General features: G+C 37.0%; 1 protein-coding gene across 2 annotated transcripts; it reads left to right on the forward strand.

Moving 5' to 3' along the window:
- Positions 1-5,331: 5,331 nt before the first annotated feature.
- Positions 5,332-60,286, forward strand: OLFM3 (olfactomedin 3). Of its 2 annotated transcripts, none has more exons than XM_051625420.1 (6): positions 5,332-5,615; positions 43,719-43,865; positions 46,297-46,452; positions 50,265-50,484; positions 57,137-57,243; positions 58,942-60,286. In XM_051625420.1, exons 1-6 carry the CDS (start codon positions 5,547-5,549, stop codon positions 59,617-59,619), a joined length of 1,377 nt encoding a protein of 458 aa, XP_051481380.1. In that variant the 5' UTR covers positions 5,332-5,546; the 3' UTR covers positions 59,620-60,286. The 2 variants fall into 2 exon arrangements, with proteins under 2 accessions (XP_051481380.1, XP_051481381.1); XM_051625421.1 differs by lacking the exon at positions 5,332-5,615 and adding an exon at positions 39,442-39,622.
- The last annotated feature ends 11,803 nt before the right edge of the window (positions 60,287-72,089 follow it).

Here is a 72,089-nt window from a genome sequence, read left to right on the forward strand (position 1 = left end):
AAGGTCTTAATCCTTCAGTTTTATACTATTTAAAATTATACAAGTCACACATAACCAATAATACACTTAAAGACCTCTCTGATGGGATATGTTACATTTTAATTGTCCACATTGGATGGGAACAATATCAAAAAGCTTGTGAGCAGAGTTTCAAACCGTGACATCTAGAAAAAGCATTTCTGGTAGATAAGGACTCTTCATACATGCTGTCACTCTCATGAAGAATGCCATTCCTACATTTTAAATTCACTAAATATTAATTACATGTTTTCTTTTATATTTATAGAGTAACATATATTTAAATATAATTTATTTGTAAATCTGAAAAGACTATAGCCATATAGTGCTCTGAAGTAGAGATGATATTAAATCCTAAAACAGCAAATGCAGAAAGAGGATTTATTTTACTAAGTTGTTTTTGACACATTAAAAAACTCCTGAATAAAAAATAAATAAAACAACAACAAAAAAACCAAACATAAAGTAAAACAAAGCCAACTGAATCACTTCATAGAAATATTTACAAATATTTATATTCCTATTAGTCTTAAAGCAACTTACATTTCCACAGAGTTAAGTCTTTGTTGTATTTCATATGAACTCTAAATACCTGGGAATACTTCAGTAGGCCAGTTTCTTCACCAATTAAAATTAAGATCACTTAAAATTCAAAAAAAGTAAATTCTAAATACGGTTGGTTTTAGAGAAAGAGACAGAGGTCTGAAAGAAGTGCCTAACTTCACAGTATCACTCACACTCACTCTGGTTGGAAAGTACCTTTTAAGACCATCAAATACAACCACTACCTTAACTCCGCTGCATCCACCACTAAACCTTGTCCCTGGCCACCATATCTGTCTTTTTGATGTCTCCAGGGATGGTGGCTCAACCACCTCCTCAGACAGCCTCACTGATTCTCTATTAAAACTGTCCATGTCATCCAGTACCCAAATATTTCGTGTACATTTGTTGTGCAATTTTGTGTACTTCATAGGAGCCAGTAACAATTATGCTGATTCACAGCTATTTACATCTACAGGACATGTCACACTAGATAGGACAATACGCTCACCTGGAAATAACATTGGTATTGTAGTTCTGCAGAAACTTGAATTTTACCTATTTTCAGTGCACTGTTACAGAGATATACACAAAGGAAAGTCATTTGAACAGAAAAGTTCATTAAAAAAACTCAGAGTAACAAAAAATATTTTAAAAGATTCACTTTTAGAGAGCAGGGAGTATGAAAAACAACTGCTAGACTTCTTTCCAATAATTATTTAGTCTCCTTCCAATTTTTATAATGTACAAAAATATTTTTTGGGGGGTATTACTAGGATTTTTAAAAATAGGTAGTGTTGACTTAATTGTACAATTATCTTTAATAATCATCACTGGGCAGTTACACTGATAAAAATTTGCCTCTAAAACCTCATTTCAATATTGTAACTAATTCATGCAGCAACACAGATTAGAAAATGAGGTTATATTATTGACAGATTCCAAAAAGATACGACACTCCTTTACATGACTGATTACTATAAAGTATATTTCAATTGGATGGCAAAATCTATCCAACTATAAGCAAATTTAATATTTTATAGCAGTGCTAAATTTTGTCCCATATCTGCGATATCTCTGTTTTTTATTTAACATCTACATACTCTCCATTGGATAAATTAAAAGAATTGGTATTTGACCATCTTTCTGTTCACACAACTTAGTAAAAATTAATGTAATATGTTCCTTTCACATTCCTTACAAACTTAATCAAATATAACATCTATCTTAAAAGTTTAGATTCTGTATCATTGATAGCTTAATTTTGCTTTTATCTGCAGCCTCATTGAAATATCAAAATCTTTTCTGTAAAGAAAGACACACTTATGCTCTCCAAGGACATTTCAGCTGCATTAAAGTCAATAAGGGTCAGTATTCAACCCCTCTTCCAAATTCCCTAAACTTATTTCCTATAGTAATATGAAGAATGACTAAAAATCCAAATCTGGACCACCTTCCTAACTTGGTGGAAAATTCAATACCCATAACATATTCAGAGTAAGTGTAAGACTCATTTCATGAGAAATTTCTTGTCTAGAAAAAATGTTTGATAGCACTGCAATTAAAAATACCTGCTTTAAAGAGTACCTTTCTACAAATGCTTATCTATGTTGTCTTTTATCATCACTCCTGTCAGTGCTTTTGAGCTGCCAAACGCACATTGCAGACCTTGGAACTTATTTATATATAATTCAGTACCTACATGCAATTTATCAACTTCAGTTTCCAAAGTACCCAAGTGAATGAGCACCTGTCTTACTCCAACTGCTAGCAATATATTTTGCAATAAGGTGCAAAAAAGTTGTTTCAACTTGAGCCACACACTGAGAATATCCTTCACTACCTAGACAAGCTGTATCCCGCGTGCCTCCATTTTGCGAATACTCTGTCACTGACGCCTGCAGGAAAACTTTGATATCTCTTTTCTTCTTTCTCATAACTGAGCACTTTACCCTGGCTGCAGCCACCTCCATACAAAGAATTCAAGAAGAAATGTAATTCACATAGAATTTCATAAGCTTTAAGAATGAATAAAAGCTTTGATAGAGATCTTCAGAAACAGGTATTCCCCTGCCATTTTGGGACATACAGCAGAAATAAAACTTGCATTTAAAAAAAAAAAATTTCAGATACACTTTAACAAACCAAATTATTTCAAATACTAATTGCTAGTGATTCTCATCACTCTTCAGAGAGTCTTTTCTGTCCAAAAAATCACTTGCCAGGCTGCTAGAGGGTGGAGGAGTAAGCCTATTGCATATTTTGTCTTCTAAATGGATTGTAAAAAACAAGTGGAGTAGAATTGGGTGTCGGTTTGTGCCATCCTTTTGAAACGTGTTTTGGTACCTTTTCATATATCAAACAAATTATTAGTTTGTAACACATAAAAGTGTCTAAGGAGTTCAGGGAATCTGAAGTCTCACTTTTTTTCAAGGGCCTGGGGAGCCAGCTGTTGTGTTTTTTTAATTTGTATTCTCAATATTTTACTGATTTCAAAGACAGATATTCCAAGCAGCATCAGGAAGTGGACAAACACACTGCGCCACTAAAGTTCATAAAAAAGTGTGCATATTATGATACATATAGCAGTTCACAGGTATTGCCAATTTTATCTACAATGGACTGAAAAGAGGAAGAGAAAATTGGGAAAATAAAGGTAGGGAAAATAAGATAACTAGCAACAAGGTACTCTAGAAAGGATATAAATACCTGCACATGTGCCTTTGTGGCTTTAGAATCTATGTTTTTTCATAAGAAATTGTTTCTTTTGAAACATCGTTCACTGTGTCTTTTGGAGAACCTCAGATTTTCACTGCTTTGGTAACATTACTTGTTATTTAATCTATATGAATATATGCAGCTTTTTGGTTTTTAATTGTTATATCATACAGAATAGACCTTTTACGTCTTTTCTGCAGAAAACAAAAATCAACTAAAGTCTCCTTTCTGTACCTTTTCATATTTTCCTTTTAGAAGGAAATTCAGTAGAGTTTGTATCTGAGGGGATTCTCTTTCCACTGCAGACCCTGGAATCTCGATAGGAGCTCATTCTTAGATTCTGTAATTTCCTTTTCTTGTCATAAAAAACCACATTTTGTAGGTCTACCTTCCACAGATATGCAAGATTGTATCTTTGCAAAAAACACTGCAGACCAAAAGTAGTTTTAACATTAAACATTAAATTTGATTAATTCACAAAAGAAAATCTGGTTGGTTTAATCCTAAAAGAAATTCAGAACTCAAAAATAAAATAAACCATTGCAGGAAAAAATGGCATTTTTTTTTATCTGGGAACATTATGCCAAGAATATGCATATGGACAGAATAGTTACTACTCAGTTGGTCTTTCAGTGTTGGTCTTAACTCTTGAAGACAAAAGACACAGATCTTGTAAACTTGGAAAGTTAGAAAACCATGCCCTCTCCCTGCTTACCCTAACAGACACTCAAGGAAAACACCCTTCCAAGCTTGGATTTTTTGAGGGGCAGATTGGTGGGGTTTTTTTACACTAAAGTTTTACTTCTTTAAGGATATTTTTATCCTATTTTCCTCTTAGTTAAGATTACACAGCACCTAAAATTCCACAACTGTGTTGCCCTTTCCGTGCTATCTGCTGAAAAAGTACACAAGTAGACCCCAGACAATCTAATTAAGACCAAAACATTGCCAGTAACAAAACTAATACATTTTTACCGTGCAAAGGTGAAAAACTAATTTATCATCATCTTAGTTATAATCTTATAAATAAGGCTACCCTGACCAGAAATCATGACCTTGAATCTGCTAAGGGAAAATAACTGACACTTTTAACTTTGCTCGTGCTAACAGGATGCAGCTGTTAAGTGTGATTTACATCTGAACCATACTCAGCTGTGCTGAAATGTGTGATTCTGAGGAAGCCAAACGACATCCCTGCCTGTACTTCCTCACCTGTAGCTGTGGAGGAGCAACCATGAGCTGCACCGTTAAGGAGACAAGAGCCCACCCAGAGCCTTGGCTGGCAAACCAGTGTTGTGTGACTAGAAATACACCGGTTGAGGCAGAGCAAAGGGAACTCCTGAGTGCACGCTGCAACATGTCCTTGGGAGGGCTCCCAAACCACTCCTCAACCAGGGACCTCCACCAGCCGTCACGTACATGGACCTTCCTGCCACAACTTCAACCAAAACAAGGAGACACGACGGTCCCTTGATGGCCCGTGGTGCAGCTGGAAAGCAGAGGGGCGGCTTTTCCCTCATGAGGGCTCAGCCAAGCCCTGAATTACCTGAATCTAAGTGAGGGAGCGAACAGGTGAGGTCCCGCACACAAATCCTCTCACTGCCCTCTCCCCTCGACGGCACCCACAGCTCGCCCGCGCGCCCTTCCCGGTGCCAGGTGCTGATGTCAGGAGAGCCGCACCTACCCGCCTGCCGCACGGGGAGAGCGGAGCCCGGCTGCCTTCCCGGAGGAAAGAGCCTCAGGGCGGGAACAGCGCCGGGCAGGGCTGCCTGGGCGGCCGCGGGGAACGGCCCCGCGCGCGTTAGCAGCGCGAGCCGCTCCTCAGCCTGAGGCTGCTGCTGCTGCCGCCCCGCGGCGGGGCGGGGCAGAGGAGCGGTGCGGGGCGCAGCGGTGCGGAGTTACCGGCCGCTCCCCGCGAGCCCCCTCACGGGGCGCTGATGTCACATCCGCCGCCCGCACCCCAGGCCCGCGCCGCCGCGCTCGCGCCGCCGCCTCGCGGCCCGCAGCTGCCGGGTGGGCTGTGCGGGGGGGGGAGGGGCGGGGCTGGGACGGGGCCGCGGGGCCGCTCCGGCTGCACCGGCAGCGCCGTCCTCGCCCGCCCTCCCCGCGCCGAGGCTGCCCGCGGAATGAGCGTCCCTCGGGCGGCTGCCGCTTCCACTCGGGCTCCGGCGGGCGGGCGGAGAGCGCGGCTGCCAGCGCGGTCGCAGCAGCGGGAGCGGCGTGAATGACCGAGAGGATCGGCGCGGAGAGGCAGCCCCGGGATCAGGATGCGGACGCCAGCCAACATCCTCAACCTCCTGCTGCTGTCCTTGCTGGCCGGCCTCGATCGGTCCAAGGTAGGAGCCGGCCCGGCCCCGCAGCGAGGCAGCCGGTGCCGGCCCGCACCCGGCGTGCGCCGTAGCGGGCGGTGCGGCTCTGCGGGGCGGCTGGAGGGCTGCGGGGAGAGGCGGGTGCGTGTCCTTGGTTGTCCGACCGGCCAGGTGGGAGAGTTGGTGGCGGAAACGGCGGTCTCTCTCCGGCCCCGGGATTACCGCCTGCACGGTGCGAAGCGGGGAAGCGCGGGTGCCAGGCGGTCAGAGGGGCTATGGGCGCGGGGCCCACGGCAGGGCGGGCACCCCCGCACCCCCGCTCTGCCGCCGGCACCAGCCCGCGCACACGGTCCATCGGGTGCGCTGCGGGGCCGGGGGAGCTGTCCAGCGCCCGCCCGAACCTCCGGCGTGGGATTTGCCGGCTGCAGCGGCGGGGCCGGTGGTGCTGGGTGACTGCAGCGGCTCTGGGGAAGCAGCGGGGCACGGGAGGCAGGGATCGACAGTCACCGGCTGGACACAAATTTCTTTCGAGTGGACCCGGAGGCGTCACGTGAAGACGCTGATGTTAGTGCTACAGGCACGCTCCAGCTGCTGCAGAGTTTTGTTATTCCCCAACGTGTCCTGGTCGCCGAAAGGTCACACTGATAGTGAACTCACGGTGAAAGGAAACAGCGAGTTTTAGCCATGCAGCCTGGCTTGTGAAGGTGATTTAGATTAATTCCTGAAAAAAAAATGATAATTGCACTATACGACTTAAGAGCAATGATGACTGAAAACCCCTAGGCCTGCAGAGGTCTGTAGTGCTGCATAGACAAAAAACTTGTCTCATTTGCCCTTTTGAGACATGCAATCTTGTAACTGTAAGCATTATAAAAAAGTAATGAGAAAAGATTCTTTTAGTATTGCAGTCCATTACCAACAGTAGTCACAATTTATATTGTATGTTGGTTAATGTCATTTTAATAATACCATTTAGGTACCAGACAACTCTATGAGGCAATGTTCAACTCTTCTGGCATGCTTTTTCACTTCAAATAAAGGAATTAATCACACACAAATATGTACTGAGTTTCCAACAATGTGGAAAGGATGCTCCTCTTAAAAAAACGTAGAGAACTTAAAGAGCAATTAAGTGGAAATCAGATTTACAGATACAGTATTCTGCCTGGTTTTTAATACAGTGAAAACTTAAAAAAGCAGGTGATGTAGGATTAATAACATTAGCTAAATAATTAATTCTATAAATCCTATTAAATAGGAGCTATTTGAAAGCACCAGCTATTGCTATGTCTGTAAAGTCTGTACATGGACTCATCAGGCAATGTACAGGAGTTCCACATCTGTATGAACAGCAGTACATGATCACATTATAATTACAGGTTTTCACACACTCATTTTTCTATCTTCTGTTACACTTAGGAAGATCTATTAAAGTTAAGAGACTTAAAGAGACTGTGTGAAAGCAGGAAGAGCAAAATTTTTATCACTTTCTACCCACAGAAGACTAAAACCACTAATGAAGCAAACAAACTTCAAATGGCAGAATTACTATTTTGTTTCAGGAGTCAGAGATATGCCCCAAAATAACAGTGGGAAGAAATGCTCTATTTTATGTGTCTGTCACCATCCAGCACTGAAAAGCAGGATGAGCCACTGGAATGAAATGGCATAAATTAACTTTTAAAACTTTGCTTCTAGCTGTCTTTGCTGTGGCATACTGTGCAGAGGGCATAAAAAAAGGCTTTTTATTCATCATTTTGTGTGACATTTTCAGGGATATTAAAATGTTCATTGCAGGCTCTTTTAACTTTGTGAAAGGGTCATGAGGAGGAAAGCTCAGAAGTCCTTAAGATTATGTAAAAATGAGAGCCCCTAATCAAAGTCCGGTGTTTATCAGACCGAAACTAGTTTTTCATAAATAAAAATATGAGATCAAATGGCTACTCAGATCCTTGGTCAAGATGCTACACATTCAGCATTAAAAAGATGGCACACGGCAGATAGTAATTTAGCTTTGTTGACTATTGAACAACACTGTCACTATTTCTATGACTAATAATATATGTAAAAATGTTTTCAGGGTTTTTTTAACATGTAAGTGTAAGTTGTGATTGAAATACCACTTTAGAAACTGAAGTAGTGCTGTTATTTACCTTGCTTTATGCTAAACTGAAATGGAATAATACTTTTCTGCCCTGCACATTGGGAAGCAAATATGTGAAAATAATTGTAGGAAACAAGAGGATGTTAAATTCTTTCTTTGCAAAAAAAAATGTGTACAATATGCTCATGAATTGACAGACAACTTTTTACATGCCATTAGCACAAACTATTCAGCTTATGGAAATAAATCACAACAGACATTTCAAAGTATGCACAATAAAATCCTATTAATGTCCTACATCATTATTATTATTATTCATGTAATAATTTATTTTACTGATCAGCTATTTTAAAATAATGCCTAGGAAAATACCAGGCCATCACTGACTCAAGACTGCTGTCTGTAGGCACTCTTATTATGAAGGGCTTTTATGCTTGCTACACTTGGTAGGTAATTTACTGATCGTAAAGTGTTTAAGCACCGCCATCTTATGGCAAAATATGTAACAACAAAAAAAAAAGTAGCTTATTCTTAAATCTCTGGGATGTTAAGGTTTCATTTCAACCATAGCAATTTATTGCACATGCTTTTTTATATTTTTTTTCTGCTAAATATGATATGGAATATTGACTGGCTCTGGAAATTCTTCTTTAACAAATGGAAGACAGCTCACTACAGATTAATTTTAAGCATTCTTAATCCTAATTACAGAATATCAAAAGGCCTATTAAATGTTGTATCTGTTAATTTTATTCTAATTTTTCTCTGTATTTACATAGAAAAATAAAATATAATTATTCATTATAATATATTTCAGTGAAGTTTTATTTCCAGCAGCACGTCTAGAAGCCAGCTAAAGGAAAAGGACTTGTAATATAAAACTCTCCTACACTTGAAAAAGGAACTACTAAATATTAGGAACCTTCTAAGAGTTACTGCTAGATGGCATCTCTGTGATGCTTTTCTACATACCTGGAGTTTTTCCTAATGACCTTCAGACTATGTGAAGGGGGCTTCTTTTATAAGGGCTGCTTTTGCTTGCCATCATTTGATAATCACAGCAGTATAAACAAGTAAGCATTTTAGAGTGATGTAGTGCTGCTCTGCATAGAAATCAAGACCAGCAGGTTTCAAAGTCTAGATGGCATTTTTTTAAGTTCAATTTTGAAAATTTAAATGGAAAAATATGTTTATTTTTCAGTGCACTTAATGAACTTTATGCCTTTGACCTCTGTATTGGCTCCATGTCCTACATCTGTTGAGTTTCATTATACATGAATACAGCTGAGCTGTATTCATTGCTTGGGATAGTAGGATGTTTGGGAATATTAACATCAAAGAAAAAAAAATTGAAACTGGTCATCTATTTTTAAATGCTTAATTAAACTTTGCAATATTTCTTTTTCCCAGATTTCAAGAACTTGTTAGTAGGAAGAGTAAGCTGCTTTAATGCTGCTTTGCAATACAAATTAGTTAATCCCTCTTGTGAGATTTTATAACAAGAATACTATGTACAAACAAGGGTTACCAAAATACACTATTTTTGTTGGAAATACAACTCATAGTACTACAATAAACTGCAAAATTAAATTGAAATCTCATTAGCTACTCAGAAATTCATTTACATTATTTTCTACAGTATTAGTGGTTATTCAATATGAAAATTGTATATAATTATTTAACCTGCGTGATTTAATAATGCTTTGAATCATTAGTTGCTGGATATGGTCAACTCTTGTTATCTGCTCTCCCATTTCTGAGCAATGTGATTCAACAGCCATTGAAGAACATCCTATCACTATGACAATATCCTGGGCCCTCTCCCACCTGTTACTCTGGTTATGTTACTCTCACACTAGTAACATCAGTCAATGGGTAAACAAAGTGTGTTGTTAACACTACTGGTTCTTCCTGCAGTGGCCAATACAATGTCTTCTAACCTTTCAGTCCTGGAAAGACAATGCTTCACCTATTTCCTATTCATCCACACTCAATTACACACATCCCCCACGCGTTATGTAAAATCACAGAAAGGTTTGCATTACATCATTTTAAGTAACATATGAAGATGTTAGAGGAAACTATGCAAAAACACAGGTGTGTGACTGCTAACTTCTGGTGCTAGTAGGCATCACATGGTCTTTGAGGGCTTTTAAAATTGTGGATACTATGTGAAGAAACCTTTATATTATTCTGTTTAAAACCAGATTCTTCAGCTGTCACTAGTAATACAACTGCTCCTTCTTTGAATGCACTTATACACTAATTACATGCATTATATCTAATCTTCAAAAACAATATACACAGACAAGTGCATACATATACCAAGTCATTATTTTCTCACAGGAAACAAGTATTTTCCCATTAGGCACATATTGCCTTCAGGTAACTAGGCTTCTACCTTTCTTCCGTATTTAGTCATAACCCAATAAAAGAAGAGAAATTCACAGTATCAACAAAGAAAAAGCTGAAGCAGAGAAGGTGACTATCAGGAACAGGAAATGCAGTAAAACAGATATTAAAACAGCATCTAGCTATAGCTCTAAAAATGGTGTTTCTAGCTGGATACAGATTTAACACAGTTATAAATTTCAAGTTGAAATCTATGAAGTTGATAAAGAGCCTAGTAAGAAACGAACAAGGAGTTCTCAGAGAGGCTCCAGTCTACCTTGGGCAGTAAAGTCCTCTTTTTTCCAAACTGTAGAATGACAAAAATGCTTCAGGGCATCATTTAGGCATTCTTATTGGATCATCACTGAAAACTAGGTAAAATTCAAAAGCCTTGTATAAATCTTTGCAATAGTAGTCTGCGAGGAGTCCTCTCAAAGACCACTTTTCACAAGAACTGCTATCTATCCTACTGCAAGAACAACCTCTCTTATAGAAATGAAGTGAAAAATTCATAAATCCTTCCATTTAAGCCTAAGTGGCATAAAAACAGAAAGAAAGAACATACCTCAAGAATTCCAGACCAGATCTGTTATTTATATGTTTTTAAACCAAGATGTGTGACAACAGCATACTGTAATCATCCCACCTAAGAACCTAGCCAGCAGAATTCTTAGTCTTCTGAGCCAGCAAAAAAATAGAAATACAGTAGCAGCATGTATTATTCTTAAAAGTACTTTGAATGCTCTACAGAAAAACATTCAGGAGTTAAACTCTATGTATTTCAAGAAATCTGGAAGAAGATCAAAGATCTAAAATTGGACTCATTTAATATAATTATTCAGCATGCACTACTTTCCACATGGTCAGCTAATAAGTGTGTACTTGGTGCACCTGCTGAACAGAAAAATTTACTGTTCAGCTGATCTGACTTCATTTTTCAAAAAGGAGTTCTTTCACACACACACAAAAAGCTCCAAATCTGCCTCCCTTTGGTATTCTCACTTTTTTTTTTCTAAGAGGAAATTATCTTCATGCATTCATAGGGAAAGCTCTGAAGAACTCTCAAAGTACACAGCATCAATCTTCGTGTATTTGTCTTGGCATTGATGTTTTTGTTGAGTTTGCTAAAAAGAAAAAACAGGTGATAAATATCTTAACCATTACTTTCTTCAGTCAGCTGGGAAAATTTACTAACACTAGAAAGAAATCCCTCTTACTTCAGTACTAAGTTATCTTTACCACCTCTTCAGAAAGTTGATAATTTATCTTATTTGCACTGGAAAGGACAGTGCATGTTACCTGAAAAGTAAGACTATCAGTGAAACCGAATCGTAAAGGTGGCTCTTTTGTAGTGACAGCTGCATAGAGCCATAATTTATAAATTGGTAAAGAGTTGCAACTTTAACAATTCTGATTATGGCACATTGTTATCTAGGTATCTGAAGGACACCCACCCACCACTGATGGCCGCTTGATACCTTTCACTGAAATAAAGGAGATACCTTCATTTCTAGATGCAGGAATCAAACATGAATAATTCAATTAAGGGAGCATTTGTCTCTGTTCACAAATTTAAGATTCATATTACAATATTTGGGTGATGATGAAGCCCAAGCAAAGACAATTCTGAGATTATTTCTTAATTTTGTGCACAGCACAGTGCAAAGGAATGTATTTCGGAAAAGAAAAAAAAAAAGAGAGACCGAATTTGGAGATAACCTCTTACATCACAGCATTACTTCTAATAATCATTGACACTTCACTGGAAACATTTTTGATTAGTGACTCAGATCTTAAAGGCAACTGAACATCTACCCACAGCATCATATATCAGAACACTTGAAACTATTTCAAAAACACTACTATTTTTATTATCATTGTTTTATTCCTGTCATTAAACGTTTTCAAAGTCTACACTTGGCTTTGTTTAGAATTGCAGAATTTATGTTTCTGTCTCAAAGAGACACTAAAACACCCAAATGTAAAAATAACAAGTCTCTCTATGGATTATCTTGTACCAAATGCAGCTGAGGGGCACATGAGCAACTGGAAGCTATATTCCATGCTACATCACATAAAATTAAAGTTTCCAGTCTTACAGAAGTCTCTTCTGGCCTAGAAAACTATGCTGAAACCAGAAGCAAAGAATAAGATAAGTTCCTCTAAGGTAGGAAGGTGTATAAATAGTGAGATTGGCTATATTTTTATTCCTCTCCTGAATTTGCACATAAAACTTGTGGGTTTATGTATGCACCACGTATTTCTACATTCTGTAATATTACAGGTTTACTTATTGCATTAATCTATTTGTAGCTGTTACAAGGTTAAATAGCTGATTTGAATTGTAATCCTTTTTAATTAGATGTTTATAAAAATAATTTTTAACAACCTTCTGCTATACTAGTCCTGCATACACTGCTAAAATACATACTTCTGTTTTAGCAGATGGTATAGTAATACATGTCTACCTTGTTTTCCTTCCTTACTTTCTGCTGTGATCAGCAATCTGTGCAACACAATTCAAGGAGTTCAAATTTCTGTGCTGTAGTCATCATCTTTTATGATCTTTCTTTGCCCTCTGGACTTGTTTTCTCATAAAAACATATACATATTCTGTTAAATGTGTCACTGAAGTGACAGAGTTAAATCAGTGTATCCAAAGCTCCAGTTACTGGCCTTACATCTACATATTGTACCTTACTGGAATAAAAGGATTGCCGTTGTCCTTCCCCAGAGTGAATGTTGCTGTTGCAGTTCTCTGAGATCTTTGGAGTTTCTTTCAATTTAAACAGCTTTAAAATATTTCTCAGCACCACAGCTGGAACATTCATTCAGGTGTCTCTTAAAATTGATTTTATATGTAAGTCATTTTGGCTAGTGCTGGTCCAATGCATTTGAATCAGAAATTATAAAAATTATGAAGTGTGAATACACTACTATGTAATTTTCATCATAAGCTCTTCAGAGTTTCAGCAAATCTACAAAGAAATTAAGTGTTGGCTTAGTTTGTGCTTCCTCTGTCCCAAATGAGAAGTGAAGAGACACTCTTCTTCATTTGGAAATTTCAAAACACTTTCCAAAGACAGAATGACATGACTTGCCTGATGTCTCTGATAAAGCAACTGTACAAGAAGCACCAGGCAATACTGAGAGCTTGGAATTTTAATTTTTTTGAGAAAATGAAAGAAAAGGGATTTTGATGCAATACTGGCAGTAGCTGTGGTATTTGAATTTGCCCAATTCTAGATTTGTCAAGTGAGAGAGCTACACTAATGGCTACGGTTCACCCCTACTGTTTATACAGAAGAAAAATACACCTGGATGCTACTGGCATTCATTCTAAATTCACTGGTGTCTGTTAGGAATAGAATAAATACCACTTGCATGACCTGTTCATGTTCTTCTCCTGTGGTTCTGCAAATCCCTTTCTAAACGGATGGTAATAATGATAGTAGTTATTGAAAAAAATCCCAATAATCTCTGACCCCTAAGTTCTGTTAAATATAAACAGGGTCGTCATTTTTCTCTCTTAGAATTTTCCTGAACCACATGCAACTAGATATTGTCTAACACTGGCTTTCCTCTTCTCATTAGTACTCTTGGGCATATGCTATTTGTATTTTGTGATTTTCTGGTTTTAATAGCCTATAACACTTCAAAATGACTGATGTAGTAATTTTATTTTCTGGACCCCTATCCCCAGAAACTAATCTCTTAGGCAATTTTTTTTTCACGTTACAATATTGCTCTTTTCTTATCCATTGTCAAAAAATTCAATTACAGTTCTAGAGACTCATGTCATCATTAGTTTCCCAAACATTTGCAGTTTTTAAGAAAGTAAACTAGCAAATGTGGTATCTTTTCTAATATTTTTGCTTGCTTGGCAGAAAATGTGCTATTATTAGCTAAGTTTATGCCAAAGCCCTCTCCATTCTTCTCCCTCCAAAACGGTAATTGTTACTCTGCACCCTCACACTCCTTGTTTGCAATCTTGGAACGCTTTCTGGCTAGTCACGCTCCTTACAGGTGCCCTTAGCTGCTAAGCATTTGCTTTTGCCATACTTAGTTGTCTTTAGATGATGGCTTCTTGTTTCCAGGAACCTTTTTTTCAGTTTTGACAGATTCTTCAGAGTTTTGCTAAGTTTTGACAGATCCATCCAGTCCCCTCCATGGGACTTCATATTGATATTTCTGTTATTAATTTTAATAATAATTGTAACCAAATCCTCTATGCTACAAATAAGTGCATTTCAAGACAAACGCACTGTTAACCTAAGAAAAACATCCCAGGAGTACAAGAATTCACATTATTATGGTTCATGCATCGTCTATGTTAAATTTTACTTAAAAGTCCATAAGAGACAGACCTAGTAAGTTCATTGGACTGGAAACACTTTCAGCTGTCCTTTCAAGGGCATATATCCAAATTCTAGAACAGTTACTCCAATTAGTTTCAGTTTAACTAAAATGCTTCATGACAGGCATGGAGGGTAGGGGGGAGAAAAAAACAAAACAAAACAAAATGCCACTGCCTAAAGGTACCCTATTTTTATATATTGGTTGTTTTTGGGAGGCCATATTTTATCATAAATCTGCTTGAACAAAGCATTGACTGTAGGAGAAACTAATGATCAGCACACCTACAACCATCAATTTAAACACAAGCTTAAGTACCTTAAATTATCTACTTGGTTATTTTAATTTAAAAAAAAAATCCAATCAGACAGTTCATGTTCAGATCAGGCCTGTTACTTCAGAGTTTTTGCTTTTCCTGCTGAAGTCTTTTTTGAATTCAGAGCATTTTAAAATCAGCAACATCCTGTTAGAGACGTCTTTACCCTAAAGAGAGCATATTCTCCCCATTTCCAAGCAATAAGGCTTTGAACTTCTGTTCCCATTAGGACTAGTGTGCTCAGACCTACAGTCATTGATGCTGGGGGAATTCTTGCCTGACAAAATGACAATGATGATTCCATGGTATGAGTGCCATGGTTCACTACAAGACTGCCTGAAGATTAACTTCCTTGAAGAGTAACTGGCTGAAAGACCAAAGATAACACTGGAAGTAATGGGAACTTCAGAATAAAGCCTTATAAGCCTGTGGATACAGGCTATGCCACTGCTGACTTTTAAAGTCACCTCTAACTCCAATTCAAAGTTACATTCTAGACCATCTGCACTGTTTAACTTGAGGCTTGAGAGGAAAATCTTCCCTGCAAAACTTTGTACAATCATGTACCCAGTTACAGTATGGACATTCCCATAACCAGGCAGCTCAGCTGTAGCACAGAGGGATCTATACAGGCTTAAGATCAATTGCACATATATATATATATACACACACACAAATACATTACTGGTCTGTACTCCTTTTTTGTTGTTGGGAGGCAACCACATAGTCATTTTCACTGGGCCTTTCTTCTCAATTTTTGCTCCACTGATTCTGAAGTGAGAACCAGAAAAGAGGTATAGTTTCTGGTACATTTCCCTTACAAAATCTTTTTGCTAGAAGAGAAACATCTCTTGGTGACAAAGACTGACTCTAGGCTGAGCAGTAAACACATGCTAGAGTACATCTGGAGCCTTGACTTGTTTGTTGTCCAGTCAGGGTCCATGGGCATTGGGACTTCTTTGCACCCCTTCTTCTTGGGTTTGCCTTCCACTGAAACCAGGGTACAGGGGAACCTGGTTAGACACCCATAACTAGCCTTACGTGGGCTTACAGCCAAAGCCTGTAACCAGAGCTTCCAATCACTCTCAAAAGCCCACTTAGAAAATCAGAATTGAGTAGATAAATGCATCCAAATACTTTTTTTGTTACTTCAGTGGTCACATGGCAAAAAATTGTTTCTTCTGAATTGTGTTGTTTGGAAGAATATTACCATGCCTGTGACTCGGTCAGCAGGCCTATGGCCATCAAAGATCCTCTCTTACTGGTAAGAAATTCACGGCAAGTTGCCTATGAAGAAAATGAGGATGAAAAAGATTAAACTATTCAATATTTGTCTTTCCTAATGCACTGTCCTCATTGGATAGGAAAGAAACTAGAAATAAAAAGTTCCACAAATAGTAATTCCAATTTTAAAAATATAGGTTATATATTGTTTGTACTCCTTTTCTAACAAGCAAAACTGATGACAGAGGAGAATGTTAGGTGAATTTCATAATGTATTTTTGGATAAGAGTTTATAATTTGTACTTGCATTTGAACAGGATAACAAATTTTGCCTACTCATTCAAGAAATATCAATACATTTTATGGCTTATCAAAGTAGCTCAAATTTTAGCATTCAAGTTTGTGAATTATTCATAAAATAGCTGCACACCAGGAACTATTTATAGAAATGTTGTTGAAAATAGTACTCTGCCTGCAGACTGATTCTAGTAAAAGAGGAAACTAATTTTGTCAAACTGTTTGGAACAAATTATCTGCTCAGACTTACTATTGAGTGTACAGCGTGGTCTATTTTTAGTGATATGGTGGGGCTCTCAGCACTTCCCAGAAGAGCATGAATACTGCCTAGTACATTCCACTGCTGCAATTTTTTCCCCAGTTCTTCATAGATTCAGTCCCTACTGTTGATTATAAGAGCACCCAGTAACTCTGGGTAATGCTTACAAAGGAAATATGTTTTTGTGATTACTGGGGAGGAGAAATATATGCTCCTCTTGTATTTTCTAAAAAGTAATTTCATACAATTGTGAAAAATTCAATAAACTGGGCAAGGAATCTCTGACTTAATGTATAGACCCACGAACAGAAAGGGAAAGAATGGGATCAGTCGCTGAAGCCATACAGAAGCTATTATGTAACATTCAATGGTAAGGAAGAGTAGAAGAGATTATTGATTTTCCTTCAATGCATGTCTGACAAATGTGTCAGAAAGGAAAGCAAGGAATAAGCTACTATATATTTGAAACAGAATCATACACAATGTGATTCTCAGCTGTTCCAAGGTTTAATCACTCTTCAGCTAACCGTCAGTCTCAAGTATTTTCCAACAAAGAAAAACCTTCTTTCCTACTAGTTTTATAGTTTCTTACAACATAATTTACTAGATTTTCAAGTCATTTCTTCGTATCTTTATAATAATGAGCACAATTGCAGAAATGCATTTTAAAGGTTAAGGGGGAAAACTGCATTACTGGGTTTTAAAATATTTTTTCCATTTTAATTGCTTGGTTTTTCCTACTATAAATATACAGCTGTTTGCAAGATGGGTCTATATAGACAGATGGATGTGGATTAATAGAAGTAATCTCATTGGTTATCATAATAAATGAAAATATCAATATTGTTATAAGGTGAGATCGCATTTTCTATGCTGCTACCAAGACAGGAAATAACATGTATAACTCTTAGTATTCTCTCACATTGTTGTACACAAGTATTATTGGAATATTTCACTAATTTTTTTTTTTTTTTAATGGAAAAAAACACAAACACTATCATCCATATTTCTGCTTTCACTTAGTTTGTTTTCAAGATCATTTTTGCTATTAGGTTTTCAATAGTGTATACATACCATTTTAATGTTATGAGCTTAAGTATTTTCAAAAAATAATGTTCTTAAATTCAGACAAGTATTTACACTAGAAATTTGTCCTGCCAGGATTCAAAAATAGGCACATATGACTAATCTGACTGGAAAAAAATAACCATATAAACTGGAATGCCAGATGCTTTCAGTGACAGATATTTAACAAAACTCCAAGGCAAGGTTTCAGGTGGGTCAATACCACAGCTTTTGCCAAAGACACTTGAGGATGTCAGTCTGGTATCAGTTACTTTGTGGTTAGACAACCAGGCCACATGATATTTTCTGCAAACCGCCTACCCAGCTCCAACAGTTGTCTTTCTGACAGGTAACAGATGCAGTATACACTGAGTCCAGAAGGTGGTTTCCAGAACATCATGAGACCTAATAGCCTCTTAGTAATATAAAAAATGTTACTAAAACTTCTCAAGATAATGTCCATGTTTTCTTGTTCATCCCAGAAATAAATGTTGTGCTGTAGACCTACTAAAAATATATAATTATTAATTGATCCAGTGTATGGAATTGCTTTGAACTCTACTATTCACGTAAATTTTTCATTGTGTTTCTGGGAACTGCTAAACCAACTTCTTTTGTTTCTGTCCAGATTATTTTTTTTTAGGAAATAATACATTAGGAGGATGAAACAACAGAGAACTTCCACCATATGAGCAAGAGTAAACATAGTAAACAAGATGATTGTTACTATGGCATTCACAAGGAATTTATATAGTACAATCTCAAGGCAATAAATTTCCTTATTCTGTAGCTAAAAAAAGAATGTTATTGGAGTTAAGTTAGTCTGAGGTGAAATTAAAAAGCATTTGGAATTAAAAACTTTGGGAATTAGAAAGTATTGGGAGAACAAGAACAATGTTTCTGCTCAAAGATCAATGTAGTTGCAAACAATATCTGCACTGCAGCAGGGAAACAGAGGCAAAGACTAAGGATTGATTTACAACCAAAAAACATCAGAGAGACATCTGATCCTAAAAGTTCTGTTTTACAGATTTTGTTTATTCAAGCTGCAGAGTTATAAAGATGTTTTATTAGAGAAATACAATTACACTGCACTCCAAGTGCACCTTAGGAAAAGGAATTATTTTGGTTTCCTATTCAGTACTCTTTCTTATACTGTCTTGCTTGAAAAAACAAAAACCCTTTGTGAAAGTTTCTTGCGCTGGATTTCTTAGATATTTTAGCTGTGCCATTTCAAAGAAGGGAAAAAAGAAACTTCTGAAGCTGAGAACCTAAAAAGAAAAAAAAAGCTGCAGAAAGCAAGAATGGGAAATAAAGTGAATTTTTTCATTAATAGCAGACAAAGTGACTGCACTGCATTCCAAGGGAGGAGCCATCCACAGTACATCAATGCAGGCAGCATATTGCTTGGATGATTCTATGGTCTCTACGTATTTCAAAAGAAAAACACATAATTATACTGGGGATGCCAGAAATTGTAATCCTTCTGATAAGACTTTTAGATCATCTGGTTCAACCTCTAACCCTGCTCTACCAAGTTCACACCTAAACCATGTTCACAAGTACCACATCTATATATGACTTTTAAACACATCCAGGGATGGTGACTCAACCACCTCTCTGGGCAGCCTGTTCCAATGCCTGACAACCCTTTCAGAGAAAAAAAAAATTCCTAATGTCAAGCTTAAACCTCCCCTGGTGTAGCTTCAGGCTGTTCCCTCTTGTCCTATCACTATTTACTCGTGAGAAGATATTATCTCTCTACAGTATCCTCTCAGGTAGTTGTAGAGGGTGATGAGGTCTCCCCTCAGTCGCCTTTTCTTTAGACTAAATAGTCCCAGTTCCCTCAGCTGCTTGTTCTCAAGGCCTTTCACCAGCCTAGCTGCTCTTCTCTGCACCTGCTCCAACACCTCGATGTCTTTCTTGTATTGAGATGCCCCAAAATGGACACATTTCTTGAGGTGTGGCCTCACCAGTGCCAAGTACAGGGGGAGGATCACTTCCCTAGACCTGCTTGCAACACTATTTCTGATACAAGCCAGGATGCCATTGGTCTTCTTGGTCACCTGGGCACACTGCTGGCTCATATTCAGCTGTTTGTTGGTCAGCAACCCGAGGTCCCTTTCCGCTGAGCAGCTTTCCAGCCACTCTTCCCCCAGCCTGTAGCATTGCGTGGGGTTGTTGTGGCCCAAGTGCAGGACCTAGCACTTGGCCTTGTTGACGCTCAGACAATTCACCTGAGCCCAATGATCTAGTCCATGTGCCTCTGTAAAGCCTCCCTACCCTCAAGCAGATCAACACTCCCTCCCAACTTGGTGTCATCTGCGAACTTACTGAGGGTGCATTCCATCTCCTCATTGAGGTCATTGATAAAGATGTTAAACAGAAGTGGTCCCATCAGTGAGCCCTGAGGAACTCCATTTGTGACCAGACACCAGCTGGATTTAACTCCATTCTCCACCACTCTCTGGGCCAGGTTGTCTCAACACATGCACATGTTATCCCTACCTTGTGAAGCAGCATATAGATACACTACTGAGTCATACAGAAGGTATATCATATATAGGGTAGCATTTTTACATCAAACCTACAGCTTAGGGGCTTGATACCATCACAGGAATATTCAACTATAGTCAACAGATACTACATTAAGTTCTACCTCTCCTGCAGTCACTCCAGGGTTTTAGGAATTTAACTGTAGTTTCATATCCATGACAAGAACACACACTGTTCATATAGTATAGGAGATAACAGGATTTTAGAACTCCTCTTTTTTTGTTGGGCTGGACCGACCATGTTAAAATAGTATGACATCCCTAGACTAAAGTCTCTGTCTAAATTAAAATTATTATTTTTAAAGATAAATTAAGGAGCAATTTGAAAGACAATCAAATGAAAGAGTTCAGTCAGACTTGTTCTGGACTTAAATACTTAATGCCTCCTGTGAATTAAAATTTGGTTGAACAAAGGACCTGAGCTTGGATAGCTTACAATTAACCCATGTGAAAAAGTTTTGTGGAGTCTGAGAAACTCCAATGCCACTTGGGGGATGGCTGATTAACTGCATTGCTGGGACAGCTTTCACCTCCACAAGAATGCATCTCAGGAAACCCTCACTGTAAAATTGGTCTCCTCTTTACTAACTGAACCTGAAAAGATGAAAGTGCAGTAGAATTATTTGTGACGTGACATAAATTGATCCCCTGTCCTTAAGGGAAATTGTGTTCCAAACCCAGTTTTTTAGTGTGTAGAGAACAATGAATTTCCAGATAATATAAGACCATTCTTGCTCTCTTTATAAGATTATGCCTTTGGAAACTACATAGGTCATCTACCTCCAAATTTTGCCCTGGGGATACACTTCTTAATGAGCAATAGATTGTTTTACTCTTACACGAACAGCACAAACAAATAATTGTTTCCCCCTTTCCTCCCAAACATGTTAATTATTGGTATTAATATAAGAAAATATTTACTGTTTTTGTCACACTGGCTCATTTGCAGTGGCAGATCACTTGGGAAGAGAAGAGGAAATCCTATACCCATTTTGTATTCCTGCCTATCCTGAAATTCTGTATAGCTCTCTGAGGGAAGAACAAAAGAACAGGACTGACTCTTCTTTAGTTTCCTCAGCAGTCATGCAGTTGATTTCACAATATAATGCTAAGTTGATAATGCTTCCATTGTTTACCAAAATAAGAGAGATAATACTGTTTGTGTGTTTGACTTCAAATTATGACAGATTTCAGGAATGTATACTCATGTATCAATTGGATACTATTTCCATTCTTATTCCTTCCCTGTTTACTGAAGAAATAATGTAGAAAAAATATTTGTATAGGGACACAGGAGGCACCCTTCCTTTGTTCACTGACACTTGCTTGGCATTTATTTTATCTCAGTTTGGCAGAAGTACATTGCAACTGTCAGGAAGTGTTAATTAGTCTGTTACGAACTCAGCATGAATTATTTTTAGATTTGATAATTGTTGAGCCTCCTTTGCTTTACTATTTCTAATTCATATCAGTTATATGAACCTGAGAGCTCCATTATGCCATCTGCAGTTCATATTCTGAGCTCACATACAAAGACAACCATAAACCAGTGTCTTAGAAAAGATTTAAAATTCATCAAACAAACTACTGATTTAAAGGGAAGCTAAGAGGCACAACTAGATTAGCTATACTAAGATAGCACAGTTGTTCTGTTTGACTGTTTTTAATACACCAGCCTAGTCTATACTGACTTTTTGTCTTGGTTTCTTGTAAGCTGTATCAGAAGTAGTCACTTTCTGTCACCCTGCTGCCCTCTATGAACACAGCTCAGTTTAATGGTATTCCAGGGGGATTTTCCTCCCCTTTATCTCATAGCAAATGAATACTCTCAGAGACTTCAGAAACTCTTCTTCCCATTTCACTTCCTCTACTGAGAAACAGATCTTGTGCTCGCTACCTTCATCAGAACTATCGCAGAAAATAAACTATAGACAGAAGCTTAAAAAGACATTTAATTTAGTCTTCCGAAACGGAAAGATTTAACATATTTGCATCATAAACACTCAGCCCTACATCATCCTAGAAATACAGTTGAAATTAATTACCTTTGAGTGCTTTGTTCTGGCAGAGGATGTTGTAAGATCTTTTTCTTAAATGGGAAATGAACAAATTTGCCCTAAACTAGCAAGTACTTCAGGCCACACAGGTCTTCCCTTTTGCTGAAAAGTCTTCAAAATCTCATACTGCATTTCTCATCTAAGCATTACAGAGTTCTCACTTGTATTTGTAACTACACAGTGGGCTGAGAGAATGTACAGGTGGGATTGAACAGATCTAAAATACTGTGCTATGGAACAGAAAGGAAAGAAGTTATCAAGCCAGTGCTATGAAAAGTGTCATACTTGAACTGAAGCTCAGGAGTGTTCCTCTGAACATAACTTACGTTCCCTATAGGCTTTAAGTCACTTCCAGTTCACTCATTTCTTTGTTAGCATTGCCTCAATTACAAAAGATAATAGCTTGTACTTTTTAAAACAATAATAATAGTGACTTTTCCCAGTGACTTTCCCACTGTTTCCCAGAAAAGTTTCTTAGAGTACTCACATTTCAACTGATTGGTTGTATTAAAACAACTTCAGCCATTATTATTTATCTCAGTGATCCTATTCCAGAAACCCACTAAACCACAATTAAATATATTTGACGTCAATGTTATTTTGATCATGTCAGTTGCAAGTACCAATGTACTAATTGATGGAAATGAGTACACATTTTAGACATTAATATTATATTTTACAAAATTCTTTAAAAATTTGGAATATAATTTCCTCAATTCTAAGTGTTTTTTTCAATTCTTACAAGCAACCAGTAATTTCCTTCAAGATCAGAGGCAGAAACCTTATTCCCATTCTTATGCATATTCCATTAATTACAAGATATCCATGGATTTGTATAATGAGCAGAAAAACATAAATGGTGAAATAACAAACTGTGTTCCCATACTGTGAAAAAAGAGGTTGTCTTCCATGATTTATTATTTATATAGTCGATTTGTAGCAAAAAATTCTCTCCAGAGACTTTTCACTTAGTGCTAGTCATAGGAATTTTTGTTCATATGTACATTTATTTGTTTCAGTAAAACCTATTCAGATGTAAGTAGTGTGATTAATTCACGAATGGAATAAAAAACATCAAAAAGTGTCACTGTATACAAGATTTTTTGGTGATATGTGCACACTCCTTTACTATCAACAAGGAACTCAGAAGAAATAGTACCATACCAGTAATTTTCCTTTAAAACTGTATCTCAGTGCTAGAGCCTGGCACTACTGCTGCAATTTCCTAAAGATTACAGGTTTGCTTTTCAGAAAGTGCTGACATGTATCCAGTAAAAGACCAGAGGAGAAGGGCTAACATGATCATAAATCATTTTGCAGCACTGCAGTCTTGGCATTGCCAAGAGAACCTGCTCATCATAACATAAATCAGAGCTGACTGATGCCTGTGATGCCAACAAGTGATTGTCTCAGAGGTCCAGGAAGACAGTGAGCAAGACTGTCATGTAACTCAGAGATCTCTTCATGCTGACACAGCCTTTCTTAGCCAACATAGGACAGCTAGAGAGTCTCAAAGCATCGTAACAGAAAGTGTCTGTTACTTGAATCATGCCAGCCTTAGTTCTTACTGTTCTGTTTTATTCTCCCTGTGAAAAAGCTCAATTTCCAGGTACAGTAGTTTTCTTTTGGAAGTTTGTTAGCATATTGTCGAGTAGGAACACCATACTAGACTAAGGAAAAAAAAATCTTATTAAAAGGGTCACCATAGAATAAGGAAGAAAGAATATTAGCTCATCCAGCTTTCCATAATAATGTTCCAAATTGGTTGTAAGCCCAAACACCCACGGCCTCTCTTGTCTCTTTACTTAGACTGCCCCTAGTGTCGGAGAGACAGAATTACCCATTAAATCTCCAGTTAACCTGTCACTGCATACATTTCCTTCTGGTTTAATCTGTTATTTTGATTTGTATAATACTGTTTTACTTCTTCTTCCCTGCTTTCTCATTCAATCTTCAAAGTATGAACCTATGTAATATTTTCCCTTTTTTCTTCTTTTACATTAGATTGCAGACAACTACGTCCTAACCCAGAAGGCTTACATTACAGTATGGTTATAGATTGGGAATTAGCTTAGATTCTTCACAATTACTGAAGTCTAGCTTTGTGCATTAACATAACAGTCTGTATATAATTCTGGAAGGTTTTTATCCTAATGGTTACATTCATCATGCATAAAACAGTGTACTATGTTATAGCTACATGGCAGTTCACATTCCCTTGGCACAAGTAATGGCTTTCAGTAATATGGAATTTATCATCTGTCGTTTAGCATCTGATAAACTGCATTCTCCTTCAGGGGGGCTTTTCTTTCCAAGATACTGATACTCCTAACTGTCAGCCCTTTCAGTTTGTTTCATTTTTAAAGGGTTGGTATGATCATCTCAGCCACACTATTTTCTCAAGATTGTCTCAGTAATGGTTAAGTGTTTCTACAGGTACCTAATAGTAATTTTATTTTATTTTACATATAGACCGTAGGGGCAGTTTTCCTGTTATGTGAGAATTTTTTTGTCTAATGGAACAGTGCTTGCATTTTGTGCTTTGAAAACATGTTTTTTCCAATTCATTACAGAAGGAGAAATTAAGCATCTTGAGAAGTAAGCATTAGAATATGAAGTCAAAAAGTCAGCATTGCTAAGCCAGATTGGTCTTTGGGGAAACTGAATATTTCCATCCCACTAAGAAGATACTATAATCACATTCTTTTGGCTGCCAACTGCCAAGCAAGCTACACTAGATACTCTATTTGCTCCCTCCTTAATGCATCTGATTTTTCTAATACCTCAATTTTGAGTCAAGGCAAGATATTTTACCATCCTTGTGAATCTCTTGCACCGCCTCATTCCTAACCCTCAGTCTCATACTGGTTTCATTAGATTCTAGCACCCTTGCCAAGTCAAGGACAACATAAAATTGCAGCAACAAAGGAATAATACCTCCTGAACTAAATACTAATTCCTCCAAGGCCCAAAGTACAAAGAGGAAGCGTAAAAATACTAAGTGTTGTTTATATCTAGATAGTAATTGTAACCTTTATACATTCAAACTTAACTTAAGCTGTATCTCTAGATCACAATGCAACTAAAGTAAAAGCTGAAGTTTCTCATCTGTGTAAACCCGTTGTTTCCTGTCTCCTCCACTTTGCTTTCTTGCTCTGATGTGTTCAGGGCAGAACTGTCTATGATCCTACATTTCAGCCCAAGAGAAGTACTCTGTTAAGGCTGCAGGAGTCAGATGTACTTTATTCTGCACTCATGGTCAACCCATTGTTATTTTAAACCACTTGAAGCAGTTTACTGGGCCATATCTTTACCTCCATTTGATTTCCTGTATGTTTCAAGTTAATTAAATGCATTGAAAAAGGATAGCATCACACAAATAAGCTCATTCATATATTATATCTTGTTACATTTTGAAAGAAACATTTACAAATCCAAGATACTGTTTTTCTCTGGGGCTGCTGATCAGTTCAAGGGATTTATAGCCACAACATTTCCCATACATCTGGGAATTCATAGCAGAAATGAAAGTCATCAAGGAACACTGCTTGGGATACTGCTTTCTGCTTTGCTATCAGTTCTAAACATACTTCACAGGCCAGAATTTGTTTATAGGCAATTAATCATACTCTCAAGAAACTACAAGAAAGTCCATACTAGGAAGGCCTGGACTTAAGCAAATGTAAGTCTACAGTCTGTTACCTCAATTTCTTAATACAGGTACCCTCTAGGTACCCAGTGGTAGAGTTAGAGAAAGCCATTTGCTAAGGGAAACATCTGGCAATTTATATCACTTTATATCACATGACCACGAGTTCTGAAGAAACAAAAACACGCAAGAACCACAAACAGCTTATTCTGTACAGCTCAGACTTGTATCTTAAGAATAAATAAACATGAAAGACTGCCAGCAGGAAAACATTTGGTTAGATTTCAGGATAAAACAAAGATTGCCACAATGTATCCAGTTAAGTGTGTTTTTTCAGTCTGCTTTCCCAGGCTGTAGATCATTCCCATAAGCTGTTTTGCTTTTAGAGTATGCTTATTTCCAGCACCCTGTTGAACAACAAAGTATTTTTCAAGTCTATAAAATTTTCAGAAGTATTAAAGTATCTAAACCGGTATTTATTCTAAACCCTCTGAAATGAGAATTTGTTGTTCAACTCCTTCATGTTTCTAATAAACCACTGAATTTATGTAAGTGACTTGTTTACATACACAAGATGATTATACCAAACTTTCTGTGATCAAAAAGTCATTTGCAATCTAGGGACTAGTTTATTTAACATATTAACAAGTGTTTAAAAGGAAGCTTCCAAAATGTTTCTTTTTGTTTCAAAGTAATTTAACAGAATCTCCAGTGGTAAGTTTAATATTTCAAATTAATCAGAATATTTTTAATTCATCATACTATAGATGAAGAAATTTGCATGTCCCTAACTTTATTTACTGAGTTTCCCTTGAAGTCATTAAATAACTCATCTGCATCCTTAGTACAATGTGAGCAAAAGTAATCGGTCCAAAGAAAAAGAATTGTGATAGACCTCTTGAGCAAATCATGCAAGTCACACTTTGCCTTTAAACTGGTTTTGATTGTTTGACTATAATTTGCAAAAGCCATTTGCAAAGTGACTGTCATTTAATTAAGTTACTACAGTGTTAAAAATCAGCACTTTATTTTAAAACTTCACTTAAATTGCTCCAGGAAAAATGGTATAAATTCAAGTTGGGTTTTGTCAAAGTGCCCTCCAGGAAATGGCTTGTATTATCTTTAAAACATGCATGTGGTAGTAAAAGAAAAAGAGCTCCCAATAGAGATAATTTAGAAAAGTATTGTTAACAGTCTTCAGCCTCAAGTAGTCATCCCTTGTATCAGATTTAAAATCTGCAGAACTCTGTGTGCTAAACAGTCTAAAATAGGAGAGAGGGTGCAAAAAGCTAATGATTGGTTTATGGGTTTTGTTTCTATTGACAAAGCCAACATCTTTAAAATTATCTATCCATGAAGCAAGCTGTCTTGTTATTAATGACTGCACAGCGCTGAAGTCATGCATTCATATTTCTGCTTTCCTTGCTCCTTTGACCCTTTCTTTCCCCTCTGACAAGAAATCTTAGGAGAAATAAGAACACAAGCAGCAAGCATTTCACTACAGCAACCATGTTGTCAAGCTAGAGAATGTATTTTCACCTTTTTTTCCCCCCACATTATATGTTACATTAAAGGGAAAAAAAAAACAACACATGCCCTATGGTATCCCATCTGGCCTCAGAAAAGACAAATATTTTCCCTAAGCACTGCCTGAGGTGGGTTCCATCTGGAATCAATTTTCTCCTTATTTGTGACAGATTGACTATGTGTTATATTCAGAAGAAAAGACATAAATGGTTATTTGCTATTTCATCACAGGCAAAAAATCAATTAAAAAGTAGTATATGTGAAATGCAGTTTCTGTAGCTACCCACTTTTGACCTCTGTGATGTTTTCTTCAGCATCTTCCTATTTGTGTCAAACTGTCTATTTTTTAATAGATTTTAAATCATTCTATTCTATTGTTTATTCTATCTATTCTATTAGATTATAATTTTAATACTGATTTCCAAGGCTAACAATGATGGACCGTAGTGCTTTCTTATTGTTATGTAATTGCCTTAATGCCACCAGTGCTTTAACAAATTGGCTAAGATATATCTTTTTTTTTTCTTTTTTTTTTCAGTTTCATGTTAATAGTTTTTACTTTCATTGCTTAACCTCTTGGTGCTCTAAAAAAGTCAATGTGTAGCTGGCAGTATGTTCAACTTCAGAAGGTCTGACCTTGGCTAGAAATACACTAATACAAGAGGAAAAACTGAAGAGAATTTTTGCTTGTTTGGGACAGACAGCTGTAAAATACAGAGAACTGTGTAACTGGAATTATTTTTGCATTACACCTCTTAAGCAGCAGAATGGCAAGTCACACCCCTTAACAGGAAGAGCACCTTGCACACAACTTGTAGGTAATTTTGTTAGGTTTCAAATAATGAAAAAAAAACTATAAGTGGATTAGATTTTAAATACTAAATATTTCAAGCCCATGAGGAATCATCAGTCTCCTTAGAATTGGAAAAAGAATATGTATTTCATCATCTTCTTGAATCGTTTCTCTATGGGACATTTTGGAAGTAGTGAGTGATTCAAATATTATTTAAAAAATATAATCCTAATATGCTATACTCAGTTCAGGATAAAAGGTAGGAAATAAAATACCAGATATGGTATAGGTCAGATAGTTCACTTCTGAGGCACTACTTCCAGTGTTCTCAAGATGGATTAAGATTTTGAGAGAGAAAAGCAGCCAGATTTTTTTCACATGGATTTTGTTTAAAAATACTAAATACTTCCTAATTTTCTCATCCCAAGTTACATTTCAAAATGTAAGCTCTACTTATTTACAGCATTTCCTACATCTCTCTTGCTACCAAGATGCTGAAAAGGACCATTTCACTCCTTTAAGCAATATGTCACATAGAGCACACATTGCATGTCTGATGTTTTTATTTTAAAAGGCATGCTGGGTTTCCTGGTGAAAAATAAAGCATTTCTGCACACTGTGAGGACCAAAATTATTATGCTCTGTTTGTTTATGAAAGACATTATTATGACTCATTATACTAAATGATGGCTCACAGAAATCATACAGCAAAATACTTTCCCATGATTTAAAGAAGCTCACCTTTAGCTCCAGCAATAATGCCAACACAATTTCAACAGTTCTGTTGATAACCAAAGTATCACCATTCTCAGTTACTTTCAGTCTATGAAGGCTTGGGTGTAAGAGGACTATATATATTTACCTGGATCTTGAGTACTCTATCCTATACTATGTTATATGACTGCTTTTTTTTTTTTTTCCTTTTAAATTATAGAAAAGTCCCTGGAACTTAAGCTTTCATGAAATCCAAATAAGCATCTCAGGTGAACTGTGTAATTGGCGTAGTTTAGTCATAGCAGTTTTAAGATGTGGTGGTATCACAGAACTGAATTAGAACTTTCCCTCTGCAGGCATTCACATTTCTACAGACCTGAAGAATACAGTGATTTGGCTTTCAAAATGCTGTGTACTGTTTGGTGCTGTGTGGGGGTCTTACCCTCATGACCTTTACAGTAGTTTGAATTGAAATTTCCTTTTCTTGTTTTGTGATCCTTGAGGTGAGTATGTGCCTATTTTTTAAATGATCTTTTGGGACTGAAAACACTTTCAAGGAGTTCCAGCACAAATCGTGTATGCAGTTAGCATTTGCCCCTGTGCAAATAGTTCCTTCACTTTCTGCTTCACTGTTAGCCAAGCTGCAGAGACAAATTACAAGATTTAGTAGAAATATTTTATTAAATTTCTGTCATATGCTAATGAGTTAGTTAAATCTCTCTGTAAATGAATATCTAATCTTGAAAGTTATGTAAATGCCTTCATTAACCAAAATCTTGTCCCCTTTTTATCAATTAGATCTAAAAGCTTATGTAAAATTTCACCAGCATTGCCTATGATTTTTATTCTTCACAATCACATCACTAAGCAGTCCTTGAAAGACTCACTGACTTTGTGATTATTAATTGGTGATTTTCCCCTAATTCAAGATACAAAGGAAAATCCCTGCATTGAGCTTCTTGTGGACAGAAACCTTGTTCTAGGGAAATGAAGGCTTCTATGCTATTCATTGATGCCTGCTCCTCACACAACTCATATTTTTCTCCTGTGAGATAATATTAATCTCTAAAGTTTTTAATTTTTATATTGTATACAGAGTATTAAGACTGCACACAAGGATTAAGTGCTGGAGATTATTAAAACAATAGCCTTAAACTGCTGAGAAGACATTTTTTAAATATAGGTTACAGACTGTATGGAGAGTTTCAGTAAACAGAAGGCTTCTGATGTGGTATTGCTCAAGTCTTCATCATTTAAACTCCTCTGTTGTCAGCTCACTAAACCCTGAAAAACTGCAAAATTCCAGTCATCTTGTAAATTGTGAATGACCTTGTTTCCTTTGGTCATAAAATGCAACTATAAAAGAACAAGTGTAATGTGATATGATGTGTACTGTTATTTTTTTAGAATACTTTTCATTTGGAAGCTGAAATGTGAGCCTTCTGCATGGGATAAGTCATTGATCAGTTTGATGTCAGAACTGCTTACTACACTGTAAAACCTTTGTTGTCTTTCACTGCCATAGCAGTCAGACATTCCACTGCATGACTGCAAAGCAACACAAACCCCAACCATTTTCCACTGTCTCCTCAGCTGCTGCAATTATGTGCTGGAATAACTGAAATATTGCTCATTATTACTCCAAGACCACAGCTTTCTAACTCAGAGAACAGGATACAGTGCCTGGTTTAGAGAGACATGGAAAATGGGACAAAGGATAGATTACAGAGTGAAGAATCGCAAGCACTGAAATTATTAACCCTTAAGCACCACTATGCAAGCCACAGAGTTATATTATGAATATAGTTGTCTAGACTCTCCAATTTTTATTTCTTCACAAGTTTCAAGAAATACTCTGCATTTATCGCAGTGTTTACATTGGATCACAAATTTTTGTGCCTAGTTCAACAGGAACATTCAATGTACACCACTCTTTTTCTAATCAAAAGAACATGGCCTCTCCTGAGATGCTAACTATTGCATATGAGGATTTTTCTAAGCATTTTGGTAATACTGAGACTGCTAAGTGGTACATCAGTCAGAACTGTGTCAAATTGCTGATAGAAATGGAAAAAGGGAAGTCAGAATACAAATCAATTATTTCAAAACAATGTGTATTTCTGTGGTTGTCCAACATCATTGCTGTGCCTGAGATTCTGGAAAATCATAAGCTGTATGAACTACAGTAGCTTATTTGTCCCCAGAAAGAGGCAACTTCCAATACTAAGAATATTACCAGTTCAGAATTTTGTTCATTCTCAAGGATATCAACCCTCACACAACAAGCAATATTCCCAAGGTGACAGAATGAACATGCTGAGGATGGACACACTAGCATGACTGCTACTATTCCATGCATAAGTACTCAATTTACTAAAAGGTGCTTTGAATTGTATGTCTTCTAGGTGCCTTTCTTTTGCTATATTTCAAGTGACAAGTCAGGAGCAAAGAGGCAGCAATCCCTAATACCTCACCACTATGTATGTCTCAGTACTTACAGCTCCATTTTTACCCCTCTCTGTTCATTCCTACAGCTTTCTTTTCCTTTCTCTGACTAGTTTTACAAAGCTATTACAAACTTTTCATACCAAACTAGCTTTTACAATCTTGCTTCTTACATATATGCGAAATCTCAACCAACCATATAAAAACTTACAAAACTGGCATTTTGCCGTTTCAGTAAAACAGTAGCCAAGACTAAACCACATTTTATTTAGCAGTTTGTTTATTTGTACAAGCCAGTCTTACCACATGAGAGGTAAGAGCTCTGATCTTCACATCTGGGACCCATCTGTGTTTTTTCATCTTTACCTTTGTTTTTGATCACTGATATGCATTACAGAAGTGCATTTCTCACAGCACTGTCTTCAGACAACAGCCCAAACTTAAAAAAATTCTCTCTTCGCTCAGTAGAGTTTGGGAACAGAACCTTGGACCTTCAAACATTACACCCAAATTCCTTATCCATTAAAAGCTTTGGTTCCCATGAGCATTCTGGCTCCCAGCAGTGCTGTGGAGGGCAGCACCCATTCCTCAGAGGATAGACCTACCTCAGCCACCCAGAGCCTTGCATCCTGCTTTGAGAATTACAGCAAGAAAAAAAAAAATAGGGTAAAGGGAGAGCTTCATAAAAAGGAACTATTGAATCCTTCAAAGTGAAATATATTTTAAAGCCTTTACTTCTCTTCTGTAAAATATCTATAGAAAAAAGGCAGCTAGAAAAGTAACATCATTATTTTAATAAGGTTGATGAGATAGCTGGTATTGTTTTTTCTGCAAGTAATACAATTTTGATACATTTCCAGATAGATATATTTAGTTCTTCTCGGCATTATCCAAATCAAAAACTTTCAGGATTGTTACAGCCTTATTTAAATATATAAAATCCTAATACAATCCAGGATGCCATTTGCCTTCTGGGCCACCTGGGCACACTGCTGGCTCATGTTCAACCAGTTGTTAACCAGCAGTCCCAGGTCCCTCTCTGCTGGGCTGCTCTCCTGCCACTCTTCCCCCATTCTGTAGCGCTGCCTGAGGTTATTGTGGCCAAAGTGCGGGACCCTGCACTTGGTCTTGTTGAATTTCATGCCATTGGCCTCAGCCCATTGACCCAGCCTGTCCACATCCTTCTGCAGCTTCTTCCTACCTTCCAGCAGATTGACACTCCCAAGCAGCTTGGTGTCATCTGCAAACTTACTACGGGTGGACTCAATCCCCACATCCAGGTCATCAATAAAGATGTCGAATAGGACTGGGCCCAGTACTGATCCCTGGGGGATACCTCTGGTCACTGAATGCCAGCTTGGGTGCAGCTCCACAAATGGTTAAAAACCTTAAGCCTAAGGAGGAATTACACATAAATCCTTATATCCATTTCCTACAGTTTTCAAAAGAGGTTTGAAACTGCAGTACTGTGCAATGCCCAACGAACTCCAGACCCAGGACCATCCAACACTGCACCTTGCCACTCTCTGGATGTTCAGAACTAGAGGACAGATGCCAGGATCCTCCAAAAGAACGCAGATTCTCAACCTCTGTTGAAGGGAAAAGGACCCTCTGCACAATTTTTAGTCATTCTCTACTAAATACATATGCCTTTATGTTTTAGAGAATAAGCTTTTTGAGTAAGCATAAATAACCTTGATCACTCAGAGAAATAAAGAGGACAGAACAGAAAAGGGCGATTTCACTAAACTCTTCTTCTCCCATTAGATCCATCACTTTATCACACATTTGAGGCAAAAACTTAGGAAGTTTTACCCAGCATTGTATTTAAATGTTATCAAAAAATTAAATGGCAAGAAATTAACTGAAAAAGCTTATGTTTTTGTTTCAGTTAATCCTTCCCTGCCCATTTTAAATTTTTTCCCCATCTGTTTCAAGTAACTGCAAACTTTCCTGAAGCACACTGCCCAGCCTGCTTCTAGTTCAGGCAATTTTCATAATGAACATAATGAAGACACACTATGTTGGCACTCTGTACACTTGGGAATAGGAGAACACAGGAGAATAGATGGGGAGAGAAAACATGGAAATGCTCTCTAAGAACGTCTTCCTTCATTCAAAGATAGTTTCCTGAAACTTGAAAAATGAACAAGCAGATAGCTAAGATCACTTCAGAAACAGTGTTACCTCAACAGCATGAGTATAGAAGCAGGTAATGGACAACAGACTTGTAAAATCCCTTGCTCAGTATTTTTACTATGAGTGGACATGCATGACTGGAAAATGCCACTGAGTATGCACAAATGAGCTAGTGAAAGGACATTCTCTAGAAAGGGCACATACTTCTCAATCTGCTTTTACAAAGAACCTGGATATTACTACTCACAAGTAACGCCGCAAAGCCAGAGAGTTTTGTTGAACTAAAATATAGAGTTAGATGAAGCAGCTAGTGTTCTCTCAGTGTTTCTAAATTCAGAGAATTGGAATTGAACTGAAAGGGCAAAGATGTACTTGCTCAGTCCATCTGAGCTCTATGAATTTTAATTGCTATTCAGATGCTGAGAACTTTGCTTTATACATTCATTAACCTTATGTGAATAAATAATAATGCTCACAAACATGATTAAGGTACTGACACTTTTTTTTTTATCAATGTACTACTGAGACACCTCTAGAATATATCACATGAAGAAAAAGAACTCTGTATACTATAAAACAATGCTATAATAGAGGATGCTGTGACTTTTATGCATGAGCTTACTTTCTAAACATAACCTGTCAAAGTACAAATTTACTGAGATTTAAGATTCCTGACTTTGTTCTGCTTCAAAGGGAGCTATTCAAGACACCTGAGCCATGACTATGCAATCGCTTTGATCTCTATCTGCATAAAATGCAAGGGTTTAGGCGAAGCTTTTGTGGCATTTATCCATGAACAAGATTTTGAATTCTGATAAATGTTTGGGAACTGAGAAACTTTTTTTTTTTTTACATACTTTAAATAAGCTGACATCAGGGTTACATGGCTGCTGCTAAACATTACTATTTCCTCTTTATTACAATCACTGTTTCCTTTTCTCCAATTAGGAGGTAATTAGACATTTTTCATGCATTTGTGTGTTCACATATCCCTGACTCTCAGAATGTCTGCTTTGTTGGTATTCCTAATAGTCATATTAATTGTTTTTATAGTACAGAGATTATCATACTTCAATTGTGATAATGTAATGTTGGGCTATACTCTTATTTACGTTAGACTTTATTTAACCCAGGTCAAAATGTAACAAGTGAAAATAGAGTGAAAGTAAATATTAGAAATTAGGAGAGCCTGCCACTTCTTCTTATATAAAAACAGTAAATACAGGCATTAATAGAATACCTTAATAATACCTTTAATACCCCTAATAATTTATAATATAATAATAGAATTTTACAGAGCTCGTGTACAGTAACTCTGCCACATTTTTAGAGATTCACATACTTTTATGTAAGATGAAAAATATGGCATCTGTAGTTATTCTGTTGAAATATTTTAGCTTTTACTGATTTTAAAAGTTAGCTATGAAAAGAGGAAGTTGCCATACCAGTAGAAATTTCAGGGTAATAAAGAATAATGTTTAGATTTTAGAACTGCTGTTGTTTTCTAGGTTCAGAAAACTACTTCATAGCAGTTTATCATAGATTGAAAATGTCAAAATGCAGCTTTTTAAAAAGCAAAAACCAAAACTGAAATGAAACATAGATCATAACATTTTGGTTTTCCTTCCTAATTAGGTGAAAAATAACTCTTCAGTTATCCTGTGGTTTCTGGTAAGATCTTTGTATATGTGATTTCAGATGTGTTTCTCACAAAAATTTTCTACTATTTGCAAGACAAGTTTTCATTTCCAAAATATTTATGGGGAAAATATAGCTAAAACTATTTTAGAGTTTTAGTTCCTTAAAAAAGAGGCTTTTTGGACATTTCGACAGTTCTGATAAGAACACAAACAAAATACAGTTCCAGTATTTCTGCTGTTCAGGAAAAACCTTTTCAGCAACGTATCATTGCCACAGATGCCTTCCCTCACTACACTGCTCTGAAGCAACTATTAGACTAATGGGTGCATGAAATGAGGAGTATTGAATACACAGAATGTTGATTGTAACACTGAACAAGTATTGTCCCTGTCTGGAGGAAAGGTGTAGCCTATGTAAATAAAACCAAGTCTAGCACTGAGTTTGCAGCAGTACAGGACACAGCTGACATACTTAAAACCCTAGAACAGCTTTGCAGCCTTCCAGTGTCAGGTTCACTCCTGTCAGTCTCTGGGCCAGGGCTGCACTAGCAGAGTTGCATATACCTCTACACCCTGCCACCATCCCTGCACTGCAGTGCAAATATGCTTTAAAGCCCTTGTGCAGTTATAGAGGATCTAACTTCAGCTCCATGGGGAATCCAGATACCAACTATATGGTAATTTTAAATTATATAACCAGCCAAGAGAACTAGAGGATTGTCTCCTGCTACAGTCTTTGAAGATGCATCTAGCAGCAATACCATAAATCACACATCATCAGGTTTTCTCTGTAGCAGTAAAACTAGCTGGAAGAAAATTAAGTTCTAAACTGTGTTAATAAATACTCTATCACAAGAACCAAGCAGCATGTCATCTATTAGAAATAATCATAATAACCAGTGCTCTTTGCAGGCGTCGACAATATACTGGATTAAGGATAATCAGCAATTATTATTCATCTAGACTTCAGAAAAGCCTTTTATTGTCTTCTGAATGTACTTTGTCCAAAGTTAAAACAGTCAGGAGAGGACAGAGTATGTTCTTTTCTGGAACACAAAATGTTTAAGAGAAGAAAATAAAAAATATTTACAGTTCAATGCGTTAAAAAAAAAAAACAAAACCAAAGATAAACCCTCCACAACCAAAAATCTATCATGATTTCAGGGAAATGTTCTGTAACAGGGGGATTAAATTTGTGTAAGTTCTACAGAGGATGCTGAGGTACTTCAGAAGAACCCAATAGAACCAGAGAACTGTGCAACATTGCTAAATGTTACCTCATCTATGTTGAAAGTAATCAATGGAGTTGCTCAGAAAATTGATAAATTGCCAATAAAGTAGAAACAAGCCTGACTCTTGATGCCATTTTTGATGGTTCAATATGCACATCTGTTCAGTGGACAACATTGAGCATATCTCCACAGAAACACAAACTCTGTTTCAAAGACTCAAATATCTCCACTCGCTATGCTGAAGTCAAGTCTGACTGACCTTTCAATCTCAAGACACCATTTCAAGCATGTCATGCCACAGCATCTCTTGTCTTCAGAAAAATATATGTAATGGCCAACCTCACACAATCCAAGCTGTTATGAAATGTATCTTCTGAAACAGAAAATATGCTTAGTAAAACAGCTGCAGAACTATGAAACACATGAGTGCTTCTGAAGCTCTGGATGCAGCATCACATCCCTTTATCACCACAAGTCCAAACTGGCCCAAAACGTGGCACATACCAGCCATCTTTGCACTCTGATTTCCACAGTATGGAAACCCAGATGCCTGGCTAGAGCCAGTATATTGCAGCAGTTGCAGTTGCTTACTCCAGACAAGCAGAGCACCCAAGGCCCTAGAACATACCCCAGAGGGTAAGCACAGACACTACTACAAAAGGACATTTATGAAACCTAATGCTGATATTTGAGCCCTTTGGAGTCAATAGAACAACAGAAAGTAGAGTCACCACTAGCTCTTGAAAGGTATCAGCAGTCTTTTGAGATCTAACAAAACTGAGCTGTTTTGTGGGCTTGGTTACTGTATTTGCAGTATCAAAATGCATCACTGTCCCATGGATAACTTGTTGGAGTCCTGGCAGACAACAGGTTATCCAGGGGGCAGCAATGTGCCCTTGTGGCCAAGGAGGCCAATGGAATCCTGGGGTGCATTAAGAAGAGTCTGTCCAGCAGGTCAAGGGAGGTTCTCCTCCCCCTCTGCTCTGCCCTAGTGAGGCCACACCTGGAGTGTTGTGTCCAGTTCTGGACTCCCCAGTTCAAGACAGACAGGGATTTACTTGAGAGAGTCCAATGAAGGGCTATGCGGATGATGAAGGGACTGGAATACCTGTCTTATGAGGAAAAGCTGAGACTTGGGGCTGTTGAGTCTGGGGAAGAGAAGACTGAGAGGGGATCTTATTAATGTGTATAAATATCTGAAGGATGAGTGTCAAGAAGCAGGGGCCAATCTCTTTTCAGTTGTGATCTATGATAGGATAAGAGGCAATGGATGCAAACTAGAATACAGGAATTTCCACCTCAACATGAGGAAAAACTTCTTCACTGTAAGGGTGATGGAGAACTGCAACAGGCTGCCACAACAGGTTGTGGAGTCTCCTCTGGAGAATTTCAAGACCCATCTGGATGCATTTCTGTGTGACATGCCCTAGATTCTGTTGTGGTCCTGCTCTGGCAGGAGGGTTGGATCCCAGAGGTCCCTTCCAATCCCTAACATTCTGTGATTATAAGGTTTATTTTCTATTAAGTACCTGAAAGCTACTCATATATAGCAGATTAAGGTTATACTTTGTGAAAAAAAAAAAAAAAAATTAATTGGAAAACTGTAGATGTGGATCAAACACAGCATTTCTCAAATTTGCAATGTAATGCTGACTTCTAGTAAGTATGTTTTTCACACAAGGCGTAATTAAACTGTGAAACTCCATGCCAGTGGATGTTCTGCCTCCTAAAAGTACAGATGAATTGAAAAGTTACTTGAGAAATTCATGGAATAAAGCATTGTGAAAGACCGTTGAAGACAAAGTTCCAACCTCTGGTCCAGTAAGCACCACAGTTTACTGGAAGGTTACACCAAGTATTACTGTATGTTTGTTCTCTTCATACACTCCTCTTTTAAACATCACTACTGCCTATCACTAGAGAAAGGAGCTAAATGGAACCAGGAGACTGATCCAGTGCAGTATTTTTTTAATGGGATACTACAGTTTTCCTTCATACAAACCACCAAAATTCCTTAAGAAAAATAGTCTTTTGGAATCATACTGGAAAATCATAACTGCCCCTGGGAAAATAAAATAGTCTCTCTCTCTGAAAACTTTTAAGCAAGTTGTCTCTAAAATAATTGCTGTTAGAAATCCTTGCTCAGCATTTCTTCTTTTAAAAAGAGTTCTAAAAAAGGAAAACTACCCCAACAGCACAAGGATTTACATATACATATATACATACGTATACATTTTTGTCCTGCTGTTTTTTTCCCCCCCACACTTGCTAAATTTATGAAAAAGATTAATTGCTACTGAACCTGGATATCATTCTACAGCACTAGAGAATGGTAGATTTAAAAGCAGATGAGAGCCAAAAGAAGCCTCTAAATACCACATGAGCAACCCACAATTTTTCTTCTATTCCCATCCAAACCACAATGAAGATCTACTGAGTCTGCCAGCCCCGGATGTAATGCAATAGCTTTCAGTATAAAAACTTGTAAACCAAAAAGAACAGTGAGAAATGTGAATCTTTACTGCTTCAATGTTATTTTATGAACAACAAATCTTAATAACAAGCCGTGCCAATTATAAAGTCAGGATATTTGTAATTTATATGAGGTCACAGAAGGCTCAGAAAGGTTTCTTGTGTTTTCATGAGCAGGCTTCAATTCTTCCCCTTCCCCATCCACTTGGACAAGTATAGCATCGTATTTAGAACCAGACCTGAGTATATTTCTACCAAAGCAGTGATGGGGAGTGAGGGATTATTTGTGTTTGGGTTTGTGATTGGGCTTTTACAGACCGGAACACTGATCACTTTGCAAGGACTGAAATAATTAAGTGCTAATTGACTATCTAGCACCTATAAAGAAGTAATCCACTCATGTCACCTCTCATCTGGAAAATGCAATTATTATTAGCAGAGAAAGGACTGCTTATTTAGTGATCAGCCTAAGATAGTTGTAAGTATTTGTGAATAAGAGCAGAAAAACAGGGCGCAAATAAGGATATGAGTGGGTTTAATGGATGATTAAATCTGGGTAGCTTGATCTCTTTTCATGCTGTGGATGTTGTGTGCTGCAGTCACGCCTCTCACTGCCAGCCTGCACTGGGATGATAATCAGTCACTAGGAAAACTCATTAGCTCCACAGCAATGAGTCCTCCACTGCTGAAGCTTGGGGCTGTTCTTAGTACCATGGCAATGATCTCTAACTGGATGTCCCAAACGCTCCCATCTTTGGTAGGACTAAATACCACCAGAATAACCACTTCAGATACTCTAGTAAGTAGCTGTGATGTGTTTCAAGCCATCTTAATGCTGAAGTAGTATTTAAATGCCAGCAAAAGCTTTAGTTTTGTTGCCTCTTTGTAAATCTCTTTTTAAGCTACTAATCTTCCTATCATCACTTAATGCATGCTTCTGCTAAAACTCCACATTGGTGAGCATGTTGTGGTCATACTATGCAAGGAAAAAATTTAAAATAGCATCCTTAAGTATTGAAGAACAATGCCTTCACCTAGAGCATGAATTGCTAAAAATAGTACAGCAGTGATATTTCATTTGTCTAGACATTTTTTCTATGTTTACTGCTCCAGAAAAATGTACTGCATTATTAAAAAAAAAAACGAAAAACAACCTGTCAGTGGGTTTATTTTTGTCTGAATAGTGTTATATATTAGCTATTCACTACAGTATGCAAGGCATCTGAATTTTTCCTGTTTTTCTTTACTGGATCACAGTTCAGCAAGTAAACAGCTGTTATGGGGGAAAAAAAATTAGGAGGTTAAGTACCAGAATTTTAGAAAGGCTGATATAGAAATAATACAAATGACACAAATATCACTTTATATGGTTGATGCTCTCATACAGCAGTCTCTGTTAATGAAGACCTACAGAAAAGCTGTGATTAACTACTCATGAGAAGCCTAAATATTAAAGCAATATTTCAGTTGGACAAGACAGAACACTAGACTGTTATTCATAAATTAAACTAGAACATCATTTTCCTAAATGTTTAGTAAAACACCCTGTATCTTTTTGTGTAACAGCAATCAGATGTTTACATAATAGTGTGTTATGTAAAATGGAAATTTAACTATTTGTACAGTAGTTCACTATGCTCAGAAATAAGTTTTTTAGTTGTAACTAAAAATTATGCATTTACTAATCAACTTTTAATTAACTGAATAAATGCATGGAGGGACAACATTACTGCAGAAAATCACTTTATGTAGACTTTAAATATTACTACTTTAAAATTAATTAAATGATGTTCTAAGAAATAATTTTGTTGTGTTTTAGATCAGCAGAAAGGTGAGAAAACAAGGAAAAGCTCTATTTCATTTTCCTTAGATGTAACTTGTGCTCATTGAACAACAGTATGTATTGCTAGTTCTTATGCTATCTATTAGAAGTACTGAAGATCCCTATCAAGTTTGAATCCAACATTTAAGTTGCAAAAGAGTAACTAAGAGAAACAATGTTTATTCTAACAAACATACAAATATGTTTATACACACACACAAATATATATGAGTTTATATATATTAAAATGTTCAGATTCCAAATAGTGTAAACTGTCATGCTTCCCTTGGCTACAAAAGGGCACTGCTGATATAAATGCCTCCTAGGTATTATTTCAGTAATGCTCTGGACTCACTGAGTTCAAGTTATATGCACATTTGTTTCAAGAGGGGTAGCAGGAATACCTGTAGAGCTGGTAAAGCAATTATACATCACACAAACCTAATTATCTGAGCTTGGCAACACCTACCAAACAAACAAACAAAAAAACAACAACAAAAAAGTGGGGTTCTTTTTGCACAAACCCAAGCATCCCCAGTTTCCTCCTTTCAGCTGGAAGAATTGTACAAGGAGGTGGGGTCAGGAAAAGGGCTTCCTCTTTTCAGCTAATTCCCAGGATTGAAAGACAAACTAAAAAAACACCTTTTATATTTAAGCATATATTTAAGGATATGTACTGCCATTTGCCCTATCATGGAAGAAACTGTAACTGTTTTATCAGAATATATAAAAGTGCAAGTAAAGAAACGATTCTTTTGGAGGGACATTGTCTGTAGCACAGCAGCCTGCCAAAGCAATGATTGAATTGGTCTTTGTAGGGACTCATCTGTTTTTTCCTGGATTTTAAAAACTAGCATAATTTATTATCCTTGCTGTTCTCCACTTGTTATTTCTTTTCTTATTTGTTTACTAAGGCCTATCAGCAGTAAGCCTGCATTTGAAGAGCAGATTCAGTAGTTTCTGTAAGGTCTCGATGCCTTCTAGCTCCTTCCCTGCAAGGCACAGAATTTTCTGCTTGAGGTCGTGATTAAATGCCAAACAAAAAAACCCAAAAACAAACAAACAAAACAGGAAAAAAGATAAAAGTGCACCTACATGAACATGCTTGTTTTACTCAGTGATCACTCACATTACCCATCCTAATTAATGAAGGAACCCTAATGGGCCAAACACAGGGAAGCACAGAATACCACAAAGAACTGTAGAAGTCTCATGTGAAGTACCATATTTATGCACTGTAGAAAACTTACTAGAATGCAGTGAAATCAGTTGCTACCAGTCTAAATGTAGCAGATACAAGTCTCAAGCATCAGAATTTTTCAAATAGTCATATTGAATATTTCTGTCCTAAAAGTATTCACAAGCTCTAGGTTCCTGAATTTCAACAAAAATATGGTTTCCTTGCTCTTGCATGACAACACTGTCTGATCATAAGTTCCACAGAGAATCACAGAAACTGCTGGAGTAACGAGAGCTTGCACTTGGCAAGGGTTACCAGCCTTGATAGGCTTCAGTTGTTTGAGTTTGCAAATTTAGTAGCTGCTCAAAACCAATTTAAATCTTATTTACAGATGTAATTTTGTTTTATATTGTTCTCCATGTCTTAAACTAGATTCCCATTGCCCTAAAACCTAAGGTGAACAGAACACCACGGAGGCAATATAATTTATCTCTGAACTCTGGATATGCCTTTCTAGCAAGCCCTAAGGCAAGCTTAGCTCTCATCTTTTTACAGATATCTACATTATGACACTTTGTTTTTTCTTGAAAAAACAGGGGAGCAATAGTTTTGATTTTTCAATTAACTCCTCAGTAGAAGAGGTCATGACTATCTTCAATTACTTCTTTAGAAGAGTCATTGTTGTGAAAACTCTGTGCCCTTTTTTAAGCTCAGTCTACAGAAATATTGCACCTTTTCTGAGGTGAGGAACTCTGCAACTTGCTCTGCACTAAGCCACCAGTAAAGCATTAATAGCAAAGTGTGCTGATTTTAAAGAATCACTCTCTGTGCCAACACTGAGTACAATTTTCTATTATAAGTAGTAATTGATTACAACTACATCCAGACCAAAATTACTTCAATGGCATCCATTAGCATCTGTACTATGAAGTTCAGTAGGCAATGCTATATTATTAGAAAAGAATAATGTATAGTATTAGCTTTAAATTACAGATTTAAAATTAAAATAATTTTTCTTTTGCCCATTACTTTTAATTCCATCACTTGAATCTTTTCAGTCATCTTTTTATATTGCTTTCTCTCATTCTTATGCTGTGTATTTCTATACATCCTATTAAACGGACAGATATCTAGTCTCACAAGGTATCACACAAACTTTAAATGCAGTGCAAGATTTCTTGCTTTTCTTTCTCTGTGGTGGTGGTTGCTGCAAGAAAGAACAGGTTAGGAATTTCCAGAATCCTTCTGTCCCGGTGAAGGATGTGCAATAATCATTGCAGTGTGCCTGATTGCCATGATTACCATCTGCCTAAACTAACCAGACATTTTCCAGTACTACCCTGCAGCCAGCTTCTCTTGCCTCTAGTGCAGATGCAGTAGAAGTCAATGGAGAACAGTTTCTGTGTGCTGTATCTTTAAGAGCAAACCTGCTAACCCACATCCCAAACTGCTTCTGAGCCAATTCACATACTCTGCGCTCTCTCTTTGGGGTTTTATATTTGTTCTTTTTGGTCTTTGTTGTTTCCATTAATCTAAAGTAAAAGTCATTCAGGCTGAAAGGACATGTTTGTTCTCTGCTGATGAAAAACTGTAACATTCCTTTGCAAAGAATTATATCAACTAGCTTGTGCTGAATCAAAAGCAGGAAACTGTTCTCATCCACCCTGGAAACAGTATGCACTGGACGCTTCTAGGGAAATATTACAAAGATATGTGATAAGACAAAGCTGTGAAAAACCACCAGTCTAATTAGTTGAGAGTAATAAGTGTTGAACAGGAGCAACTTCATTGCAAACATACACTGCAAAAATAAAAATATTCTGAGGTGGTGATTTTTCAAAGAACTAACATATCAGCTCAGTCCATTTCATTTTTATTATTCTGTTGTTACAGACTCAGATTAGCCCCAAGGAGGGCTGGCAAGTTTATAGCTCAGCCCAGGATCCTGATGGCCGTTGTATTTGTACTGTTGTTGCACCTGAACAAAATCTATGCTCAAGAGATGCCAAAAGCAGGCAACTCAGACAGCTGCTAGAGAAGGTAAGTCTTCCCAACAAAATCCTCATTTTGGTCATTACACTTCCCATGGAAATCCACTCCCTTTCCCCTAAGCTTAATACATAATGCAGTACAGAAGAGTTTTCTAAAAAAATATTTCCTATAGGATATATACCCTACCCTTGTTCTCACTGCTGATCATAATTTGCCTATTTTTCCTTATATCACACCTTTCCCAACCCAAGGCACTCATCTAGCAAACTGAAGTTGCATCTTCTCTCTTGTTCACTCCTCCCAAAATTGTTCCTTACACACAGATAGGACTGATTTTTCTGTGCAAAAGTTATAAATGCCACAGCAAACTAGCCAGTTGCTGTGAGATTTAAACTACAGCTTCTGCTTCAATTATACAAGATTGTTGAGGGTCATTCCTTGGTTCTCATCAACAAATAATGAGATAGAGATGTGACAGCACCCTCAAAGCAGACTGTACAGAAGAGAAAGAGTTGTAATTTTCTTTCATTTGTTCTTTCCTCAGATAATACTGTTTGTTCGTTCTCTGGTGGTACAAATTTTGACCAATGTAATTCTTATTTCCAGTATTAGCCACTATTGCATATATAGTAAAAGCAGTGAATTGTTATTTTGCCTCAACAACTGAAAAAAAATGCTGCAACCATGAAAACAAATGATTGTTCTGCATTCCCTGTATGAATAACCAAGGTTACAGTTGTATCACAGCAAGTGAGGCCTGAGAGTGTCTGAACAGCAGCAGAAAGTGACATAAAATGTAGACTTAAAAATACATTTTAGTATAAAATTTTAAGATTTTCTCTAGCTATAGAATAATCTCTCCAATGCTAATATAGTGCCAGATCCTCACAGATTTTCCTTCCATCAACTTCCGTGGGGACTTAGTTTAAGGATGTGACATGAGACGCAGCCATGAAATGCAGCAAGAGGACATTGATGAGCCAGAGCACACAGCATGCTGTTTACCTAGCTGGAAAAGATTTCAGTCCCCAGAGTCTTTGCTCTAACATGTTTCATAAACACTAGAATAATAATGTAAAAAAAAAAAAATCTTACTTTCTTTTGGGGTGGGGCTCTTGGGGGTGTTAAGATCTCAATATAGTTTTTGAGCTGCCACAGGAAAGAATCTAAACCATTAGCCTCTAAAAGTTATTTTCTTATTAGTAGAACTGTGGTAATTATGGGTATGTAAAGTCATGTTATTATTTCACTGAGTCCATGCAGAGTAATTTCATTAGAGCCTCTATATGAATGCATCTGCCAAGTGGAAACACACAAAGTTCTTCCAAGACCTGAAGGACTTTACTTGCCTGCTTTCAACAATCAGAAAGCAAAGAATAAAATAACTTTATTTTTTCATTAAAAATACTAAGAACTGCTAATGGCACCTGTGCAATAAGTCACGTATAATATTTTTAAGAGTATTTTAAGAGTATTTCTGGAATCCATAAGTTATGTAGGTCACAATATATTCATTTCAAACATAAATATCTGTTGAACCATTGCATACTCTTGCAAATAACAGGAACACTATTTGCTTTGTCTTTTATTAGAAAGGTAGAAATTAATTTATTTTTTTTGCTTGTGCCGAAACATCAATATAGTGCCTAATATATTTGCAGCAGTCTACTTTTTTCATGTTTGGGGAAAACAAAATAATTATTGGAGCAGAATCAGTGTGCTTGCAAAGTGTGTCATTTTTATGACTGGCAGAAGCATTGCTTTTATAACAGGTACTGTAAAAAAAATATATATATAATTTACTGTAAAAAAATACATATAATTTACTCTAGATGACAATTACTCTTGCCTCATTGTGGGAAAAGTGCTCACTACAGCAATGGCACCTGCTCTACAAAAGTTATCTCAACATTCACCATTTCTCACCTGTAAAAAATGTGGTTTTCTACCAATGAGACAATTGGATAAAATTTCTAATTTTATATCTACTTACAAAATCATGAGCAAAAATCTATGTGACGATGGGCACAATCCAGTGTATCTCTGGATAAGCTTCATACTAACAAAAAGCTCCAAATCTCAGCCCTGTGCCTCCCAAAGTGCTTGTGAGGAAACATGCTGTATGTGTAGCACATCCTGAAGAACAGTCAGCATCTTCTAGAAGTGACAAAGTGATTCCACTGGCTAAACAGCCTTTTTTGAGCCCATCAATAACAGTGCTAAAAAGGTCTCTCTCTCTACCTCAAAGAGTCCAAATAATTTATGTCTTTAAGGTCTTGCTCCTGATAATCCTCTGTTAGCCCTGTTCCCCAATTTTTGTACTGGCAGCACTTATGGAATTAAAAACTATACTTTGGTATAAATGACTCAAATAAAGCATTGACAATAAGCACATTTTATTGCCTGACATTTAATTACCTAACCAGGAAAGAAAGTAAAGCAACAAAAAGTGCATTTAGAGAGTGTTCTTCTTTAACAGGTTCAGAATATGTCCCAATCTATTGAAGTTTTAAATCTACGGACTCAGAGGGATTTCCAGTATGTTTTAAAAATGGAAACACAAATGAAAGGGCTGAAGGCCAAGTTTCGGCAAATTGAAGATGATCGGAAGACATTAATGACAAAGCATTTTCAAGTAGGTTTTATTTTAACACTAACTTTGAAAGCCTGCTAGAAGCAATGTACTAAACAGCAATGCATGGTCTGCTAAGATCTCAGCTTGAAATGCTCATAAAAGAGCAACATTAAAAAGAAAAGCACAATGCAACTTCCTTTATTATGATAATCTTTCGCTCTGTTCAATATAATTGTAACAGGGACTAACCATTAATTAAAGCATTAGAGAAATGTCACTATAAACAGGTTCTTTTTGCTGTATCAATGTGCATGTCATACTGAAACATTTATATTCGTTCAAGCTTCAGTGATAAATGGGGAGATCCAATGGAATTAATAGCAAACAACTAGCGAATTCTGCACTTGTACTGTTGCCTGACATTTACTGCACTTGAACAGAAGAAAGCCTATAATAAATCAGGTTACTGTAATTTTTATCCAGTACAATTAAGATCTAATTTCATGTCTGAAGGTTTGCTATTTTGAATTTGGGGTAGGAGAGGAGGGCAATCTTTCTTAATCATATTTGTGTGATTAAAAAAAGACTTCCAAGGAATTTTAATGACAATACAAACCACAAGCCACTTTTTATGAGGAAGGAAAGTTGCAGAGATTACAAAATAGCATTCTGTATTCTGAAAAAGCTACATGAAGTACTCTTAAGGAAAAAATGTTAAAAGAACATATTTAAATTCTATAAGTATCATCTGATTAATTGATATTTCAAGACAGCAATATAGGATCTAGAAAATACATTCTGATAATTACATTTCGTTAACCAAATATATATTTTTAAGTGTTTATTAAAATTCACATAAAAGGGACTTAATTTTCTAATTGGTGCTAAAGTTAGATACCTAAACAAACACATAGTTAAAAGAGTTCTAACTTACTTTTCAGAGACACTGAGTATCCAATGAGTCTTAATAATATCAGGAATTAAATACACTGATGATTTACCAAACTTTATTCTTTATGACATCATTCTTGGTTACATTTAGAGTCTAAGCACATACTTCTGATTACTTACAGGTAGTAAGAGAAGTTGCCACCTGTTTTCCCTTCATCACTCCTTGATACAACAACACATTTGTATAATCCATTATATATTCTGTATTCTCATTACAGTTTTCCTTGGAAACAAAAGATCAAAATTTGAATGTTTGATACACAATGTCAAAGGTAGCAGATTTCTCTGGTACTCTAACCTTTTAAGTATTCCATATTTATACTGGCTAGTCATTTAACTTCAGTTTGACAGTTTGCCAGAGGTATAAAACAGATTTCCAGCCAATCAAATGACAGAGTAATTTAAAAGGTCAACATGATACAATATGCTGCTTGGTCTCTGAAATTTGACCTACTAAAATTCCAGTGCTATAAATTTACTGAGACAAAGAAACTCATTCTTGATATTGCATAACCCCCTCAATACCAGTAGGGACTGTGACAGAATGTGTCTACCACCTATCTGTGGAACAATACAAATTAGTTATTGTACCACTCATAGCAACAAATAAGGAGTGCCAAGAGAAACCAATACAATTATTTTCTTTAAGTACCAAAGCCATCTTTACATCTTTTACTGGTGAGGTATTTTAACACTGTAGTTCCATGTTGATGAGAACAAAAGAGCACAAATTTAATCCAGATCACACTTGACCATATGGTCCTACTTAAGTCAAATCATTATTTAAGCCAAGCAGGAGATACCCGATTGCCACAAAAAGTTACAGCAGTTTGCTCAAATGAATCCTCATCTGGCTTAAATCCTACCAGGAATAAGTTACCTTCACTAACTATCTTAAACATATTTTATCTTCCTGAGATTTTACAAGCTTTGCAATTATTTATTTTTTTTTTTACCTTGTGGTTTACCCATTATTTTTGGCATTTTAATGCCCCACAGAAACAAAGCTTCATAATTTCAAAAGCAAGTAACTAAAACTTTGACTTCTGGAGCTCTGCTTTCTATGTCATAAACCCAACTCTCCTTGTAATAAAAAAAAAAAACCTATTCATTTTAACAGGCATAAAGTAGGCTCAAGTTATTAATAAAAACAGTCAGATAAGTAGTTTTGAACTGGAGACAAAAAGACTGTCCACTTCTGGCCATTTTGGTAATTCTGCTACTATAATGTAATTGAAAGACCCCTTGAGAACAGAATAGAACTCCTAGTACTCTCAAATACAAACTGATACTCTTAAAATGCCTTTTTTGGCTATTAAGACCTGTGTACTTCTTTACTACATAAGTAAGTCCTTATTTTGAAAAAATAATCATTCCAATGTGAAAGCAATTGTTAATACAATGGGGATATATTAGTTAGGTGATAGATACTGCAGAACTCTTGAGCTGTCTTATAACATGTTTCAGAGGGAAAAATTCAAAGGCAGGTAGATCTTCAGGTAGCTCAAATGATGACCCTGCCTATCAGCTTCTTTCACATCTCCTTAGCAAAAATGCATTTGGTATTATCATGTTATTTATTTTGAAAATGTCCTACCCTGTTTATTGCATCCTTTCATACAAGTGATGTAACAAACTGAACATGTGTGTCTTCACACACCTCAGAGACTACCTTAACCTCTAACCACATTTGCTCCTGCACCTCTTTCTCGTGCTTGGGCTTCCATTTAGTTCTCTTCTACTTTCCCTTTTAACTACTCCAGCTATTCTTCAGATTTTTTTTAACACCTTCAATACTCTCTCCCTGTCCCAGTCACTGCTACCACTTAATGCTAGTACTTAAGAAATCTGTATTTCTGTCCTTTGCCTTGTTTTGCCCAGGCTTGCATCTCCTCATATCTCTAGCATTTACTCATGGAGGTCCTCCCGTTTCCTCAAATTATAAAAAGATATGAAAATCTCTAAATACAGATGATACATCAGGGACAAACCCATCTGCTTCTCAGTAAGACAAAACCCTTTGACTGCAAAGAGTCTTTGAGGTTTTCTACAGAAAACTGAAAAAAACCCACCTCAAAAAATTAGTTTAAATTTAATAAAGTGCTTACAATTAGTGTATTTAAACAAACAATTCAGAAATTAAAGACGAGCAGCCAATACAGGTTACAAACAAACTCTCAAAGTATATGACTCAGCAAAATTCTGAGAAAGGCATGACCAAAGATCCCAAGCAGAGCTGTATTTTATTTAATCTATGTTTAAGAATAGGACTGGCAACACAACAACCACTGCATATGGCAAAAAAAATTATTTGTGATAGTCCAGAAAAGAGATCAACTGAGGAAGTTGAAAGGCATGTAGTGATGTAGCAGGATGACAAATACAAAGCAGAGTTAAAAACCATGGATATTTTACTTCAGAAAAAAAAAGCAGCATGTCACTATGGCTGGAAAACAAGTGTTCAACAGCCATGGAGAAAAAAAATAATTCAGAATTTCTAAGGAGTGAAATAGAAATTAACAGCTCACCAACTATGACAGCACTGTAAAGCAGGTGCGATCTCCTTGAATCTCACTGTGAGTTCAGGTCTAATCACTTTCTCTCAAGAAAGATGCACTTAGTGGAGATTTATATCCTCTGCTTGGGAAGTCAGATCTTTAACAGGTTTGATTGAGATTGCTTGAAGGTAAATGTATACTTTCAGTAGAAAAACTATTCCCTGCTGCATTTTATTTACTGCTTACTACCATTAGGTCTGACGTGTCAAAGACTTTCGCAATACTCTAATAACAGATCTTTAGCTCAAATCAATAATAATGTTCAAGTCATTTTAATAATCAGGCATAAATATTACATTAAAGGGAACTGGAGAATTGAACTCCTTTAAACTGCTCTAATGCACATTTGATTACCTTTAACAGGAGTTGAAGGAGAAGATGGATGAGCTCCTGCCACTGATCCCAGTTCTGGAACAATACAAAACTGATGCCAAATTAATCATCCAGTTCAAGGAAGAAATTAGGAATCTGTCTACTGTCCTCACGGGGATTCAGGAAGAAATTGGTGCTTATGACTATGACGAACTACACCAGCGTGTCCTCAGTTTAGAAAACAGGCTTCGAGACTGCATGAAAAAGCTCAGTAAGTTAACAATTTTGTGTCAGATTTGGTCCCTCAGTTGTATATTTTTTAGTTGTCTCTAGAGAAAGGAAGATTTCTTCTTTCTTGATTGATGAAAGATTGCATTATATTCTCATCTGTGCTACTTTAATAAAAGTCAAGAGTAATTCAACATAAGGTCAGTCATATCATTCTAAGTTTGCACCAGTGTATCTTATATAATGGTCTGCCCTACTGGATACAGCAGGAATTAAGTTGGAAAATTATGACCGCAAATTTAAAACCTAAGAGATTTACAACCATTGGAGAGCTACAAATATTCCTTCAAAAAGCTCAGACAGGCATTGCCACTTAGGTCAGCTTTGGGATGTCAATGTTAAAAATAAATTAGTGGGAAGTAGACTGGAATCAGTTTTAAGATGTCCATGTCATAACCCTTGTCATCTTGCTATGACACCCAAGAGGCCACTCTGACTGTACTGTCTTTGGACCTGTAATATTATCAGGAGAGATGTGCCACTCTCCAAGTTGCAATGGAACACAATTAAGCATTACACCTATTTTAAGGGAACAAAGCATGATTTTTGGGGGGGAAGCACAGCAACAATCCATTATAAGCACTGCAGTAAATTTACATCAGCCAGCTTCCATCTTGTTTGCTCACATGCTGGCTTTAGTTAGAATAAGTCAAATGTTCACCCTCTCTGAAAACCAGTGCTAGCTCAGTATCAGCTACCAAAACTAAAAGCCTGGTGTATTGTTATGAAGTGTCACCCTTAACTTCCCTTACTCTAAGGGGGATAATTAGTACCTAACTGCTTTACAATCACAATACAAAGTCCTCCCTGCCCCCTCTCCCCAGCCTGTATTATAGAACTCCTGCATGAATCACTACTGCAATCTAGATTGCTATAGCAAACAATCCAGCCCCCCAATGAGAAAAAACACTTCATAAGTTAACAGTGAAAATGAATAAACTAGAAATTCCAAGGTTCAGTTCTGTGATTGGTATCACCAGTATCAAATGTGGGATGTTTACTTTTAAATCCTATGTACAACATTAAATATGTTAACTTGATAAGCAGTGCCTCTATTTTTGTGAGAGTAAGAATCTAGGTTAGATTGGTTTCTTACATTATTTATTTTAAATTTCTTGATTTTGCACAAGAAATAACACAGTGATGTTAAAAAACATTAAAGACTTCTTCAAACAGGAACATCTTATGATCCTATTTTCCCTTTAGTACAAAGACAAACTAGCACATCAGTGCACTGGCAAGAGGCATTCAGGAGAAAATGGCTGTATTGCAATACCGCAGCAAGAAAATTCATACAGACAGAATTTTTTCATAGAGTTCCAGTAAGTTTGACTCCAAAAGATCATCCAGCTTATCATTAATGAGTAATTTGGTTTTCTTTATTTTTAAGGCATATTCTTGTAACATGGTGATATGTTAAATTAGTGATATGACTACAGTGTAAGACACATTTTATACATTGGAAGGACTAGGTGTATTCACAGGGGGCTCTTCTCAGAAGTTGTTTACTATTTCCCTATGTTTTCATCCACATTTCCCCTCCTATCTATCCTGAATTCCTGCAACACTTTCCATTTTTCTTGATGTGCTGATGTAAAAAAAAAAAAAAAACAAAACACCACTTTTGAAATCCTATATTTGTATTAAATAGACTCTTAAGGACATCCATTACTAAAAGTGGTTTGGCCTTCTCAAGCTCTAACACTTATTTATCCTTATTGGCATTATTCTCTGCTCTTCGATACTTAAGTGACTTTTATGTTTCTGTACTAATGGACTGGCTGTATTTCTGGCCTACCCATGTGCGTCTTTTAAAGTAAAAAGTTTCAGTTAGTCTTAGTGTGAGTAACTCCTCATAGCTTGGTACTGTGTGTTCAGATCAGCAAGCATAAAGGAAGAACAGCTTTCATGTCTACACCTTCTCCCAAGCTGGAAATGATCCAGCTTTCACTGTCCATGCCAATCTGAGGGCCAGAAGCCTACAGCAGCAGAAGGCAGACTGACCCTCATGTGCCATAGTCTCTGGCTTGAATCTTCACAGATTTTGTTGCATTTCACAATGTAACTATCTAAACAGCACACATAATGGCTATTTTCCATTCTTATCCCTAGCAGGTGTGTTTCAGCAATAAAATGCATTATTTATGTTGTCCTGTCCACTTTAAAAGGGATCTTCCATCTGCACTGGTGACTTTACTTTCACTGAGGTTTAATGATTACCACAGCAAATGCAGTGACTGAAACTTGCTCCTTCTCTTTGGAATAAGAGAAAACTCAGGCTGAAGCTGCTGGGAAATTTGTCTACAAAACTTTACAAGACTGCATGCAATGAAACACAAAGTAATAGAGCGCATACGATTTCTCACACCACAAATTAACATACACGTAGGCACATCTGGGTCCTTTGCTGGCAGTCATATAAGGTATGTGCATTTGTAAGAGAAGGTTGCACAGTATGCTTGAGAACCTCCTGTTCTTGATAGGTGTTTATGAAATTGAAAAAGTTATATGGGTAATATTAATAGAATCCCATAATCTGCCAAATGTTGCTTATGAAATACGAATTAATAGATTAGATGCACAATGGATTCATTTGTAGCTACATTTGATTATAATGTAGAATCTATACAATATTTTATAGTAATATTTTTTGTTAGAAATTCAAAAGTAGAATATTCTATCTATCCAAATAAATGCTGTTAAATCAGCGACAGAAGAGGTATTATTGCAGGCATGAGATTACTTTATTGATTGCAGTGCTACTTGTATATCCACCAGAGCATCCTTTCTTTTGGGATTTGAAGAACTTTACAAATACCATTTAGTACAAAACTGTGCAAATAGAGATACATATTGTTAATCCTGTTTTGTAGATGAAGGAACAAGCAGCCCAGGAGGGTAAATTACTTTCCCAAAGATTGCACAGCAAGTCCTTGCACACATGCAGAAGAATCCAGAGACTTCCTCTCAGCAATCTCTAGTAACTAGACTATAGTGCTTCCTGAATCTGTATTATGTAGGACAACCAGCATACACCCATTAAGAATTTATTCTTCATCACCTGACGTTACAAAGTAATGTTATGATAAATTTGATCATAAGCAGGAGAGTGCAAGTAGTAAAACAATTATTCACTTCATTTCCCCCTATTACCTAAAATAAATAGAAAAATATTGCTTACAAACACTTCAAGAGAATGTTTTTATTTTATTTCCTTCCATATATATATCATGCATTCATTGGGCATATACAGCAGCTACCAATACTCATTTGCATCACAGAGACTGGGACTATCAACTACCTATTCCTAGCTATCTTCAAAAGGGCTCCTGTCCAATTGGTTTATCACCACCTTCTGTTAGTATTTGCTCCCTTTGCAGCAGCTTTCCAGATGCATTCTGCCCCAAAGACCTTCCCAGCTTACAGGGGTGGCACCTGTCCTTTCTTTTTTCATGGTCATTTCACACTAAACTTCTTCCTTAATTTAAATAAATACAGGAAGTCACAAATTAACTTAATGAAGTCCACGGTACAAAACTGTTACACAAGAGATGAATCAAGCCTTAAACAGCCAGATGGTGCATAATATGATGCTCCTTCTAAAGTTCAATTTAGCATGGATTAACACTCAAAGGTTGGATTTTCCAGTTACTACAATCAGTTACAGTTTGGATTTTCTAATGTAGGCAGCTCTTCTTTTAAAGTCAAGGTAAAGAGACCAGTATTGAGTCCTTCTAAAAATACCACTCTTCTTCTCTGTAACCCCATCTGAACCTACAGGTGGTAGAAAAAAATATGCCAAGAAATACAATCTTTTTCTTTCATCATAAGGTTCCTGAACTTCCTGCCATTTGCTAGTATCAACAAATATTTGACCTCCTTCTTCACTAGCATTTGGTCTTTCTCCTGTCAAGGAATGAAGAGCAGAGGTTTGCTATAAACCAAAACTTTTTAGCCACGTAAAAAAAAAAAAAGCTTTCCTGCCACCACAAGAGTTATTTATACATCCTCTTGTGTTTCTTTCTCTGGAATAAAAAAAATTTAAAAAATTAAAAAAAAAATTAAAAAGAGAGAGAAAAAAGAAAAGAGGTGGAAAGGGGGCCATAAGCCAGTTTTCATTCTCAGCCACCTTGCTGCTATGGAAAAATCCATATACCGAAGTATTTCCCATTTCACAAGACATTAGTCTGTGTTCCATTTCCCTACATACAAAATGAGCTAAAAAAAACTCAGTTGGAAACTAATTGAAAGTTTTTTAATTTCATACTCCCAGACTTGCCACACCACAAAAGTGTTAAGTAAATGATCCTGCTTTTCAGTTTATTAGTATCACTGTTCCCTAGCAAGAAACCTCAGCATTCAAGATCAGTTTTAAGACAGACACATTAAGAGTTTATTCTGCAGCTAAAAAATATCACTTGGGATTAGATCAATACATTTCATACTTAAAGACTTCCTGGTGGAGGAGTAAGGAAAATTTCTTGCTCTGATACTAAGTTAGAGGTACTTAAAAGCACACAAAACCCACCTTGTTTTGCCAGTTAACTGTTAAACATTACATTGAGCTTTACTTTTGAAAGAGTTGTGATTCATTTAACTTCTGAATCAAATGGAAGATCAGGCACAGGCAAGCTAGAAGGGCATCATCTTTATAAAGCCAGTATCGCTAATTATTTGGGTGTTAAACAGATTGACAAACTGCATACTGCAGCACAATGCCATCAAAATGCTGTGATACTCATCTGGAATAAATTGTTTAATTGTATTAGTAAGTCAATATATACTTCATATATTAAGCTCCTGTGCCTAAGGATCTCCCAGCTATAAGGAGGCTGTGACGACAAGACAGGTGGGCATTGGCAGCTCTACTGCTTCCTTCCTACTGCCCATGCTGTCAGCAAGTGGGCCAACAGACCTCAAGCACCGCTGAGGCTCACAGCAGAAACATGCTGATGGGTATGAATTGTCACTGAGGTGGGAATGGCTTACAATGTATGGAAAAAACACTTGTAGTATTACTCCTTAGTTTTAAATACCAATTCCATCAAGTTATTTCACAAATATGTAGATTCAAGGGGTTCTATTTTATGAATAAGGAATAGATGGGACATACTATACGGCAGGAGGAAATAAACCACCTCATGCCTTTGCTGAAAAGAGAAGCTTTGTCACTTTCTCAGTCAGCTGCTCCTCAGCTATATAGGAATTCTCCTAACAGTCTCCCTTTCTTGATATCACTACATGCTACCTCAGATTAAAAATTTAGTCACATAAATATACCCTGACTCAACCTGCTGATCATTTAACCAACTGTAGAAAACCTATAAGATTCTTTAAAATGTGAAATTCCAAAATATCTTCAAAAGATTGTAAGATACATATACTGAGATATGTAGATAACAATGCCTTGGAATTGAAATGGAAAATAGACACAACCTGCTCTGCTCATTGAGGTCTCAGCATGTACTTTGTTATCTTTATTTCTATTAAACTTGACTTCCGTGGCCATGAAGAAGAGTCCCCACAAGTGGCCCGACTTGTCACCACAGCATTAGCCCTCTTCTAATTGATGGAAACAGGCTTGCATAATATATTCCTTGCCAGTTACATAAAGTAAAAAAATCCAGGCTTGATGCTACCTTCTCTTTTGAACTGAATAAACCCACTCTCAACACCAGATAGTTTGCTTTCTATATTTCTGAGACAGACAGGGTTATACAATATAGTACAACCATGTATCATGGAGAAGCACTTATTTTTAAATTAAAGAAATAAATTAAATGTGTCACTTTTTACATTCTTATGGCACATCTTTTATTCAAAAATATGTTATTTTATCTAATTACCTACACATCACTGTGTGATATTGGGCCTCTTAGTAAAAAAATTCCAGCAGGGGCTTGTTGCTAATAGGTATGTTATTAATGTCCCCTACAATATAGATTTTTGGATTGTTAGAAAGGTCAGCATCCAAGATCTTATTGACTCTCATTATTTCCTTCCAGACAGTCCAATATGAAGCAGTCTAATGGATTGGAAGATAACCAATCCAGCCAAGGTTGCTGAATAATTCTCATATTCTCTTTCTTAACTTCAGACAGGCCCCTAATAATGGAACAGCTGTGTGTGTAACCACAGGACAGACAGATACAGAAATTTGTATACCACTACTCTTCTTATGTACAAGCTCATTTTTTCCTGCCTTTAACCTCTTTGCTACCCTGGTCAATGGAAAACTGAGACATTCATCAATCCTAGCCTTGCATTGAACTTTCTGAAGGCAATATTGAGGGGAGTTTATGTCATCTTTTCATTTATTATCAAATGTTGATTTGCTTCAGCTCAGAAGGTGTTTTACTAGGTTGTAGTACTATTTATGCCTAGAAAATGTAACTGTGTTTTTAAACATATAAAACTGAAAACATACACAAATAAATTTTTGTGTATTTTTATGTATTTCTATTACTGCTTAATACAGAAAAGTCCATACAGTGAAGGTGACAATCCATCTTCAACACAAGCCTGTATCCCCTGAAGCCACTATGTAGTTTAGAGCAATTGGTCTTGTGATCTGACTGGTGCCAAAGAGAGTTGTGTCATTATTTGCATTAATGCCTTTGTTTTTCTAATTCCAGCATGTGGCAAATTGATGAAAATTACAGGCCCCATCACAGTGAAGATATCTGGAACTCGATTTGGAGCCTGGATGACAGATCCATTAGCATCAGAGAAAAATAACCGAGTACGTTCAGTCACTGAATATCTTTGTTTTCTTCTGGAGTTTTACTTGCTTTGTTTTAATCTTTAAAGATATATTTTCTCCCTATAGGAGGTTACACTCTTAAGCATGTTTCTTCTGCTTCCATCATTTACAAAGTTAGACATCTTCAGAGAAAAAGCAACAGTGTTTGTGCTAAAATATCCACATACAAAAGCTAACTAAGCACCTTTGTGCCATTTCCTTCAACTGCTTCAGGGATGGCATACATCCATCTGAACTGACTACACAATTTTTTTTCTTTTACCATATTTCAGCTTGAGTCTTTAAGAAATTAATGTGATGCAAACATCAACACTTTTACCCAAGAGCATCACCCATAATGCAGTATAGTAAAAATTTGCAGGGTTAGGCCATATATAAGCTCCATTCCGACCATTTGCTGCCTTAGACCCAGGCTATTTTATGGTTTGGATTTACAATAGGATCTCAAATTGGTCTCAGCTTTGTGGCGGTGCTCCCTCCACCAAAGGGCTTTGTAGACAAAACACCAGGTTTCATTTGTGAGAGACCCAGAAGGCTGATTTTTTGAATGCAGAAAAATACAAAGGCAATAGAAAAGCCAACATACAAATGTTAATAACTAAAGATTTGTGTGCAGCCCTCTCCTGCCCACTGTGTCTATGCAGGTTGACTACTGACCTCAGGAATACCCCTTAGGAGAGCAGCAAACCTTCCTCAACCCCATCTAGTCCTGGGGAAGTTTATTCTGCCACCTCAGAGCACCCATGGCTGGCTGTAGACCCATCCCCATGGGCATTTGTCTCCAGCAGCACCTGCTCCTTGCTGTGGCCCCACTCCACACACCCTGCAGCTCTGCAACCCCCTCTCCAGACAGCTTCCACATTTCCCCAGCTGCCACCCTTTTAAAGAAACACAGACTACCCATGTGCATGCAAATTAGAACAAACCAGATCCCTCTTTGCATCTCAACTAACAGGAAGATGTGAAGCTGAATTGACATTTATACCGGTATTTTGTTAATACCAATTTTGACCCTCACAATATGTATCTCCAGAAATAATTCTGCTCTTTTGTTAGTCAGATTTTTATTTTTCTCTGACAAACTGAAAGGAGAAAAAGCAAAATGCATGAAGGAAAAATACTGGGGAATGAAAGTTGACATAAAGAACATTTAAAAAATATTTTTTCTTTCATTTTAAGGAGGGAAAATGGTTCCTGAACTTAACTGGGTTTATTGCTATTTTATTTGCATTCTTTGTTAAGAATACACTTTTTTTCACCAATTAGAGTTTCAGCTGAAGAAAATTTAATCAAATTTATTTCTAAGCATAAATCCAAGCTTAGCTCACATGCCATTTCCTGTATCTCTCTTCAATTATGAGTTTCTGGGAATATCTCTAAGCCAGGTCCATATAGCAGAGACACAAACATGAAATAATAAAAAAATAATTTTCTCTGAAAATGCAGACATTGGAGTTTGTAACAGTCTTCTTGAGAAATCACCTGTATAGGAAAGTTTAAATTCAGAAATCATGCTTTTGTAACAGGAACGTAGACAATATTGTACTTTAATAGACTGCTACACACCTGCAACCTTTTTCCTTCTTTTCATGCATTATATCCATCATGCCATATCATAATCATGTACCACAGTCTGTGTTCAAGATGTTTACTCCCAATCTTTGCTTTTGTTTCCAGGTCTGGTACATGGATAGTTACACTAACAACAAAATTGTCCGTGAATTCAAATCAATTGCAGACTTTGTCAGTGGGGCAGAATCAAGGACATACAACCTTCCATTCAAATGGGCAGGAACCAACCATGTTGTCTACAATGGCTCCCTCTATTTCAACAAGTATCAGAGCAACATCATCATCAAATACAGCTTTGACACTGGGCGGGTGCTTGCACAACGTAGCCTTGAGTATGCTGGGTTTCACAATGTCTACCCGTACACTTGGGGTGGCTTTTCTGATATTGACCTGATGGCAGATGAAATTGGGCTATGGGCTGTGTATGCTACCAACCAGAATGCAGGCAACATTGTCATCAGCCAGCTAAACCAGGATACACTGGAGGTGCTGAAGAGCTGGAGCACAGGCTACCCAAAGAGAAGTGCTGGAGAATCTTTCATGATCTGTGGCACCTTGTATGTTACTAACTCTCACTTAACAGGAGCCAAGGTCTACTACTCTTATTCCACAAAAACCTCCACTTATGAGTACACAGACATTCCTTTCCATAATCAGTATTTTCATATATCCATGCTTGACTACAACGCAAGAGACAGAGCTCTCTATGCCTGGAATAATGGACATCAAGTCCTGTTTAACGTCACCCTTTTCCATGTCATTAAAACTGAAGATGACACATAATTTCCTTTCCCTTCCCTTTCCCTCACCACTCTCCCTCAAAGCAGTATCATTCGTGATAAACTCTGAAAGCATCCATCTCAGTCCTTTTTAATTTACATTTATTTCTCATTGAGGAAAAGCAACCTTTTCTACCATATAATGCATTGCAAATACAGCTGAGCCTGTCAAAAATGACCTGTTGGAAATAAAAGCATTTTAACTTATGATTCTACAGGTTCTGTCAAGACCTTGTCTTGAAAAGCACTAAAGAGGATTTAAGTGGCTAAAGACAGTTTTAAAATTATTATGATCTGCCTTATTTTAGAGTCAGAGACTAATGGTGGCTTAAATGCATGAATGTCTTTTTTTACCTCATTTTTGTTTTTAAACTATTGGTCAACTTCAGGAAATATTTTGGTAGTGTCAGACACATATTGCACATTGTATTTTATTTTTTCAAAAAAAAAATTTAGGAATTTAATTTACTTGGATATGGAGTATGACTCATTTTGCCATCACCCAATTTCAGATGTGGTGCTGTACAGTATGTTTTTAAATCTCTTGCAAGCATTTTATCGACAGTCTGTATTTCTACCATTGTAACCACCATTGTGCAATTGTATCTCTTCACTTATGTGAAAGTAAACGAAGTACTATTTTTTATAAAATATATTGAAGCTTAATTGCAGTTCTGGTTGTGAGTCAATTGAAAGTGATAAAAACCTGAGAAAATACTTATTTCTGAGAAAGATCAATAGTTTCTCAGGCACATGATCCCTACTCAGCTTTGCTTCATAGACCCCTTCTTATTCACCATTGGTGCTTACTGGCAAATTTGCAACTTTGAAGCCTCATAGCAGTCCCAGCTTTACAAACATTGGCCAAGAGCAATTTTTTTAAGTCATGTGCTGCCTTCTCTCTGTCTCTTTTTCTCATACTCTTTTCCACCCTTTTATTTCCCTTGTTTTTGCTCACTCCCTGATCTGGGCTTTACAAGAGACACTGAAGGCAGGCTGCTGCCTGTGCCTCCAACCCAAATGTGAGTCCATCCCATATTTGCACTGTCTTGGGACAGTGAGGAACAATGTTAAAAGTCAAGCTGCTCTCAAGATCTGTCTGCCTTTTTACTCATAACAGAAAAACATTTATCTGTTAACAAAGATCTTCTCTGGAATGACAGCAATTAGGGAGAAAATACACAGGAAAAGGTTCAAAGCCTAAATGACCCGTGTGGCACCTGGTAGCCACCATACTGCTTGCCCTTGCTAGAAAGCAGCCACAACTCTAAGGCCATCATCTTGCAAAGAGGTTTGGGTTTTGCTAACAGTAGTATTGTTATTTATGGTCAAAACTGCTGCCTTTAGGAAAAAATATTTCTGCAAGCTATGTGGCTTGCTACACTATCTCATTAGAAATGGGGGGGCATATTTTATTGAGAAAAAGAAATGATGTGCTATTTGTCTTTTTTGGCACAAATGTAAAGAAACTAAGTTTAAGAACTAGTATAAGAATTTTTATTAAGCTGAACTAGCAGAATAATGCAAAATAATAGGTAACTGAAAAACTGTGTGTGAGAGCTGCATTCCTCACAAATTCTGAAATTCTCCTCTTTATACCCTTTGAAAATGGGCTCACAGAAGAGCAAGAACACTTATGAAAATGTTCCTATTCAAGAACAAGAAAAAAAAAGTAAATCCACTAACATTTTGCCAGATCTCTTTTGAAGACATTTGATTTGCTGATTCTTCCAACTCACCAGCTGAGACCAGTTTAAGACTCATGAATGTTTTCATTTTTTTATATGTGTCTAAATACATTTACAATTCTGTTTTACAATATAAGCCTACATGCAGATGAACAAGAAATTGCCTTTTCATACTGGTTGCAAACTGGAAAACTACTAACTAGGTTTCGATACCTAATAAAGGGGGGGAAAAAACCAAACAACAACAAACAAAAACAAACCAAAACCACAAACCAAACTGCATTACAGCATGACCAGATAAAAGTTACTCTCCCACTTCCATTGCCCCCCTTCTGTGTAGCTGAAAAGATAACTGTTATCATTTACAGTCGCTTACACCGGATTTAGAGACACCAAGTTCTGCTAAACAGACAAATTAAACCACTTTACTCCTATAGCCACCTTTCCTGTATTGATAACCAAGCCTCCTCTGTGACACATGAAAGTGTATACAACTACTGATTTGAAAAGGTATTTTGTGTCTCATAGGAATGTTTTATAAAAATTAAGTATGTTCAGATTTTCATCAAAAGCCTTAAAACAAACCCTCACCTTTCTCCCACACAAAGTAACTTGAACAAAATAGAAGTTTTTTGCAAATATAGCATTCTTAAAAACATCAGTCATTAAATTGATAAAGTAAACTTCTTTCTACTTTACCATCATAAAATAGACTGAGAGTCATGACATGAGGATCACTTCATCTGAAAAAAATTTCTGCTTCCATGTTTCTTTATAAGAATTTCATGTTGTGTAATTAGCATGCATACATTAGTACAAATTGGTAACAATTCTTACAGTAATATTAATACAATCTAATTTCAATACCATTTAGTTAGCCATTTAAAGGATAGAGAACTCCTATCAGTCAAAGAAAAGAAACAGACACTACTACAGGGTGCTAGAGGTAGGTGGATAAAAGGAGTAGAAAAGGCAACTTTGAAGGGTGATTTGTCTTACTGATGAAGCTATTGTGCCAAAGCATAAAAGTCATGCCTAGATAAATCTTGCCCTTCTAAATTAGTAGCAACTAGTTTGATTCCAATACCTTTATACATTAAATAATAGCTTGCACTGCATCGATACAACAAAACTTGGTGAGACATCATCAAGTAAGCACTGCTTCCCACAAAGGAGCATTCATTTTTCTGTGAATCAGGATTGAACACTTGTCTTTTCCAAATTGGAAATTCCAAAGTCATATTCCCAAAAGGCTGAAAACACCACAACTCAATCAATATAGGCAGATTTGTGTTACAAGTTTTGCCTTCATAATTGAGCAGCACAAGCAGCAAATCTTCCTAATCTATTAGCAACCTACCTATTGGCAAGAAAAGTGGGGGGTTTTTTCATACCTGAAGCATGAGGCTGTTTGTTATGAGGAGGTACTGATACTATGGGGAAAAAGAAAATCTCTCCTTAAACATAATTATAGAGCCTATTTTAATATGTGAGTGACCTCTTGCTTCACAGGTTAAACATGTAAAAGGACCGTGTCATTGCGGCACTCAAAACAGAATTTTTAAATTTCACAAAGCTGTGCTACTGGCAAAAAAGAATGCACATAACCACAAATCTAACACAGGAACACAAGACTGCCAACCCACCAGAAATGTCTCTCCTGAGGGAGACACTAAGGAACATGAAACAGTGCACAACACAAAGCCCACAGCTTTCTCCCTGGAACAGGCTAGCCATTCCCCACAACAAAACAGGTAGAACAATCCTTCCTAGAGAAAGCTTCCTGAACAATAATAATCTTCTATACTCCCTTCTGGCAATTTTTCTTCAGTGAGTAACTAGCAAGTCTATTGCAATGCATGTGGGCTGTTCAGCTTGCCCTGTCTGTCACAGTGTGCTAAGCAAACCACTAGCAGAGTGACTCTGTGGAGTCTAGTCAGCACTGTACTCACTGATAGCAAAAGCTTGTCTTCAGTTTGAAAAATTAAAAGGGAATAGTTGAACGAAACTGAGTGATACAGTGTTTTAATCACAGCTTGCTTAGATCTAAGAATATTAATTTCCAGACAAGCTCAGGGGCACTAGCTGTCACTCAGCTCAGCAGGCTGGATCCACAGCAAAGGAAGACAGGTCCTTTGTTTCAAAGTACAGCCTGAATAAAACTGTCACCTGGTAATTTGTTGTAATAAACAATGGCTTAGAAGACACTAGGGACCAACAAACCATTCACAGCTAAATTTCATCCTTTTCCAGTTTGAGAATTGCCAGGGAACAGCCTTGATTCATTCTGACTTTTATACTAGCAAAATATTTTTTAAACCAGTTGGTTAGGCATGTACCTTCCAATAAAATATCCAGACATTCCCTGCTGTGAATCTTACTCTACATCCCTGGCATTCAGGAAGCAATGCTGAGCATTTGGGCACCTTTTTCAGAACATGATGAGGAGAGCTGCAGCTCAGCCCATTATGCTGACAAGATGCCCACTGCACTAATTGTGAGGAGGCTGACTCCTGCTCCAGGACATCCTGTAACAACTGCATCCCATCAGAAGCTCACACTCAAAAACACTCAAGCATGCAAAGACTAACCCCCACCAAGAGCAGAGTTCACTTTATTGCAGATGGAGAGGGGTGAAACACACACCTATAAACAAGTCCTAGAGTTGCAGAATAGTAAGGTTATTTCTTCTACAGAAAACAGAATATTTAGGTTACGCAAAGTTCAGTATTACTGGGGTTGCTACATTCAGTTACTAGGAAACTGAGGAGACACAGTTAACCAGCACCAAGTTATGGAGACCATACAAAAAGGCATTTGTTGTGCAATATGGCTTTTGTTGGGCTCTAGAAAACAAACACACTACATCAATGTGATAGGCATAACCACAGTCACAAAACTGAGATGTGCAGGGGTTTTCTCCAAACAATCCACCTGCTTACTCTAGTATTATGATTAATTACCACTCATATAATCTGTGAACTGCTGCAGACTTTCAGTTGCTGTCAGTCAGTGCATTCAGTAAGCATTTTGAGACCACTTCCAGCCTTCTGCAATCCCCTTTTGACTTCAAAGGCCACTCGCATAACTAGCACCCAGTGTCAGACAAGCTGCAAAGTTAAAGAACACAAGGGACACAACCTTTCTGCAGCTGTCATTTAAGCCAGAAGGGATTATTCATAAATGTACAGATTGGCCCCAGATACGAAAAATGTATTTCCTCTGAAACCAACACATGGAGGAAACCCTCAGTCTTAAAATATAAATCTGTTTTATTGATTTTCATACCATCAGGAGTTGCATAAACTTCTCATTAAGGTGTTCAGCCTCTTAAAACTGGTATTTGTCTCTTATCTCTGATATGGAGGGAGGGGAGAAAACTCACATTTTCTTTAGAATCAGAAATCTTTGGTAGACTCCTACACACTTGCCAGCTGAGCTTCAAGCAGCAGCCTGAGGAGTTTGCCTATATCTTCTACTTCAGAACACTCAAAATAATTACATTGCTGAAACATTTCAGCAGTCCAAGTGAAACAACTCTTGTTTCAAAAATGGCAGTTTTAAACACAGACCACTAGAGATGCATATAATACTTAGATCAGTTGCATTCTGCTCCCATCTTTGAGTTCACTGAACTGAAGTCTCATTTTCCCTGAAAACTCTGCAACTGATAAACCATAGAGCACAGAAAAGTGTATGAAGATACACAAAAATTACAGTTAACAAGTCAGATTGGGCATCTCAAAACAAAATCCATTTTACTGTGCTTTTTATACAGAAGCTTAAATTCATATTTTAACAGCTCATATGGTGAATACAAATGGTAAGAATCCACTGGATCAGAAATACTCATCACTTCAGCCTGCAGCAACAGAGCACATGTTCATATTGCTTCATGCTGCAGGCTCTGCACCCTAAGTGAATATTCCCAACATTTGATCCCAGCAGAAAATGCAGTCAATGCTTCCTCAGACAATCTAAACCAAAGCCAGTAGAAACTCTTCACAGTCAGTTGTATCTTTCTGGAGCTAATGAAATCCTTGTCACCAACAGTTTTTCTGAGCTTTACACCAGCACAGCATTTTAAGCCCTATCCATCTCACAGTAGAAATTATGTTCCTAACATGATGCCCATGACCTTAGAGATAAGCCAAATACTCTTCTGGTGCTGGTAACCAGAACATGCCGGGGTACACAAGCTTATACATATCCATTGAAAGGGTCCAAATGAGCTCATGAGGGCTTCCACACTGCTGCAACTGCTTACCTACAGATGGGACAAGTATATTCAAGCATTGTTACATTCTGAAGTCCTACTGACAGGTAGTTATCAGTAGCCTTATATGCTTTGTGTTTAGGACTTTGTTCAAAAGAACACACAATTCTAAAACTGTACTTCTAAATTGATTAAAGTCAATGATGTATATTTTACTCTATACTAGGATGGATTCCATGGCCTTTTGTTTTTTTAACATACGTGGCTTGAAACGCCTTAAGATGAAAACATTTCACAGAAGCATCAAAGAAGCCACTAATTTCAGAGTGATGTAAAGAGTACTTGCCCAATATTTTCTACTCCTGTCTGGTCTCTGTAGAGAATTGCTTTTTCTTTGTTTCTAGTGAGTGCTACTATCCCAGCCAACACATCAGGAGATGGAGAAGAGAGATACAAGGATCTAGGGTACTTGGCAACTATCTGTAGCCAGAAGGAATCAAGTACTTGCATATTGGTAACCAATAGATGCTGCTTCCTTCTACAGATGCATAGACCTGAGTCCACATGAGGCTGCCTAATCAAGTGCAATCTGCAGCCATTCATTCCCAATCTAAGGTAATGTTATCTGATAGACATAGACAAGAATCCTTCTTCTGCTAAGACCTGTTGGCTTTGAGTGTCACTGCTGTGACTTTGTGAGAATAAGGAAAATATATCTTTGTGTAAATAGGTCAACTGCTATACTTGCTTTGTATAGTTAGTTTGAAAGATGACCCCATGAAAAACATTAAGAAAATACTGATACCGTTAAAGTTGCTATTTTAAAGTAACCTGGAAGAAATGCACCATATTGCATTACTCTTCTGATTTTCCTAAGCTTCCAGAAGTCATACCCTTAGTTTCCCTCCCATTGTATCAGCCACATGTACAAACCACTCCAGATTCTTTTTCTTTGCACTTTATTTTTGTTTGTTCTAATCTTCTTGATCTTCCCCTAAACTTGCCCCAACCTCTCTCAACTTACAGCATGAATTTTAACAAAGGGCTGTTCAGACTGAACTCAAACTGCACAGATTTGTAGCACAGCAAGCTTCAGCTAGAACAGGCCTAAATTTATTTTCCCAGTTATGTAAAATTTAGCTCTAATGTGCCCATAAAAGTACCTACAAACAGTACTGATTGTATATCATAGGTTGCTCTACAGAAATAATTTTTTAAAGATTCAACAGAAATTTTTTCCCTTTTATTTATTTTTAAGGAAACATTTTGTTTCATATCTGCAATGGTGAGAAATTAAATTAACACCATCTTTCACCAGAGCAGGTGTAAACATAAATTTCTCCTTTCTGGATCACTCCCTCAAGGTGGTCAGCAACACTTCTATCTCCAGGAAATCAGGCATCACAGTAAATTGAGTGCACATCCTGTCAAAGGTGCTTATCTCTTTTGAGTTAAACTCTAACTCTGTGTCACACTGTGCAGACAGACCATTTATTTATATTACCGTCATTTGGGTAAACTGGGCTTATTGTCACCTTGAAGGACATAACAGATTCATGGTTTCTCAGAACCATAACTGTCAGTGTAGCACTTCGATACAAGTGCCTTTTGAAGCACAGTACACACAAGAACTCCTTTAACTCATTACAAAAGCTCTAACAGTAGCTTATTCCTGGAGAAAGAGCACACACCACATGACATTTCTGCAGCAGGACTGCAAGGCAATTTACAGACACTGATTAACACAACTTTGCACTCCACTAGGAAAGAAAAGAAATTTTTGCAAATCTCATTCTTCAGGCTAAGCAGTTTGGACAGCGAACAGTTTAGCTTAAGCCTAGCACAGTTTTTTTGGTTCACCAGGAGTTGATGTTTGATTTCCAGTATCTCAAGTCAGTGTGTCATTCATTATCTCTCCTGCTTAAGCAAGTATCTGTGCCCAGAAGTTCAGTTCCCACACTTGTACAGATATTTTAATGGCTTTTCCTATTTTGTTTTCAGCTTAGTAAGGAGACCTATACTCATTGGTAAGGTGTTATTTTTAACTCAAGATTTTCAGTCTCAGTGGCACGTCTTGCAGAGGTAGATTGTGAATTCATAATCATGGCAAGCCTGTCATGGGTAACTGCTTCTAACAATTTGTGAGGAAGAAATACCTCTTTTATAAGTAGTTACTTTTTTTCCCTTCATAGAGAAGGAATCCAAAGGGTGCTATATGGGTCTACTTTTATGCTGCCTGTATTTTGCATATCTGTAAAGGTCTTTTCTACAATTGGCTTACGTTAACTCCAATACAGCTAGACTTCAGTAGCTTCCCTTGGTCATGAAAAAGATAAGCCACAGTGCAGAGCATTTTATCCAAGCCAAGATACTCTCACAAAAGGCAGCATAAGGGATGGGGTATAACCTGGCACACAGCCCTTCGCAGAGCTCTGCACTGACCCACAGTACTGCACATACATGTTCAGAAAAAACAGTGGGTACCTACCTGAACATATTTTAGGCTCTTCCATCTCTGGACTACCTCTCCACTTTAGAGCACAAATCTCATCAAAGTATAGTTCTGTTCTTGAGGATAAGCAAAGGACAAAATCATTACAATTTTTACATGCTTTTACACTGATTTGAGAACTGAAGTAAGAGTTGGGAGATTCAAAAGCCCAGGAATGAATTTAACTCTGAAAGACTAAACTGCTCTCTTATGGCAAATGCTAATATGCTGCTATTCTAACAGCATGGCAAATATCATGACAGAGAACAGAAAAATTACACCACATACAGCAGAGCTCCTAATCTGTCCGTTAAATTTAACATATTAAAATAAATCAAATTATCCCAGTGAATTGTTTCACAATACAACCTCTACCTTAAGAGCACTCAGTTATAGTTATTCAATAGACTATACTAAATAAATACAAACTCAGCTGATTTTATAAATATTTGCTGAATATCAATATGCACAACACTCCTAGATAATTATGAAATTGGATATTTATGTCATTATACTGGCTTACAGAAAATCCTATAATTATGTGCCTGGAACCCTGCTTATTTGCCATATTAAAATAAAATTGATGAAGAAAACATGGTAATAGAAATATTCTATACTGCAGTGTAAAATCATACTTAACTAAATATATACATTAGAAATTAGTATGTACAGTATAAATACATCTGGGTCAAAGAGCTACACTAAATTCAGTTTATGCACAGACCTGATTTTATGGACAATATAGACATAAATGCAGATGTAAATACAAATGCAGGGCTGTAACTGAATTCTACATCCTATTTATGACCATCCCTGGAGAGAATCACACATCTCCAGGCAATCATACACTGACTAAAGCAATAACCTCCAGAAAGAATCCAACAATACACAACATAATAAAACTACCACCTTGATACTCAGACTCTCTGAAACTAATTTATTTCTTCTACCTGAAACAAAGTTTGTCGTGCCACACAGGGGCTGCAGCCTGACAGACTGTGGGACAGCCATGGACCTCTGTGCCCAGGCAGCTACCACTGTGCAAACAGCAATATGTTCATCCTATGGAAACTGTAAAGCTCTCTGCAGATGTTTCTTAAAAATCCCAATGCTCCTCATTCACTCAGCTGAATATTCAAAGGAACCTTTTTAATAGAGTCAAGCAAAATATACACTGTAACAAGCTTTGCAAAAAAACCCAACAATCTTAGTGTAAACAGCTCCTATCTAAGAGTCCTGTTTGCCAAAGCTTCATGCCACTGCCTGGCTAGTCCTCTTGATGGCATAGACTCATGAATAGAACATTTTTTCCATGTTTCCTACCTGGGCTCCTAGGAATTAGGCAAGGGAGATACAAGAGATTTATTACAAAAATCTTGATAAATAAGCAGAGAGCTACAGCAGGACTAGAAAAGCTAATTAGGCTTTTCAACAACTTTTTCTAATTTGTATTCTTTTGGGATATTTTATTCATCTGCGACTAAGTAGGGATTCCTCTGGCCTGCCAAAAAAAAACATTGAAATTAGCATACATTTACATACATTGACATAAAAATTGGCCTCACTGTCATGTTTGGATATGTTCTTGTCTGAATACACCTATCAATATTATCAGCAAAATTAGTGCTCCCTGACACTACTGGTCCCACTCTTACATAAGCAGTACTGTCCATCCATTTTAAAAGGGGCATTAAGGAACAACTTCTCAAGAGAAAACATTTTAAAATCAGTAGGAGTCAGTAAGAACTGATGGAGGAGATTTCTGTACCCAGAAATGTTGGCTATGTGTGAACTGTCAGAACTTATGCCTCAGTTTCATTTCAGTCAATCCCAAGTTATCAGCCTGAACAAGGAGCCCATATTGGAGTCAATTTTGGAGAAGTGTAATGGTCTGTGAAATAGGGAAGGTCAGATTAGGGAATGCATTATTTATGATAGCCTTAAACTCTGCATATTTAGATCCAAAGCGTTTATCAGCTCTTTTGGGTGCATTCTTCCACACGGATTTATAAAGACTGAATAAACACATGGCAAAGCTTCAAGAAGCATTAACACTTTTACATCAAAACACTGTCCCATGGATTTACACTTTTCTGCACTTACTGAATTACTGATCTAGAAAGTCACCTGTATTTATGAAAGTTGTTATGAATTACTCTTTGTGACTGTGCTTTTCAAAGGCAGGTAATATAATACATATAAGATCCCAACATTTAATGAATTATTAACAATTTGTCCTTAACATAAAAATAATTAACTTTGGGAGTTTATTGGATAAGTAATTTACTTGGAAAAATTGTAGAGCAATTTCTGTTTTGTCAACAGCTGTTTCAGACTTGGCATGAATCAAGCCCTCAATCATCAGTTTTTACAAAAAGTATAGTTTTACATTTCTTCTTCAATAGCAATTAATCCAGTCTAAGAGCTTCCTATATTTCTGTTTCCCCCTTCCTGCTGCAAGTCAAGGCCTGTTTGATCTGATACAACTGTTAGCATGGCATGCTGTAAAATTGATAAATGGAATAACGTAGGATTAAATGAAAAAAAAAACGATATATATACACAAAACTAGATAGATATTGCCACATAGACTGGGAAAAGCAGCCAAAGTGTCTCTTGAGGTAAAAAAATGCAGCACTCATTGATTTGAACTAGAAATTAAGTTAAACAGAAAATAAAGAATCGTTATCCAGTATAATTTGGAACATTATTACAAAATGGGAATTTGAATTGTAACAAAATACAGAACCTTCCAGACCTCTGCCTTGACTATAACAAAGTTAACATTGCACGTGGAATATAAATGTTAAAGCTATAAATACAAAACCATCAACTTCAAACAGTAGGATGCAGAAAACTGGCTTTCTTATTTTTGGATAAACTTAAGATGAAGTTTCAAAATTGTCTTGGTTAAAGCCAAAACCATGTTAAAGAGATACAGAGAAGATCATGGTACGGTACTGCTGGATTTGGCTGAGCAAACCTCTTTGAGTAAGGAGAGCAGTATTAGAGGGATATATTAGCCACCAGATAACATTTACTTCTACATATTTACAAGTCAAGAAGTGGCTGTTTTATTCACTACAGTGAATAATATGGCGCATGTATAGATGCTGCTTGTAAATAACAGCCATCTTTCCAAACCACCATATTTTATTTTACAAGTGTAGAAAAATGAGTTAAAGGCCTCCATATTTCTATTTCATTTTATTTTCAGAGAGACAAGTCCAAGGTTTGTCATTGTACTTTTTTGCTTTTCATCCTTGAAAATGCAATAGTAGTCCTATGAGAATATTTTCTTTGTCTACTCAGCTTCCAAGTCAGTATATTAGAATGCCATGGACAGAAATATTTCTAAGAGAATATACTAAGACACCAGCCTCCCCTTTCTGAGCATTTCTGAGGTATCTGAGTTATCTTCTTTCTAAAATAACTATCATTCCTTCAGGAAGTATTTTCTTGATTAATTGATCCAGGTCCATTCATCTAATTTCAAAATAAAAAGGCTGAAATAAATAAATGCCTGTCAAACTCTTTTACAAAATTACATGGAATATAATTTAGCAGAAAATCATGAATTTACACAAACCATCTATACAAAAAGTCACATTATTAGACAATTTTCTGGCTCAGTAAATCATCTTCAAGAATCTCCAAATCTGTACTAAGTATACAATTACTGCTGTTTCACTGACTCCACTGACAGAGATAGCTTTTACTGCATTAATATTCTAAAAATTCTTCCAGTCTTTCAATTTTACAGAACCCATCCATCAGTATCACAACAATACCATCTCAGATGCTATCCTAGCATTCAGCCATAATTTCCAGAGGTACTAAATAAGTTTTCTCAGACTAGTAATTAATTAAAGAAGCGAAGTTGCTAGACCCTATCAGTTGTGTTGTCCACAACCATTGCAGATTTGGGGGAAGGGAAGATGGTGGACAAGCTTCACAGCTACCTCATGATACTATAAATCTATAAAACTAGTCAGGTTTACAGTGAAGTTTCTATCTGCATTGACACACCATGGTGCAGCAACTGTATCATCTCTCTCACTCATGGAAAGCGGAAGACA

Source organism: Apus apus, chromosome 7, assembly GCF_020740795.1.
Source record: "Apus apus isolate bApuApu2 chromosome 7, bApuApu2.pri.cur, whole genome shotgun sequence".
Classification (NCBI taxonomy): domain Eukaryota; kingdom Metazoa; phylum Chordata; class Aves; order Apodiformes; family Apodidae; genus Apus; species Apus apus.

Bases quoted from the DNA above. Each gene is read 5' to 3' on its own strand.
- OLFM3 (XM_051625421.1), top strand. From the start codon at position 39,494: ATGAGTCCTCCACTGCTGAAGCTTGGGGCTGTTCTTAGTACCATGGCA. The intron at 46,453-50,264 runs GTAGGTTTTATT...TACCTTTAACAG, and splicing joins TAATGACAAAGCATTTTCAA to GAGTTGAAGGAGAAGATGGA. The intron at 50,485-57,136 runs GTAAGTTAACAA...TTCTAATTCCAG, and splicing joins AGACTGCATGAAAAAGCTCA to CATGTGGCAAATTGATGAAA.